Below are 72,089 nucleotides of genomic sequence, written 5' to 3' on the forward strand. Positions count from 1 at the left end.
TAATGGATGTGTTATCCTTACTAGTCCAGCTATTACAACTACAATTTTAAGCCTTGTATTTTTCGGACTATTGCCACCGCAAGGAGAAAGCGACTTAAACTGAAAACGATGGTCTGTGATGTGTCGCCTTTAAACAATCTTTCCCCTTCTTTAATATGTCTGAAGCCTAAAAGGCGACAGATAGGCTTTATCCACTTTTTCCTAATCTGTAGGTATGCCGGGCATAAGAATAAAACATGAGCCTCGTCCTCCCTTGCACCAATATCACACAGATCACAAGTTTCTAGCAAAACACTCCCTGTAGAACTCTTGTTACAGGCCCATTTTGATGTGTTAGATTTGATTTGTAAAATCCCGTAGCGAAACTTTAAATACAAAGATTTTGCCATAGTAGGCAGAATTTCATCCATAAAACATTCGAATATGCTTACAGCTTTCACATCAAGGAACTTGAGGGTGAGTACTTCGATTTTTGAGTTTTCTAATGGAAGGTTTTGGACATATTCCCAGTACCTTATCCGCAGCAGTTTCTTACAAGATAGAGTTAGGGAATCAGGATCTGACCAATAATGATATAATCCCAACTTTAGGAACCAATTTTCAATGTGATTCAACCATGCCAACCGAGTCGTATTCTTTATTTCCATTAATTCTTTTAATGTTTCTCTGTAATCCACTAATTCGTCCGTTGACCACAGGCGAATCCAGTATAGCAGTGGACGTAGAGTAGCATGGTCATCGGAGCGGTGTACATTCAAGTCCCAAAAAAGAGGGATTAAAGGGGTGCAGCTGGGTACTGCTAGTAATTGTCTGAAAAAGCTATTTTTGTGTACTGAGAAAGCATTTTTGGCTGCGTGGCCCCACAGTTCCGCTCCAATAATGTGGCTGATTGAGCTTTGTATTTAAACAGCTCAATTGCGGGTGACACGGCTCTAGTATAACTATTCCTATGCCTTCTGGTTATAGGTACCAGCTTTTGTATTAAAATTAATTATAATATAATCATCAACATATTAATACATATCAACACATCCTTCTCCCTCCTCCAAGATTCATGGCAGTTTCATGTATCTGGTCCCCTATATCAATTAAAACATATAGGTTCGGCCTGCCGGGTACGTTCTATCACATTTTATGGGATTATCCACGGATCACACCCTACTGGGAGGCGGTCATTAACACGATCTCGCAGGTTGGTGGAGCCACTGTCTTGCTTGAACCAAAAAGGCTCCTTCTTAAGATCTGGGAGTCTACAGATCTGAACCTCAGGACAGAGGACTGGGCAGCGCTGGGAATGGTAATTGTGAAACGTAACATAGCCCAGCATTGGGGTACGGGGCTGACTCCCACCTACCGACAATGGGGATAGGATATGGACAGTGCAATGGTGGCGGAAAGAGCAGTTTAGATGCATAGAGGATGCCCCAAAAAATGGTCAAGGGTGTGGGGTAAATAGAATGTATTCCGGGGCAATATATGCGAACCCCGGCAGGAAGGATCGATATCTGATGTCAGTGATTAATGGGTATGTAACAATATTAAGCTATGCTTCACTGTAATGCTCTGTGATGTGCTGCTAATGACTAGATTTCTTCAATAGTGTACTAATGATAAATGTTAACATCTCGCCATGTAATGCGAGAAACTTTTCCCTCCACTGTCTACTACAGTTATATTTTATGTTGGTTTTGAATACTAAAAATGTGAAAGGCCAATAAAATGTTTTTTTTTTTCAATATATATTTTCCTCGGACACTGTAGGTGAATTGCATAGTGTAAGAGTATGTGGATGTGTAACCCATCTAGTAACTGCTTGAGATTTGCTAGAGAGAGGTAAACCAGCTTAGAACCACTCACTTGAAGCACATGTTGGTTTCAAGGACATTCTGGTGAACGGTCGTATTGAAAGCCACCAATAAATCATGGTTGACACAAGGACACAGATTTCAGCATTGTTCAAAATGCAGTGGTTGTGATCCAAAATCTTAACATTGGCAGTTTCAGTGCTGCAGGCTATGCAAGAGCCTGATTAATATCGAGCTAGCAGGCCTTTAAGTGTGAATAGAGGAGGTTTGGGATGTCATGATGTCCTTTTGTTAAGGAGGTGATTTTCTCAGTGTTATGGGATTCACGAAAACGAGGAGCTGAAATTGACACAATAATTTGTTGAAAATTTTCTTTGATATAGTGGAATGCACAGATTTAGAATTGTATGACTTTGATTAAATGTTCATCAGTTATTGGTCTGAACAATAAATAATTACAACGAGAGCAAAGAAACCAAGAAATCCCGATTAATAAAATTTAAAATTTTTGCATTTGAAATGCGAGGGGGTTGTGCTGCTTCTGCGGGGCCATGAAGAGCTAGTAATTTGAATATTCATGCACTGTTAGTACTCGAAGCTCATGTAGCTCTATTTATTCCTAACTGGTTTAACAAAATACTCAGGATTATTGTGCTTACAGTGTTGGTAGTTGTGCAGTGATTTGGTAATTTCCTAAAGGGATTTTCGAATGGCTAAGTAAGGATCTACTCCATCTTTTATCGTTGTTAGGTAATGTGTTTATTTAGAGTGGTGTTGTGTGAGTCTCGCCTATTTTCTCAAACCTTGTCACAACAAACTTCTCAGTAACGTGTAGCAGAAAGGTGTGTGAGAAATAGAATTGCATTTGCATACACTGCACATCCTTGCGTGATCGAGTTTTTATAATTGCCCAGAGACCCCACAGTAGTAGGCCTATGAGGCTAACCCAGAAACCCAAAATGTATAAGCCTAGAATCAGCAGGAAAATCGTGGTCGTGAGTCCACAGTGCTCACCCAGAAGTGAAGAAGATACAACCCAAGGATAACCAAAGAGACACCACTAGTTGGGAACATGAGGCCAACCCAGAACAGAGATGGCACAAGCAATGCACGTCTGATGCAGAAGGTCCATAAGGTCATCCCAGAGGATATTTTGAGATGACTCTAGGACAAATAGAGACGCCACAGTTGTGGAACTGAGGCAAACCCAGGAGCAAAGAACTACAACTCAAAGAGAAATAGAGATAGGTGTTCACCCAGAAATAGAGATAGCATGGCACAATGCAAAATGGTAAATGTGTGACACAAGCTTCCAATTCAGATTCATAAAACCATGCAAAGCCACTTTGTGTGCCTTTGAATGGCTTCACAAATCTGGAGTAAGGCAATGCAGGGCAAATCATGCCTTACTCGTGCAAGGGTGGTATTCTATGTGCCTTGCAATAGGTGTTCCCATGCAACTCCCATGGTTTTTTATACATTCCCAGATTTACAAGGACAGAATGTGCCAAAATCATATGCCTCCCCAAGTGAGACTAATGGGGATAAATATATTTATTTCTCCTCGTTTTTCCTCTTTCTACATGTGCTAAATTCTGCAGCACAAGTATAAAGAGGAAAAAGCCTCTCAGATTGTCTTTCTGTACAAAAACAATCCTGCATGTAACAGAGGCAAGGGGAAAGGTCAAAAAGGCACCGTATTGGATAAACACAATGTATTCCTGCCTTTTCCCAGTGATGCAGGGCAGATCAGCAAGGTGACTTGTTGTGCTGCCCTGCACCACTAATTTCATAAACATGCCCCTGTGTGTCTAATAATTATTGGGTCCAAGGTTACGAAGATTAAACCATGAGAGTGGGATCTGATGAGTAACTGAACAAGAATAAGTGAGAATATTAGCCTGTTGAAGCACATAGTAGTTAGATTTCAGAATGTAGATTGTGACACAGAGAATGTGGAGAATAGAGATAGGCGAGAGGGGCAGCAGTTCTGGGTCAAAGTCAGGGTTCAAGTCCTAAAAAAAGAAGTGGGGGATTCACCAAGTTAGGCAGAAAGGGTGTGACACTCTGCACATGACATTGCTGCAACACCACTGTGCATGACATCACAGACAGTGACATCATCATGTGTGGCATTACAGGAAGTGACATCACAGCATGTGACATCATATGTGGCATCACAGGAAGTGGCATCACAATCCATGACCTCACAGGAAGAGACATCTGATTTTAAGACCTCACACATGTTTAGCAGGACTGTCAATAGTACATTTGAGTGTATTACAATATTTAACAAATTAGATTTTGCATTGGGGTTGTGCCAAAATATTGACTCAACCCAGATGCAAAATCTGTGCCTCAACTTATACATTATTATTTTTTAAACCCTGCCACAGAGAGATGGGAAAGGAGAAACGTGGCAGTAAATCTGTTCTGATTAATTTGTTGCAATGTCTGTATTTTAAAATATCTTATGTGGTTAAGGCCCCTGTTGGAGAGATATTTGTGTCGCAGCTAAATCTCAGGGAATAATAATAATGGTAAGGTACCTCAGGAGGATAATGCATTTGCTGGCGAGATCTGTGCTTTGCCTAGTCCTAGTTTTGAATCAGAATAGCATAGAGGGTTAATATGTCTCCTGCAAAGCACAAAATGTAACATGCTGATGACAGATTTTTATTGTTTTACGTACAAGGGTTTCTACTTTTAAGACAGAGATTCTTTTGTTACTTCTATTATAGCACAGTGAGATATGAAGTATGTGTGGCTCTGGCACCTTGTATCCCTTACTGTCTTTTGTAGCACATCCCTTATATTGATGTACACACAAATGGTTTATTGCCAATGTATAATCTGTATGTGTGATGTCAAGAATTCTGGCACCCTGCATTTGGATGAGTTGTGGCAAAGCGCTATAAAAGAAATAAAAGAAAATAGAGGTAAGTAAATTGGTAGTTATGTAAATACTAAGGTGACCAACACATCTGACATTGTTATAGTGCACTTATATACAGGGTCTGAACAATGCCAAAAGCATTTCTCTCGAGTACCTGTGAAGTGATAAGATGTGAGCCTTTGTTTCTCCTCCATTGCATCAAGGTGTGAGGCTCCTGATAACTCCCAACCAGGACACTCCAACAAAAAGTGACCTAATGGCCCATCAACTCTGGCTTTTTTATGGGTGAAGTGAAATATGATAAGCACCTTCTCCACCTGCAAGTTGCTGCTCAGAACAAAAGCAGACAATATGCTGGCCTGCTAAAAGTTTCCCCGTCAGAAAATTACACTGGATGTGTTCAGCATATTTCTACGAATTCCAGAAGTGGGAAAGGAACATGGCACTCAGATGAAAGTTGCTAGCTTTGCAGCTGGGTCGAGGGCGTCTACCCTCTGAAAATAGTGGGTAGACAACATCGACCCACACCTACCCTCAAGTCAAGTGCCTAAGCTGGCCCTCCAAAAAAGGGAAAATAGCTATTGAAAGTTAGTCAAATCCCCACATAAGCAGTGGTTGAAGTGGGCGGGACCAGCAGGGCAAGACATGTCCCTACTTCTTTAATTCAATAGATTCCATTCCCATACTTTTTTATTTTAAACATGCAGCCCAGGATAGTAGTAATAACCAAGGCCTACAGATAAGGCTGGTGTTTCAGGCCGTTCAGGGACGGGCGGGTGTTCAGAGAAGGAAAAGGACTCTGTCTTTTCTTCTTGCCCAGAGAAGATAAGGACAGTGTTCACTTCGGGCAGCTGCCCCCTCCCCTCTCTCTTTCTTCCTCTTTTTCCCTCTTTGTCTCTGTCACCAGCCTCCTCACTTGCTGAAAATTGTGACTTCAAGAAATGACTCTTACTCTCCTTTTCCCTTCTGTTTATTTGTTCCCCTGTGCAATGGATGCAAAAAAGAAAAACACTTTTGCTGAAAATATTGTTTTTTTCTGACATTTTCCTATTCCAAAGTGCAGCCTCGGGGCGGAGAGAAATAAAAGGTTCAAAATATGAAAAATAACTAAATAAAGTGAGGCAAAATGGTCGCAAAGTAGCCATATTGATTTTATTCACACCCAAACACATTAGCTTCACTGTACAATGTTTCCCAGTGAAGTGCTCCTTTCCTTTTCTCGTAATTCTTTGAACAGCATTGTTTTCCCCGGTTGGGGAAGTGCGACATTCCTGGAGGTACTGCAATACCTGGTTATGGGTGGATTGGAAAACAAAATGTGTACCACAACTTTGTGTTCACGGATGTGGTCTTTTTAAGCCATACTGCTTACGTTTTGTAAGGATATAAGCAATGGCCATTGAAATGGTTCCTTTCTGGGCCCTGTAGTCATGTCCTTAACTTTTCAGGCAAAAGCACTCACTGATTTCTGAATAGTGAGTTTAAAAGTGTTAAGGTAACCATGTTGTTCGTGCTTACATTTCACATGCTTTACTTAATCTTGCATTGCCTGTGAGTGTTTGCTTTTTCCAGAATGTTGTTACTTCTTTTTTAGGTAGCATATTACTTTTGTCTAGTGCGTAATTTAAGTTAAGTCGCATCAAGGTGTTTACACTGGAGGACAATTGAGCTGTAGTTGAAGGCAGTGTGAGTTTCGCTCAGTGGGGCAGATTTGGAACCTAGAAACCAGGTTCAGTCTTTAGAACCAGTCCACCAAATCACTCTCCTCAGGAAGCACATTCCCATGCTAGACCTCAGAAGGCCCAGCAAGACCATAGAAACCCTGGTGTCTTATCACCAGCAGGTGAACCCTAGCCATGGCTTGTCGGAATGTGTTAACTTTAAAAGCCTGTCCACAACAATCCATACTGAAGTTCACCTCCATTCTTGCGGGCAGACCTATGAAGCAGTACACCCTAGAGAAACAGTGACTCTGTCACTTAGGCCACAGGACACTTGAGAAGGGCTGGCTCTGTGGCGAAACGAATGGTGTAACTGCACTGGTCTCTCACTTTGGGTGGCGGCATGGTGTTTGCCAGTATATTATGGTTTTAAAAGCAGTTGCTGCCTCCTGCCTGGCCTCCAGCAATTTTCGGCAACAATTAAAATGTCAGGATAACTCTGGTGATTAATGTTCTTCCTTGAGAGAGAGATCAGACTTTTGTCTAGTGGAAGTTTTGACTCATGGAAAGGTACTGCAGTGGGTTAATATTCTTGCTTCAAAAACATGTACCATGCAGATCACAAAGTGCACATAATGTGAATAGGTCAGTGGGTTACTGCTTTTGTCAGAGAGATCCTTTAGTAACTTGCAGTTTGTAAGTTAAAATCCTAACATAGAACAGTGAGCTACTAACTGTCATCTAAGAGCTGCATGCAGACTGCAAGGTATAACTTAGAGTGTTATGGTTTTTGATTATCCTAATGTTGCAAAAAGTGTGAATTTGGATAGAAACCAATTCTGTTTATTAGAGAGAACCGCCAACCATTGTATTACGTTATGAATCCTGAGTTTGTGTTTCTCCAAACCTACCACTATTAAACTATACTGCCTACTAGTATAGTTGTCATGTGACTACTCTGGTCCTCAGAAGTTTGTTTCCGGTCCAGGGAAAGCATGGCTTGGCAGTTCAGGCTGGACTGTTCGATGAGGCACAGGGTCAGACTGATTTGCATATAGACATGTCTGAACTAGGGTGGCAGAGTGGGCTAAAGAACAGTGATGGATCAAACCCAGATCTTTTGACTGGGTGTGAGTGTTTGGTTGGTTCAGATGCTCCGTCCATCACCACCCCCCTTTGTACCGCTTTTGGCCGCCATAAGTGTGGCAGGGTATACTCAGACGTGAGTCTCTTGCTCACTTTGCCACTGGATTCAAGCAAGCCGGGCTGAAGACGGCTGGAATGCCAGAAACCGGTTCTCGGAAGCTTGTTTCCAGTCCAGGGAAGGCATGGCTTGGCAGTTCGGGCTGGACTGTTCCCATGAGGCACAGGGTCAGACTGATTTGCATGTAGCCATGTCTGAACTGGGGTGGCAGGGTGGGCTAAAGAACGGTGATGGATCAAACCTAGATCTTTTGACTGGGTGTGAGTGTTTGATTAGTTCAGATGCTCCGTCCATCACCACCCCCTTTTGTACCGCTTTTGGCCGCCATAAGTGTGGCAGTGTATGCTCAGACATGAGTCCCTTGCTCACTTTTCCACTGGATTCAAGCAAGCCGGGCTGAAGACGGCTGGAATACCAGAAACCGGCCCTCGGAAGCTTGTTTCCGGTCCAGGGAAGGCATGGCTTGGCAGTTCGGGCTGGACTGTTCCCATGCGGCACAGGGTCAGACTGATTTGCATATAGTCATGTCTGAACTGGGGAGGCAGACTAGGCTAAAGAACGGTGATGGAGCAAACCCAGATCTGTTAACTTGCTGTGAGTGTTTGATTGATTCAGATGCTCCGTCCATCAACACCCCCTTTTGTACCGCTTTTGGCCGCCATAAGTGTGGCAGGGTATGCTCAGACATGAGTCCCTTGCTCACTTTGCCACTGGATTCAAGCAAGCCGGGCTGAAGACGGCTGGAAGGCCAGAAACCCGTCCTCGGAAGCTGGTTTCCGGTCCAAGGAAGGCATGGCTTGGCAGTTCGGGCTAGACTGTTCCCATGAGGCACAGGGTCAGACTGATTTGCATATAGCCATGTCTGAACTGGGGTGGCAGAGTGGGCTAAAGAACGGTGATGGATCAAACCCAGATCTTTTGACTGGGTGTGAGAGTTTGATTGGTTCAGATGCTCCGTCCATCACCACCCCTTTTGTACCTCCTACAAATTGTAGTCCTTTGTATGTAATATTTCCTATATAGTGATTTACACACGTATAAGTGATTGTCTTATGTGTAATGTGTGTGATGTAAAGTGCTCATAAATACTAAAAATGTGGATGTTTTGCGCATTCTGGCTACACCTTCGACTCCGCCCACTGATCTAATCCACGGGTTATTCCTACCCTCTTATTCTCTGCTCACAGTTCTCCTACTTTTCTCCCACTTCAACCACTGCCCATAAGTATCATTCAGGTATATGTGATATGGAGTTCGAGCTGGGAATATACATGAGACAGGGAGGAAAAACCTGAACAACATGGCTGACACAGAAAACAAATACAGCCAAACAGCACATTTAATCACTAATTCACCATTCATCTAGGCCCCTGGGTCAGAAGGAGGCACTTCACAGAATTGTGGCATATCAAGATTCCAAAATGGTAGTGTAACTTTTAAAGTTTACTAAATCATGTGTAAGACGCTGGGTTAACATGCATGCACTGCGGAGCTTGTATGCTCTCAGTGGGCTCCCTTGTGAATGTTGGCATCCGAAATCTCCTGCTGGTTTTACATGAAATAGTTGGTAAGTGAGTAAGACAGAGCATGATGCTGTTTGTGAGGTTTACAATTACGAGAGAGTTTTCATCAGCAGACCACATACCAATAAGGGACGATCCTTGTCGTGTGGCTGGCTTAGTGCCAGTTCTGCCAACACTCACCTATTGAACGCTTGCAATAATATTTACAATCAAGTCTATTTATATTAACTGGAGAAACATCACACAGGACCCACTGCATAAACCTTAAGCAGTGATGGTGAAGGACAATAGGACAGAGATATGGCTTGGATGCTACATTGAAATTACATGTATCAGGTTCTACTGCTAGAGAAGGATAAGGCTAATGGGGAGAAAATTAGGAAATAAATAAAGAAAATCAATTTATCCTAGTTCTCTTGGGAGTTTGGTGCAGAAATGGATTGGGCAACACTGTGATCGAATAATTTGAGAGTGAGATATGGGCCGTAAAATTGAAATAGTGGACCGAAGTAAATGGTGAACATTGACCATCAGGAGGAGATTAGAATAGGGAGGTGCCTAACACTAGCAGCCAACATTTTTGAAATCATAGAAAGTACAATATATGTCTTTGTTCAACTATTAAACTAAAATAAAAATATTTATATCTATATTGGCACTCTCTAGTTGCGTTTTAGAATACGAAAAGTGGGTTATGCTATCTATTTTCCAGCATATTCCTCACTCAGGTCAAATAGTTTTAACTATTTTAGACTAGCATTTGCTTTAGCGATATACATTTGAAATGTGACCGTATGGATTTATTGTACTATTTTGTGCAATTTTTATCTCCGACTTAAAAAAAAATGATACAAGCATAGTGCACTATAAACGTATACAGTTTTAAAGTATTATATGAAAGTATAGATGAAAGTATATTTAATACTGAACAACCATGACGGCATTGGGAGACAGAGTGCTAACTAGTGCTTAATTTGAGCCGGTGGTTTCCTGTGCTCGGCGCCAGCACTTAATTGTCAACAACAGCGCATGTGACAGTCTGCCACAAGGTGGTATTGATTGGCTAATTTAGAGATGAACACAAAAAAAGTCAATTATTAATTCCATGTATATTTAAAATAACTATTACCTGCTACCCAAGCAATTCCTATAGCTTTGGGAGCCTGGAATAGTCTGAATTGTCCCACTTATAGTAGTGTGATGGTTAGTAGTTGTGTTGTTACTATCATTGGCGGCATGGCAGGGGCATTGTGTGGTGCATGCAGCAGTAGCCTCCTGATGAGAGCCCTGGCACTTATTTGTTTTCACAAATTAAGCACTGGTGCTAACCTAACATCTGTTACCTTGTTTAAATGTAGGCAATGTACAGGGCACATACATTATGACCATCTACATCTCTCCCAAGTTTGGATATGATAATGGAAGACGAAGTGTAGTTTGTAAATGAACGAGTGCTGGTGCCCAAAGCTCTGCTCAGAAGCCTGTTGAATACCGAGGCTACATATTCTTAAATTCACCTTAGTCTTAAATCCACTGCCAGACATTCCCTGCCCCATTGTCTCACTCTTCCAGGTTCCTGCTTTCCCTCTTTGTGATGGTTTTGCTGTCTTTCTCTTCCTCAATCTTTCTACTTTGTGTGTTTTTTCTCTCTCTTGCTATAGGTAAATGTCTGATGTGGGAACATAAGTGCTGGTCCCCAACAATGAGTGTCAGTGGCCCACACTGGCAAATCCAGCTCAAATAAAGCACTCTTCCCAGGACATAAACTCATACTAGTACGTATTCACTACTCCAAGTGAGTATCTCACCTTGTTTTAATGGTATAAATAACTCCCAATTTTGCACAACTTAGTATCAAGTTTTTTTTATACATGTAGTATTTAGCCACTGCAGAGTTCAAAAGTGCTGCACAACTAAATTTTGCATAAAACCCAATGAATAGTCAGTAAGTACTGAAAAATTATTCTACGCCATGGCTTGGTTCTAGGCTCTGAGCATCATGAGGATTGGACAATGTACAACTCAGCTTGTGTCTGTCACTGGAAGAATCTATTTGATGTAATGGAACATTACTATGGTAGATGTACTTCAATGCATAAAGGTACTGATGAAATCCTTGTACCTATTATTCTTTTTCCTGCCCCCACCTTTATTATTTTTTTATTTAATTTTCCTTAAATAATTTCATTTGAAAAGCCCTGGAGCTATCTTTGCTAGGGTTGGGCAGAGCTCACAGAGTTTTACTCCACGGAATTCTGTTGAGTAGCATAAAAACTCTGCAAGATGCAGAATACAACACGTTGCACTGCTCGCATTGACTTTTAGCACCAGTAGCTTGTTCAGCGTAGTAAAATCACCATGAATGGTACTGCATAATGCACCATAAGATCCTGCTTCTTTCTGTCTCCAGAGTAGATTTTCTATTCGAGCTGCAGCTTTCACAATGCGAATTGTCGCAACCCACAACGACCGCTCAATTTGAAAAAAAACCCGCTGGGAGGCATTTTAACACCTGAAAATTGCTCTAGGGAATGCAAATTCTGAGTTGCACTCACCAACCTAAAGTTGCTGAGCCACGCATGAGAAAAAAGTCCACCACGTGGTGCTCGGCGGAATTTTGAAGGAACTCCGTGATACTCGTCTAATGCGGAGTGGGCAAAACTCCTTGAACTGCACCCGCAAAGTGGAAGTTTCCACCCATCCATAATCTTTGCAAATGAACTCTTACCAAATGCTGAATTTTTAGAAACCGTTAGCATCCATGATTTTTGCACCTGCAACCCTAAAAAAATTCAGGTTGGCAAGAATTGAAAAAAATAGGAAACATTAAACACCCATTATACACCTACAAAAAGAGTTGTAACAAATATTTTCTTTCTTTGCCTCTTTCTAAAATCAGGAAAGCTTTGCCCAACAAAAATTTGACTCATGCCATTTTCACCATAAAAGGCACACTATATTGTAACACATTTTTTAATATTAATGATATTTGGCCATATTTTGGACCTTATCTCAGATTCCTTAGCATGTGAAAATCAGAATGTAAGTTTATCCTGGATACATTCTGTGCGGAAAAGTTATGAAGACATAAGAGCAAAGACCCTGATTCCGATTTTGTGGGAATAAAGGTGTAGTTTATTGCACCTCATAAATAACAATACAGGGTTTGCTATTCATTGGATGTGATTAATAACATATATCAAGGGTTGTAGGGAAATAATGTGCACATGTTTGTGCTTAGAACTCAAAATCTGCATGATATGATAAATAATGTCTACTTTTCCTCTGTTAAATTCTGGCAGGTTTGAACTGCTAAAATTGAACAAAAGGAAATGACTGGGGGCATTAAATAACACCAAACTTGCCCTAATGCCCCTAATGATAAAAAAAAGAGCCCAGCGAGTGGGAGATGGTATTTTATTTAATTTTCTAAAGCGCAAACAAATACCTGTAGGTGTCAAGGCGCTATTGCAAAAGAGAAAGTAGACCATAAGACCAGGTCACTAACTCACGGAACAGCCATGTTTTTTGGTTCTTCCTGAACAGGGACAGGTTTGGAATGGACCTGATGGACAGAGGGAGTGCGATCCATTCCTTCGCTGTAGAGTTTACAAAAACTCTACCTCCCCAGTTTGCTAGTTTAAATCTGTTGACAATGAGTTTGTAGGTACCTAAGGAACTTAAGCATCTTCAAGGGACATGCCATTGGAATGGGTGCCTGAAAAATTCCGGGCCTGTTCCATGCACATCTTTGTGGGTAAGGCATAAGGCATTGAGTTTAATCCGGTGCCTAACAAGCTGCCAGTGAAGGAGTTTGATGGCTTGTGCCGCAGATTGGTATTTTTGGTTTCCAGTTAGCAATCTGGCTGCTGCATTTTGCAGGACTTGTACTTTATTAGGAGGTTGCAGGTGTGTTTTTAAATAGAAAGCATTACAGTAATCAATTTTAGAAAGTATAGGAACAGTGATCACAGTTTTTTGTAGGTTAAGTGAAATGAAAGGGAGACTTTTTCTTAGCATTCTTAGGACACAGAAGGTCAGGGATGTGACCGAATTAACCTGCAATCCAAAATTCAGCCTGTTATCCATAATCACTTCCAGATTTTTGGCTTTGCACACAGATATCAGAAGAGAAACCAACTCGGTTTTGACAACAAGACGGCGTCTCTGTTCTGTGGAATTGAATATTCCATTGAGCATTACACAAGTGACAAAATGGTGAAAACTTTACCTTGTATTTGCAGCAGTGTGTACCCATCATGCTCGAAGAGCCCGGCGTTTGTATTAATATGAGTGTTCTTTGACCGTATAAAAGCCACCATAAAAGCCTAAGCAGTAGGTGCGCGAAAATTCCTTTTGTACTAATCCATTAGCAGCAGAAGATTATTTATAAAGCATATTATTGAGGATCTAGTCCGCTGAAATTATGTATAATGCTTCAGAGCAAGTAAGTGTGTTGAAATATTGCAAAAATGGCATTTCACGCAATTGGACCTAAAAGTCAGCATGCCAGAGAATGTTGCTCAAGGTCAAAATGACTCTCTTTTGTGCACACTCTATTACAATTCCAACATATTGAAGGAGGAAAATGCAAACGAAATGTGCTTTAAGTAAAAGTGAATTTTGGTATCAGACGTTAACTTTCTTTGTAGGAGCGATAAGGAATTTTCATCCTGCAAACAAAAGACCCTCTCCATCTACAGCATTTGAAAGCTTGAAGGGCAAAGAGTGCTGATGTGCCTCCATCACGGCCATTAATGGCATGAACAGGTAAGCAGTGGAAGCACACCCAGATGTTTAAATCAGATTCTTGTTGGTAATGGTCAAAATATGTTACTGTTATCTTTTGTGTCCTCCTGGGCAATGGGTTTGTGATGCCAACAGTAATCGGTTATTAACCGATTACTGTTGGCTTGTAACTGTTAACTGTAACATAACACCATTAAAGTTGGTCCATTAGTTGTACTATATGGCACTGTAGTATTTATATAGCACATACTACTCTGTGTGTCACTGAAGCATTTGCCCACAGTGAAGTAAGCTAAAATGTGTGCGGTGTTTGGTTGCAGGAGTGCTGTGTATTTGTGTAAGCCTATTTGTGAAGCGTTTTAGCATTGTGTGTGAGTGAACAGAGAGGTGATGTTATCTTGTTTTGGGTTGCAATGCTTAAGACTTTGGTGGTGGGAAGAAGCACAAGACATAAAGTGGGCAAAATGTACTTAGACGCGGCACTATTTTGAGGAATTTTGAAGCTATCAATCTAGCCTTAAATGACTGAGAGGGAGAACTTATTCAGACATTAGATACCAGTGTTCCACTCAAACTCAGCGGGAACAAAAAGAAAGCAGCATCACCCTCCTTCTCAGAATCTTTAAAACGGGAAAAAAACAGCCTGCAGAAGGTTAGAATTGAAATGGAGAACTACTGCCAACACAACTATGTATAAAACTGCGTTAGATAACTGTCATAAGAACATCAAATTAGAAAGAAAGTCCTATATTGTAGACAGGATTAATAACACAGCCAATTCAATGTGAGAACTTTACAAGATTGTGTAGGAATTCACTAATCCAACATTGATAGAAATGGGGATGGGCACACTGTGGGAGAACCCAGAAACGACTCCACTACCAACAAAAAAAGAGCTCAGCTGTCTACATGGACATGGTGATGACGAAGCGCTTTTCTTCCATCACAAGGCCAACTTTGACCATGGATTTTCTGTTGATTAAACATGAGCTCAGGTTTGAACCATACTGGGACTTTATCTCAAAACCGATGGATAGGAAGCGCTACCACCAGTTTAGCGTGGGCTCTCTTCCAAATAGAGCTTTTTCCAGCAGATGGTTCAAGCCAACGACAGAACTGTGCCCGTCACGTCTAGTAGAGTCTGAATCAATCCCCCATATTCTATTTGTCTGCCCCGCTTACAGGTTAACCAGGATAAAATGGCTTAAACCCATCTGTGCCAATCTCGGCATAAGAGCTGCTAAATAGGCCCTGAGGATCCTACAGACATGCACCCAGAAAACAATTGCTATCGCCATGGCAAAATTCCTGAGCTGGTCATGGGTGATTCGGGCCAACAATACAAGGGTCCATTGACCTGACTGTTCTAACCCGCTTTCCCCTTATTTGGTGGGATGCGAGGTAGTTTGATTTTGCAACTATGCTGAATGTGGTGGTAGGGCCGACAGAATTTATGAAATATCAAGGGAGATTTTTATCTTTTTGACCGTAATGCCTGTCTGTTTTTTTTTTACATTTTTGCTTTTTAGCAAACTATTGCTGGGCGGTCATATCTCAATTTACATTGTTTTAAATAATTGTCTTTTAAGTATAATAGAGTCTGCTGATTTGTTGGATTAACATTGTATTACAAATGTTTCATTGCAACTGTTTTAGATAATGCTATTTCCAGATTCACCCATTCTAACAAAGCATTTTTAACTTGGCAAATTTCTTAACTGACTGTAATGTCTTTTATGGTTTTATAATCGAAATAAAGACTTAATGAACTGAACTGAACACTGATCCCACAATTTGTGCCCCGTCAATTCCTGCCTCTCAGGTCCTGTGTGTTGATTTTGCAACTCACTTTGGGGAAAAGATCTCCAAGATCTACAAATCTTTTCCAACCATAAAAAGCCAAAAGGGCTGACCTTATCTAATTGGTCAGATACCATTCACCCCACACTCTTGGATACTTTTAATCTAGTCACTCCTGAACAAGTTTTGGCCCTTATTATTACCATAAAATCCGGGTCTCCAGATGATCCTGTCCACCTAATATTATGGCCACTCTGGCCCAGCCCTTCTTGCCCCTGTTATCAACCTGCTTAATCTTTCCTTGAGCATGGAATCCTTCCCATTAAAATGGAATATTGCGTGTGTCAGACCAAAAAAAAAGTCACTGATTTTCCGAGAGAGTTGACAAACTATAGACCTATATCTCTGCTTTCCTTTCTTGGAAAAGTCTTGGAGAACTTCGTCAATGGTCATCTCATAACATTTCTAGAAGCCCACTCGCTGCTGGATTCCTCCCAGTCATGATTCCAGGCCTCCTATAGTATGGCAACAGCATTAATGGAGGTCCTGGATTCAATTAGACTCACCTTGGATGGAGGGAACTCAGCCATGTTGGTTTTACTAGACTTTGTTGCAGCTTTCAACACCATCTCCCATGCAACTTTTACTTCAAAGCCTGAGGGAGATTGGTGTCGGGGGTAAAGCATGAGACTTTCTGAAGGCTGATTGAACTCACTCAGTACAGCCTGATCTTTTTAATTCTAGAAGTATGGTACTGGACAAGGGGGTGCCACAGGGCTCCTGTTTGAGCCTCATTTTTTTTAATATCCATGTGGCCCCTCCATAGCCAAAGTGATAGGAACTTGTGGATTTGATGTAATCTCGTATGCAGATGACACACAACTTGTCATAACTGTGGAGCCCAACCCTGAATCCACCAAACCGAGATTCAGGGAATGTATGCCTAAGGTTGCTCTTTGGATGTCAGCCAACTACCTTCAACTGAACAAAGGTAAAGCTGAGATCTTGCTCTTTAGAAACGTTCACTCCCTCTGGTCCAATGACTGGTGGCCCAGTGAGCTGAGGCCGACTCCTATCCCAAAGAAAACAGTCAAGAACGTGGTGTTCTAATTGATGCAAATTTTTCTCAGAAAAAACATGTGAACTCATTCTCTGGAACATGTTTCACCATGATGCTTATGGTCAGGAAAGTCTTCCACTGGCTACCATTGCAAACCAGGAGATCCCTCATACAGGCACTCATTGTGAGTCACCTGGACTACAGTAACTCCTTAATGGTTGCAATGAATGAATGTCTCTTTTCTAATCTTCAGGTTATACAGAATGCGACTGACCACTTGTTCTGCAACCTCCCCTATCTCTCTCCTTCTGAAGACACATTGAGATCTTTGCACTGGCTCTCTATCAGACAACACACACTTTTTAAGTTCTTATGCTTACGCCACAAGTTTTTACATGGAAGGGGCCCATGTTACTTACAAAGTAAATTACGGCCCTACATTCCCACTCTCAATCTTAAATCTAGGGTGCAACTGTTACTATACCCCTGACATATTCATAAGGCCAGGTATGAGGCCACTCCTTTTGTTTTTTAGCCCCCAAACACTGGAATCAGCTACCCCTATATCTACAATCCTGCATCGATCTAAACTCTTTTAAAAAAAATTGAAAAACACGGCTTTTCATTCACTAAACTTTTAACTAATTCTAACCTCTGTCTATGTTGGAGCACCAAGAGATCCCTTCAGGTGTGATTCATGCGATTAATAAATGTATTTAACATACCATAACCCCAAAAAAGTACATTTAAAGTAACCAGAGAGGGACCAAGCTTACCCTCCAGGACCAAAGAATGGAGCTCAGCTGTCTTGATCGGACACCACACATTGGCATGCAGAGGAAACCAGATTCGACTTGGTTACTCATGTGGCCTCGCTACTGTGATCTGACCTGCACAAAATGGGCAGAGTCTAGAATGTGTGAGTACACTACTGCCTCCTTCAAGTTTGACACCGCGATACTAAAGACGCACATTAGCAAGCTGCAGGCCACAGCCAAGACCCTGCAGGCTAGGTTTGAAGACTATGAAGGCCTGTCGAGATGCAACAATATTCACATAATTGAAGTACCAGAAAACTCTGAGGGACTTGCGGTCGATCTGTTCTTTAAGGACCTCAGCCTAAAAATGTTGCAACCACATGGCCTCTCCAAGTACTTCACAGTGGAGCAAACCCACCATGTTCCCGACGTGCCACCACATCCAGGAGCTCACCCTCACCCTATTCTAGCCAGAATCTTCAGTTTCCGGTAACTCAAACACGCTCTGCAAAGGGTCACAGTGACCCACCACTCCCTTATGAAAATGCTTCCATTACTTTCTTTTCAGTTTTCATGCTCCACGTACAAAGGCTACATTGACAAGCTAATTTACAACTCACCTGACACCCTAGTGAGCCAACGATAACATTCAGAGTGTTACCTTGGGGGTCTGGAGGATGACAAGTGGCCAGAGGCCTTGACCTCCTCACGAGAGGTAGCCATTCAATCTAGATTCCGTCTTGTGTAATTGAAATCCTATGTTCCTACATAGGTGTTATTATGCATTTTCATACCCTTGCGAAGCTGGGCAGAGCAGCTACGTCAAATTAACTTAGAGATTGTGGGCAAATAAGCACATTCTATCATATGAAATGGAGCTCCCAGCCACATAGGGGTATTGGGGATCAGTGGTGACTTGTTTAAATAATGTTTGGGGAAGCAACGTTGACATTTCTCCAAAATGGTGTTTGTTAAATATATCGGAAGAAACTGATCACACCCGTATGGAACAGATCTGGATGACTTTAGGGTTAATGGTGGCTAAATGTAATATTGCTCGTGTTTGGAGAGCAAAACAGCTGCCAGAACTGAGTGATTGCAAGCTGGATTTGGACTATGCTTGTTTGCGTAAACGGCGTAAATGAGAGCAGGGGCTTTCTGGGTAAATGGGACAACATTTTTTAGAAATGGAACAGCCATCGAGGTGGTACTGGTGCTCCCCGAGACTTGTGGAAACTATCGTCCAATGCCAGGAAAATATGGAACCTGCTATTATCCTGTAATATGACTGCGGAGTGGGCTGTGGGGGGTCATAGAAATCTTGCGAAAAATAATATCAATTGGTTGTGTCTTGAAGCTGCACACAATTATGTTGCTGTTTTCTGTTTTCTTCTTACTTACAATAAAAAGATGTATTTTTTTAAAAAAATGCATCCCTGTGACCTTGATCGCGTGAAAGCAAGAATAAAAGACATGTGATTCCTCTGTACTTTCTTATACCTTAAAACTCTAGTGTAGTCATCTGTCAGATTGTGCCACTGGTCACAGGGACCTGTGATTGTTGACTGGAAATGTACTAAAGAAGCTAGCATCAGTAGCACAAAACTTCTATTACACTGAAACCAATTTGGCTGCAAGGAAACGACAAAGAGGATGGTGTCCGAACCATGAAAGTTTTTTTTACAAATGTAGTCACATTTACAAGATAATCAATCAGTTAATCAACTTATGAAAGAAACACATATATCAATTTGGTCATGGAATCTAAATGTGTGTATTATGAAGAAGAAGTTGCAAAATATAATAGAACACAAAACAGGAAATAGGTAGAGACCGTAAATGAACTTCCCTAAGCTAAGAAAGGCATTGAAAGTGGCAAGGGAAATTTTAAAAGGAAGGTGTCAGCATATGTGGAACCAAGTTAAGGTTCATGGACAATAGGTGCATGTGCTCACGGATGAAACTCCAGTCCACGGGTAAGTAAAATCAGAAGAGTTTGGGAAAGGTCCTCCCTTAGCAAAGTCAGGGAAAGATGTCCCAAACTATACAAAAAAACAATTATTATGAAATAGCAAGTTCTGGAAACTTCACCTCAGCACTCCTTCTGTATGGGCCAATGAGGGTACACCGCCTCCTGGGAGCAGGTAAACTATTTGCGTTCCCATTGCCGAACAAAGGAGCACACAGCTGCACGTCGTGGAAAAGTATCAACGGTCAAGTCTGCCAGGTACAGGAGGCTTTCTCCCATCCCCACCAACTGCATGTCCACAGCCAAGTTCCAATTACTGTTTCCTAATCCATCAACTCTCAGCATGAATAAAGGGCTATTTTTTAATTAAAGAAGAAGATAGGGCATCTGAAACTGAATGTTAACATGGAAAGAATTAAAGAAGAAAATGTCATTCTAATACGAGAAAGACTTTTATAAAAAGAGTCGGGTCAGGCTTACCCGCAGTCAAGCTAAGAGTTAGATATCTTTATTATGATTTCAGTTAGGTTAAAAGCAATACATGGATTATACTTCGATTATATTATACCATTTTGCTGCCACAGAGTAACGCACAATGTAACATATTAGCATACTGATCAACATATGGCAAGTAATGTGCTGGAGCCTTTAATTATTCTGCTCCACGTGAAAAGAACAAAACTGCAGTGTCCAGCATAACACTCTGCCCACTTTGTTCAAGACAGTATTCTGCTCACTTTGTCAAACTTACATTTTCAATAAGGAACTCCATTGCATGGCCTTGTAACTCACATTTTCGTGACATAAAAATAACTGATATGTCACAGTGTGCTTTGGGAATATGAGCTCCTCCACAGGCTGTTCTTTCCATAGTGATCTTCGGCTGTGCTTAATTTGTAAAAGAAAAATAGTGCTGATGACAAAATTAGTTACAGTAAGCAACAGTTCACTTGATCACTTCGCCTACTGACTCTGCCCACTTACAACTGTATGCACCACCTACCTTAAAGTTCAATGCCCAAAGTTAAATTGCGACACACAAAAGTTGATGGGAAGCTTGAAATAAATCTGACCACTAGCAATTGCTTAGGGTAGCATTCAAAGGCATCGTTATTTTGCTCTCCATGCCACCTCAGATTAGGCCTAGCCACATGCAAATCTTGACCCTGCTCCAATAGGAACAGTCCAGTCCGAACTGCCAAGTAAGGTCATCCCTGCACCGGAACACAAACAACTCAAGACTAGCTTTGCCCTATTTGGGGCTCTTCGGTTTGGTGTAGCTTAGTTCAAGTGGCACAGTGATCAGGGGACCCAAATCTGGGCATATTCTTGGCCACTTGGGGCATTATATCAAAAACACATAAGGTGATGGGAAGATGCTTTCAATGAGTCTAACCTCTGGAAATTACTCTGAGATAGAATTCCAACCCATCATTCTTTGAATTAAGCGATTGATTTGCCTTTCTCAAAGAAGCATTTGGTGGGGTTGTGAAGTTCTCCACCAAGAAAACTTGAACAAATTGTGGTAAAATAATCTGTTTTACATTCCTATGTGATCCAAATTTGCTAACAAGCCATTGGTCCTGAAAGGGTACTCTGAAAAGGTGCTTAGGAAATCTAGTACTTCATGGTTTGGCTAGGGGGAAGATGCATTGTCTCTGTATTGAAGGTTGATATTGCGTCCTCCCCAGCCCTGGAGCTTAGAAATGAATACGCCACACATGGAACTCTGTAACAAACGTCTTTATTCTTCATCATATGACTACCCTCTGCAAACATTATGTCATAACCTTTTATAACCACACCTTAACGCCTCCCATTAGATTAGATAATTCTCCCTGGAGTTCGTACAGAACCGCAATGGTCCTAGTGCACATAGTGTCGACGAGACTGCATCTTCTCCTTTATCAAATGCAAAGTACAGACAACGTGAACATTATACTTCTTTTATGAGTCTTAAAGGCACTTAGAAGCTCAAAGAAATCACCTGCAACCCTTTCCCAGGCATGCACAGGAAGTTCAGACATATTCAGTGGATGCTGTGTCACCTTGTGGGATAAGCAGTTGCAAAGATGGAACGATTTCAGCTCCCTTTTAACTTGTGCATCGAGACACAGTAACCATACTCGGTTTCTCTCTTGGTGGACACAATGGAACAATGTCCTTCAAGGGCTAGCTCAACAAATTACTGTCTCAGGTTCTTAGGTCTGATTTTTCTTGAGCTTGCGAGTGACAGATAACTCATCCTGTACTTTTTGGAACATCATTGGCAAAAGGTTGAATGCTTTTCTTCTATGATTGTGTCATGGTGAGGTCTGTGATGATGAGCATGTCATTATCTGCATTGGTGGCAGCAATGATCTGTTCAATGGATACAGCTGTTGGCATACTGGACCTAATAATGAAATTGAAATACTCTTCAGCCTCTTTGGATGTTGAACTGCAGCGATGTAGAGGCACTCGTGAAAAGTAATCTGTGGGGTTTTGATCTTTTTCCGGTTTGTGGAAAATGACATTGTCGTACTCGTGCAGTTGCAACCCCCACCTCTCAGTGTGAGGATGCATCCCACATTTTGTGTTTCCAAAGATGGTGAGCAATACTTGATGATCTGTAATAATAGTGAAACGTTTACAATATAGAAACACATGCAAATGTTCACAGGCCCACACTACAGCCAGGCTCTCCTTTTTCAGCTGAGAATAGGAACACTCAATTTTAAACAGGCTTTTGCTAGCATAAGCTACAATGTGTCTCTGAGCATCTGGATGACCATTGTGTTGAGCAAGAACCGCACCCAGCCCCACCAGGCTCGCATCAACTATGATCTCAATATATATTTTGGGGTCAAAATAACCCATTTCAGTTGAATTCTCAATTACCAATACCTGGTCATGCCTAAGAAGGATTGTAGCATGGTTAAATCTTGTGGGGGGCATGTAGGGTCAGGAGACACTCTCGGTCAGAGAATATGTGCCCAAAGAATTTGAGTTTGGTTTTGTGAAACTCATACTTTGCTTCATTCAGAGTGAGACCTGCATCAATGAGCAACTGACACACTTGTGAAAGAGTCTTGTCGTGCTCTTTTTGTGTTGTCCCAAACTCTAATGTACCCTCACTGTAATTGAAAGCATGTGTAACAGGTTGAATTACTCAGCGAATGACACTCTGATATATCTCAGCAGCCAAAGATATTCCAAAACTTAGGGCCATATTATCAAGATGGGACAATAGAATTATCGCCGCTTTATCGACAAGAAACTGCCGCTAAAGTGGCGATAATGGGCTTGATAATATGCTCTATAGAATTCCAATAGAAACCCAGGTTATACATATAGCCTGGGATTCTATGGGAATTCTCTAGGGCATATTATCAAGTCCCTTATTGCCACTTTAGCGGCAGTTTCCTGACGATAAAGCGGGGATAATTTTAACGCCACTCTTGATAATATGCCCCTTAGTCTTTTGTATATGAACAAACCTACATTGGTCAAAAAAGTAGTAATGTACAGGCAGTTCTCCTCCAGCTCGAGTTGGTGGTATCCTTTGTTCAGGTGCAGTTGGGAGAAGATCTTGGCTCCATTCAGCTGCATGATTATGTTCGCAATGTAGGGACCAGGATGTCTTTTTCTCTCAGTTGCTTTGTTTGCCTGGTGCATATCAACACAAATGCTCACTGCACCTTCACTGCCCATTTTCTGCACCCCAACTATGGGTAAAAACCATGGTATAAGACCTGTGGACCTTTCAATGTTGTTATGCTTTAACAATGTTTTTAGTTCTTTTTAAACTGCTGCTTGTAGATGAAAAGTGACTCTGCTGTTTTGTTGGGCAACAGGGTGAAATTCATCATTAATATGGAGTTGCACTTTCATTGTCTTGAGTTTCCCTAGGCCATGCAACAGTGATGGGAACTGACTTACAATTTCAGACTGAGCAAAGCTGAGTAGGCATGCACTAGATGAAGCTCATTGAAGGACATAAATCGGTTGCACAGACATCGTCTTGTGTCTCATGGTTGTTGTAGCTAACCTTTGACTTTGTAATAGTTTGGAAGTAGCCTACGTGTAAACTTTTGTGGTTGATGGAGTAAGGTGTGGCAAAGGAGATAGGATATTAAACTTTTCTACTGGCATGTTGTTAATTGACACACCACGGTCTTTAGTGAAGGTTACAGTGCAACCAATTACCTTTAATGCAATATTTGGACTTCTTCCAAATGAGTTGGTCCCTTTGTTTAGCTATTGTTCTTTGACTTTTGTTCTTCTTAGCAAGTAGCCAATCCTACATGTGCATGTTGTTTCTTAGTCGATTTCATTAATTCACATCTGTCATCTTTGCTAGCCCTTGACGATCTAATGTTCTTGGTTTCCACTTGTTGTAACTGATGTTGCCTTTGGCCTTGGGGGTGTGGCAAGAATGCTTCTGGAACCTTCTAGTGCTCATTTTGTGTTCTCGCTGTGATGCGCTTGGTTTCTCTTTTGATTTATAGACCGTTAGGAGGTGTTTTTCTTTTTCACATTCATTGCAGCTCTGTTAAGCCTAGGTGAAGCTAGCGTAGTGCCACTACTTGGAGTTCCACAAAGTTGGAAAAAAAGGCTGCTCCCTTCCACCCTCCCTAATTTAATTAATAAAAAAAGGCACTTACCTGCTTTGACGTCTTTGGGCTGCCTCCTCCTTGCCATGGTCTCTCTCTCCTCCTTGTCCTCCCGCCTCATCCACAAACCCCTACATTGTACTCCTTGCATCTGGGGTTAATCTCTGTCCTTTGGCTGGGGATTAACGGCATGGGAAAATGCAAATCCACATCAGAAACATAACTTCTTTTTCTTTGGAAATGTAGACTTGTGTGTATCTTATTTGTACTTGTGTTTGCTTTTCATGATAAATACTGTTTCATCACATGCTGTTCCTGCTTCCATATCAGCAGCTTGTTGATGTGCTCGTTCTTCAGCTCTCGCATGTGTCTTCTCAGCATGCATCTCCTGAAGAAATCTGAAATACAACCATCTCTGATCCAAAGGCGCATGGCTTCTTCATTATTAAAGTCACAGAGCTAACAGTACAGCTGGTGCTATGCCAGCTCCCCACGCCCAGGAAAGCAGGTCTCTTGACTGCCAGCTGATCACTTGCCTTTTCCTCTGTTTACTCACTGCCACCTATCTGCCCTGTTAGTGTCTTCCTGACTCTTATCCTCCGCTCCTTCAGCACCCGTGCGTAGTCAGTCTTTTCCTGTTAGCCACCATTACCTCTGGCCATTGCTGGTAACATATGAATCTCGTACTTTTTTTTCCTTATTTTATTTTGTCATTGTTATTTTACTTTAATCCTCCTTCCCGCACATTCGTCGACATTTCCCGCCTACCACCATTTCCTGTCTGCCTCCTGCTTCCCGTAACCAGGAGCCCCGCCCCTCCCAGGAGCTACTTAAAGCAGGTTGCAGTGCTGCTGCCCCACTGGGGTGCCAAAGGAAAGACTGTCTGAGCCTTGACCACTGCCAGCTCCATGACCCCTGGGCCACTCACCTTCCATCGCGACACTGACAAGGAGCTCCTTGCCCTGGACCCCAGACCCTGAACCAACAGCTGCAGTATGTCCTCCCAGTGATCAGCCAAAGGACCCTTCACATGCCATCATTGCCCATGTCCTGCAACACATGACTGCTATCTCACACCCATCTAGTACCGCCATGCCGACCTGGCAAGTGCACCCACTTGCCAGGCCCTAACCTTCCCTTTAATTACATGTAAGTCACCTCTAAGTTAGGCCCAAGGTACCCCTGTGAGCTGGGTGCAGTGTATGTGTTATGTGCAATGGCCTGATAGTGAAATACAGTGTATTTCGTTTTTCACTATTGAAAGGCTATCTATCCAATAGGATAGAATTAGAGTTTATTTACAGCATCTTATGAGTATAACTGCCAATGGGGACAAGATAGTAAAATGAAGTTTAATATACCTGTACTCAGAATATAAAGGTGCATCTTTTAGTAAGGAGGACTTTTACATGCTGGGTTTGAAAATACCACTTCTAGAAAGTGGGTATTTTATTGCTTAGCCATCCGGTGTGCCTCTGCTAGGGATGTGCATTCTGTTCAGACAGCCACTTGGGGGGGAGGAGGAGGGTGAGGTGTGTCCTGTCTTTCCAGGGTGAGTCAGGGCTGGACTGTACACTCCTGGCCTGCATTCAGAGTAGGGGAGGAGACTCCTTTCACAACTGACTGGGCCTGGTCGACCTTTGACAATGCTGTCTCCACCTCCTGCCAGGAAGCTAGGCCAAAGAGGACAGAACTGGTTTTGCTGAGCACGAACACTCTCTGCCTCCAGAGAACAAAGGATTTTGTACTATAATAAGTGGGGCCCAGACCCCTGAACTTTAGATCCAGCCATATGCAAATCAGTCTTGACCCTGCGCCCAATGGGAACAGTCCAGCCCGAACTGCCTAGCACCAGTTACAAGGTATAACTGCTCATCAGCCAACATAGCTTGATCCCAGTGACATGGCGAGCACGGGACCTACATCTGGGCATACCCTTCACACTAACTAGGGTACACTGGTCCTAGGTTGCTTTTATTCTGGTTCAGGGACGACCTGGCCTGATAGTTTGGGCTAGACTGTTCACATGAAGAGCAAGGTCAAGACTGATTTGCACATAGCTGAGTCGAAACTGAGGTGGCAGGGTGTGTAAAAACGATGGAGTTGGATGCAGCCCGAGCTATTGCCAGTGGCTGGGATTAATTCAAGCACTCCATCTATCACCGTGTTGTTTTTGCATTTGCTGCCCTAAATGTGCATGGTATGTCCAAACTTTGGTCAAAGGCTGTGCCACTGGAAAAAAACTTCATACCTAGCTATACAGCCCTAACTGGGGCGAAACCAGTCCTAGATGACTTGTGTTCTGGTTGAGGGTGGAACCGGCATGGCAGATCAGGATGAACCGTTTCCAAGAGGAGCAGGGTCAAGACTGATATGCCCATGGCTGGGTCCAAACTGAGGGGACATGGTGGGCAATAAATGATGGATTGGGAAGCAGCCCAAGCCATTACCAGTGGTGAAGATTAAAACAAGCATTCCATCTATTACCTTGTTGTTTTTTAACTTTCTAAAAGTGGCATTTTCAGAATAGTAATTTAAAATCCAACTGCACCTTAAATCGGTATTTCAAATTGTGATTCCAGAGACACCAAACATGAACTGAATATTTCTTTCCATTTGGAAATTACACTTTTATAATGTAATGTGGTACCGTCAATGTTATGTTATGGGAGAGATAGGCCTTGCAGTAGTAAAAAACAAATGTACATTTTTTTTCACTGCAAAACATAAAACTCAAAAGTACATGTTGTACTTTTTAAATGCAGTGCACACCCCCTCCCCCACCCCTGTTTGGGCTTTACAGGGCCTACCAAAGGGTGCCTAATATTATAATAAACTAGGTTTGGGCCTGTCAAAAGATGTATTTTGTCAGGTTGACATGGCAGTTTTAAACTGAACACAGGTTGTGCAATGGCAGGCCTTGGACAGGTTTACAGTGTAATTAAAGAGGGTGGCACAATCAGTACTGCAGCCCCACTAGTAGAATTTAATTTACAGGCCCTGAGCACATGAAGTGCACTTAACTAGGGACTTATAAGTAAGGTAAATATGCCAATTGGTTATAAGCCAATACTACCATGTTTTAAACAGGGAACACAAGCACTTGTGCAGTGTAAAAGTATGCAAAGTCCTAAGGCCAGCAAAAGCAGGAGGTCTGAAGGCAAAGGTTAGGGGGAAAGCACGTTAAGATGACAGGTCGAACACATGTCCCCTACAGCTGGAAGTGGGGAGAACTAACCAACCCATTGGGACTTATCTTAAATAAGGCAGAAGAACCTGGAAAGACCACCAGCATTGTTGTTTTCTGTTCCAGGGTGGTGTTCCACCCTAAAGTCCATTCCCTGCAGGGGACAGCTTGGGATTCTCACCCCTCATCTGTGTTAACCATCTGATGGCTCTGTGATCTGTCTAAACAATGGAAGTGGGCACTAAACAGGTATGGTCACATCTTCCTCAGAGCCCAGACCACTGCAAAGGCTTCCCTCTCTATTTCACTCTACCTCTGTTCCTGGGAATGTAACCTCCTACTGATGAAGGCTATAGGTTGATCCAGGGCCTTTTCACAAAGCTCTGAGAGCATGACCCCTATGCCATTCTCTGAGGCGTTTGTTTCCACAATGAATTCTTGTGAGAAGTCAGGGGCCTTGATCATGGGTGCGATGCACATGGTCTCCTTCCGGGTGCCAAAGTGTTCTGGCATGACTCTGTCCAGATCACCTGACGTGGCTGCTTCTTGCAAATCAGCTCTGTCAAGGGGGCAGCAATGCTGCCATCCCCATTGACACATCTCCTGTAGTAGCCGGTGAGGCCAAGAATGGCTCTTACCTCTGTCTGGGCTTTGATGGGGGTTCCTAATCCAGAAGGGTTTACATTTTGGCCTGGGGGGCTGCATTGTGCTGCCTCCTACTCTGTAGCCCAAGCGGGCCTAGTAACCCTGCCTTATCTGGCACTTACTGTGCTTGATGGTCAGGTCTACCCTCTGCAGAGTCTTAAGCACTTCTCTGAGGCGGCACATGTGGTCCTCCCAGCTAGAATGGAAGACGTCAATGATATCTAGATAGGTGGCACTGAAGTTCTCTAACCCAGTCAGGACCTCGTTGACCAGCCTCTGGAAGGTGGCAGAGGAGTCTTCAGCCCAAAGGGCCTCATCCAGACCTGTAAATGCCCTTCTGGGGTAGAGAATGTGGTCCTTTCTTTGGCACCCTCATGCAAGACAATATGTCAGTACCCAGACATAAAATCAAACATGCTGAGGCTACTGGGCAGTGCCCTACCGATCTATGAGCTCCACAGCCCTGGTGTTGGGGTGTCTGTCAGTCTTGGTGACTACACTGAACCCCTTGTAATCAACACAGAACCTAAGTTCTAGGGTGGCACTTGAGAGAAGCAGACTTGGGTACCAACACCTCTGGGCTTGACTGATGGCTGTTTGAGGGCTCAATAACCCCTAACTCCACCATCTCAAAGACCACCTCCTTAATGCATGCTCTCACCTTAACAGACAGCCTGTAGATTTTATTCTACACAGGCATGCTGTCCCCAGCGTCAATGCCATGGGTTCACTATATAGTGAGTCCTGGGGTAAGGGAGAAGGGAGAAGAGAGAGGCAAACTGCTCCAACAACTGGTGGCAGCCTCTCTGCTGTTCCAGGGTCAGGGTAGGGGAGAGACTGACACACTCCACTGACCCATCCTGCTACTTGTAAAAAGAAAGCCGGGAAGAGGTATACTGTCCACCTCCAATCCATCATCTGTGACAAGGAGCATGGTGACTTCAGACCCCTCAAAGTAGGATTTGAGGTGACTAACGTTTGAAACCCTAAAGGGCTACTGGGAGTCTTGAGGTCCAACTGGTAGGTGGCCTCACTCTTCAGGTCTTTTACCTTATGGGGCCCAGCCCAGCAGTCTTGCAGGGCTCTGGGCTCCACATGCTTCATCATTCACACTTTTTGGCCAGGTTGAAACTCAACCAGAATGGCCTTCCGGTCATCCCAAAATGTCATGAGCCCATGTCTGGCTTCAAGATTCTCTTTGTTTTTTTCCAGAAGTGCTTCATCTGGGTATAGAGTGCCAGCATATAGCTGACTACATCTGGGGGTCTTACTGGAAGCTTGCTCCCAGTTTCATCACCAGTCTTCGAGGTCTCTCACAGGGTGCCAACACAGAAGTTCAACAGGGCTGAAGCCAACCCCCTTCTGTGGTGCCACCCTGTAAGCAAACAAGAAGATTTGCAGGAGGATGTCCTACTTCCTCCTCAAGGGTCCTTAAAAGGCCTGGGTTGTGAAATTTGCTGCATTCACAAAATTTGCAGAATTTTTTGCACTCCACGCTCTGCGGAGCTTGCGAAGATCTGAAAATCTCTGCTCCTCGTAGCAGAGTTTTTTTTGCTGCTCGTGCTTGCCAACCAATCCAAAATCCAATGCTAGACTGATTACCCACGAGATTTCTCACATTGAGACACCTTCTTTTCATGGTGAGGAAGCTGCCGTCTGAGTAGAACTTCCACTCGAGCAACAGAAATAAGCTGCGCCCTCTAGTGATGCATATGATGCTGTTCGTGCTGATTTTACAGCATGGACAAACACTCAGTGAACGAGCGAGGTAACTCATTCAGCCACTTGCGGAGCTCCTCGTAGCTTGGCAGAACTCAGCAAACTCCACCCAGACAGAGTCCTGACAGGCTCATCAACATGCCCTTCCTGGTCTAGTTGAACCTCTCAACACGCCCATTAGTTTGGCCTGGTAAGGAGTAGAGCACTTGTAGGTTACAGTACACTCCTTGGGGAACGCCATACGGGTAAAGATTTCCATCAGTGCCCTGGACACCATGGGCACAGTCACAGATCTCAGAGTTATAGCCTCCAGATATGGGGTGGCATGTTCCACCAAGACCAGAACAAACCTGCTGCCAAAGACTGTCTTGGGTTCTAGAGCCCCAACAATGTTGATGTCCACCTGCTTAACAGGAGTTTCAACAACAGGGAATGGCTGTAGGAGAGCCTTGCTCTTCCCTTCTGACTTACCACTGGCCTGGCAGGTTGGACTGGACCTGCAGAAAGCATCTGCGGCCATTTGAATCTGAGGCCAGTAAAAGTGGATTAAGAAAAGAAAAACAACCTCTATGATACTCCCTTAAATATTTGGGTAGGTATGGATCTAATTATTCGTATATTCTACCTGCAAAAGATCTCGAGAAGGCTATGAACTCAGAACTAACATCATATCTATAGACCAATAACACCCTTGACACTACTCAAAATGGCTTTAGATAATTACACTCTACTGAGACAGCCTTGATTACGGCAGTAGAGGAAATACGTAAGGTGATGGATGGTGGAGGAAGGGCTGCATTGGTCCTGCATGATCTACCAGCATCCATTATTAATAGGAAGGCTACAGGATGTAGGTATCAGTGGTACAGCTCTTGCCCACCTCTCTTCCTTTCTATCGTCTGAGGAATTCACAATCCCCGGCAGAGTCCCACAAGGCTCGGCCTTATCCCCTACGCTCTTCAATATATATATATATAGCCCTTTGGCTAGACTAATAAAAAGTTACGGCTTCACGCTGGTGTCATACGCTGATGACACGCAGCTTATAGTGTCGGTAGCACAGCCAGTGGATGCTATGGCAGCCCAATTCTACAAATGTATTTCCGCCCTGATGACCTGGATGAACGCCAATTTCTTAAAGCTGAAGAAGCATAAAACCGAGGTGATAGAGTTTGGCAAGAAAATCTCGGTCTGGAACCAATTATGGTGGCCAGCTGCAGCATGTACCTTCCGGTTCCGGTCAATAAAGCTAGGAATCTCGGTCTTATGGTTGACAAAGACCTCACTTGGGCTCCTCAGATTAACCAAGTTTCATCAGCTTGCTTCTTTATGCTTAAAGGCCTGAGGAAGATTCTCCCATTTATCCCGCTTTCCTTGAGCAAAACAGTGGTAGCAGCCACGATTCTATCTAGAATTGACTACTGTTATGCTCTCTATCTAGGAGCAGGTGCTGCTCAATTCACCAAACTTCAGGCAATTTAGAACACAGCAGCTAGAGTACTACTCAAACTACCCAAACATCACCCTACATCGACCAGTATAAGACAACTTCATTGGCTTCCAATGCGGCAACGTGTTGATTTTAAGACTCTATGCCTGGTGCACAAAGCCTTGTTTGATGGTGGGGCCAAGGATGTGCAATCCTTGTTTTCCGATATGTACCATTACTCTTTAAGATCAGCCACCCTTGGTCTGATACAACTCCCAAAGACAAAGAGAGCAAAGTGTGGAGGTAAACGCTTTTCCTTTTTCACATCCAAACTTTGGAACTCATTGCCCACACACCTGAGACTTTTGCCAAACAGATCTGTCTTCAGGAAGGAAATTAAAAATGCCTCTTTTCCCAACCCTGAACATGTTGGCTACTGTTTTAGCATATCACCTAGCGCCAAGACGCCTCGGCAGTAGTGTGCTCTACAAATACCAGTCAGTCAGTCAGTCATCAGATTTGTTTTGGAGCCTAATGCTTGCAAAATATTTATCACTAATTTCTTTATTTTCAGAGTTATAGTTGTCATCAAATACATAGTTTTCTTTTTCTAAAGTATCAAAACAACATCTTAAAGCAATTAATAGCAACATTGTTAAAGAAAGAAGTCTATTCTCACCTACCCAGCCTCCTCTCATACATCATACACTCCACACTCTTTCATAACACAACTATGTTAAAAGCAAAAATGTGAGGGCACCATTACCTCTATATGGTAATAGGCACTTATTCATGTAATATCATATAAGTGTGATCCAGTGTCACAGTTTGTATAGGATTTTAAGGAAAACATTGCATGAAATATGTACAACAGAGATAAGTCACACATTTATTTTAGTGGATGACACGTCTTTCAAAGGTCTAGTCCTGTCCTAGCTGACCTGCCAGAGGGACATCATGAGCCAGCTTCAGAAGGAAGGCCCTGTAGCATTGGGTGACCACCAACACATGGGCTTCACTAGGCTCAGGAACCTAAGGCTCACTATACAGGAGATTGCTCTCCAAGTAAATCAGAAGATCCCCCAAAGTGTCGCCAGCCAACTGGGCCTGGGTCTGCTCCTGTGGACCCTCAAGAAAAGCACTCCATCTGTGATTTGCAGAATTCCTCCCTCATCGGACCCCCTTCCTTCTGCCATATCATCAACTCAGGTATGGCGGCAATGTACTCCCCTGTAGGTTTCCAGGGGTTACTCTCATGTCGTCCTCCTCCCTGACCATGGAATTTAAGGAGCAGGTGTACCACGCCCTTTGCTCTTTCTCTTTGTGGAAGGTACCTGGACCATTCTTCCAGCCTCCAGGTCCTTCTGACTAACCTCTCACGAGGCCATGAACCATGTTGTCAGGAACACCCATTCAAGCAACCTTGGCATCTCCCAGTGTGACCTGAGCTCCACCTCCTTCCAAATGGTGTGCTCTGGGTCATTACCAGACATGCAGTCCACAGGCATGGATGGATTCAAAGCTACCCTAAAAAAAAACACTCAAATGGAGCCATAGCCACTGGGTAGTAACTCCCATGGTTGTTGGCTGCATCAATTTGATGGAATGCATTAGGGACTAGACTCGCAACAGTTAACCAGATGATGTACCCAAACTTCTCATCAGAAAATCTAGGGGAGGAAGGGGGGGTACAGATGCACATATGTGTTAAGACAGGAACTCTTACTCACCCTAAGGTGACATGCTTCATCATTGGTTTCCCTCTTACACATTGGGGGCCCGATTCACAGAAGTAACTTAAGACAAAATCCTAAACTTATTACCATTTTGGTATTCACAGAAGGCACTTACTCATTTTGGTAGTCACAGAAGGCGCTTACTCATTTCGGTATTCACAGAAGTTAGGAGTCCTAACTTTAGGGCTCATAAATGCCTTCTGTGAATACCAAAAGTCTTAAAGTTAGGATTTTTCTCAGTTTAGGAGTAGTAAAGTTAGGACTCTTAACTTTAGGACTCATAAATGCCTTACATGAATACCAAAGTCGACCAACTCTTCACATCGCTTAACCAAAACCCTCCTGCCATATCATCGGACCCAAACTAAGCTGCCAACAAACTCACACAATGGATCACCCACAGCGCTGACGAATTAGCACCCTTGAAAAACCACTAGATCAAACAAGGTAGCAAAAAGGCCCCATGGTTCAACGATGACCTTAAGAAATCCAAGAAGTTATGTCGTACTCTCGAGAAAACCTGGAGAAAAAACCCAACCACTGACAACCTGACCACCTTCAAGGACGCCACCCGCAAACACCACCAATTGGTCTGATCCACCAAGAAATCAGCACTCAAGGACCGACTCGACAACAACGCCCACAACAGCAAGGAACTATTCAACATCGTCAAAGAATTTACCAACCCCACCGCCGGAACCAACGACATCACTCCCTCCCAAGACCTCTGCAACTCTCTATCCTCTTTCTTCCACAACAAAATCGCCGACATACATAACAGCTTCGAAAAGCAGTCTGAAGAACAGTCCACTCCACCCACCTCCGAAACAAAACATCACCCTCACCACCTTTGCGCCTGGAACCCAATCACTACTGAAGACACCATCCGCCTGATGAACTCCATCCACTCAGGATCGCCAAACGACCCATGTCCCCACCACATTTTCAACAAAGCAGACTCCATCATCGCACCCCGTCTCCGCGATGTCATCTACTGTTCCTTCAACTCCGCTACCTTCCCAGAAAACTGGAAACATGCCGAACTCAGCGCCCTCCTGAAGAAACCCACAGCGGACCCCTCTGAACTTAAGAACTACCGCCCCATCTCATTACTCCCATTCCCTGCCAAAGTCATTGAGAAAGCCGTCAACAGTCAGCTCGCCGCCTTCCTTGAATCCAACAATTCCCTCGACCCCTCACAGTCCGGCTTCCGAGCCAAACACAGCACCGAAACCGCCCTCATCGCAGCTACAGACAACATCCGAACACTACTGGACAACGGAGAAACAGTTGCCCTCATCCTACTTGATCTCTCCGCCGCCTTCGGCACAGTCTGTCATAGCACCCTCATAAAACGCCTCAGCAACGTCGGAATACAAGGAAAAGCTCTGGAATGGATCATCTCGTTCCTCACCGGGAGAACACAGATAGTCCGCCTCCCCCCATTCAAATCAGAAGCCACCAAAGTCATCTGCGGCGTACCACAAGGATCATCTCTCAGCCCCCCCCTCTTCAACATTTACATGAGTCCCCTCGCATCCATCGCGTGACATCACAACCTCAACATCATCTCCTATGCAGACGACACCCAGCTGATCCTCTTCCTCACCCAAAACCAATCTACACGAAGGTATGAAAGAAGTAGCCAAATGGATGAAGAACAGCCGTTTAAAACTCAACTCAGACAAAACGTAAGTCCTCATCTTAGGATCATCCCCCTCTGCCTGGGACGACTCATGGTGGCCACCGGCCCTGGGTACAGCACCCATACCTACAGATCACGCACGTAACCTTGGCTTCATCCTAGACTCCTCCCTCTCGATGACCAGGCAAGTCAACGCCGTCTCATCTTCATGCTTCAACATCCTTCGCATGCTCAAAAAAATCTTCAGCTGGATCCCCACCGAAACAAGAAAGACAGTCACTCACGCACTGGTCACTAGCCGACTAGATTATGGAAATACCCTCTACGCCGGAACCTCAGCCAAACTAAAGAAAAAACTCCAACGTATCCAAAACGCCTCAGCCAGACTCATATTGGATATCCCCTGTCAAGCCCACATTTCCGGTCACCTGAAAGACCTCCACTGGCTCCCCGTCGACATGAGAATAACGTTTCGTCTCCTCACCCACGCACACAAGGCCCTCTACGACCTAGAACCCGAATGCCTCGACACACGACTGACCTTCTACACACCCACCGCCAACTACGATCATCCAATATAGCCCTTGCCATAATTCCGCGCATCCACAGATCCACCATGGGAGGAAGATCCTTCTCCTACTTAGCAGCCAAAACCTGGAATTCTCTTTCCACTCACCTCCGCCTTGCACAAAACCACCTCTCCTTCAGAAAACAGCTAAAAACCTGGCTATTCGATAAATAATGCACACACCCTCCCTCAAGCGCCTTGAGCCCCTCTGGATGAGTAGTGCGTTATATAAATCCCTAACTTGAACTTGAACTTAAAGTTAGGATTTTTCTTAGTTTAGGAGTAGTAAAGTTAGGACTCCTAAAACAAATCAGGGATCCCCTTGGGTTGGTGAGGTAAAGTAGAATATAATCTGCATATAGTGAGATTTTGTCCTCCTATTCCAACGTCCAACGCAAGCCCCGAATCGATCTATCCCACTGAATCCACGACCCAAAGTCTCCAGGGCCAGAGTGAATAGAAGCAGGGAAAGGGGATATCCCTACCTCGTGCCACTTCCAAGGGGAAAGTCGGCCGACTTTCGATTGTTCACCACCACTCTAACCAGGAGACTTGAATATAAAAGGCGTACCCAATTAATAAACTCCGGTCCAAAACCCATCTTTCTCAAAACTGCGAACATGTAGGGCCACTCGACCCTATCAAAAGCCATGGTGGCGTCTAGTGACACCAGTGCTGCCAGCTCCTGTATCGTCGGTGCCCATTCCCAATATCCCATGCAACCTGCATAGATTAAGGGCTGTATTCCGACGCTGCATGAAGCCGGACTGGTCCGGGTGTACCAATGTGGTGATGACTTGAACTAACCTCGTCACTAGCAACTTCGCCTATACTTTAGGCTCAACATTCAGCAGCGAGATAGGCCTATATGATGAACAGAGCTTCTTGGGCTTCCCCGCTTTGTGGATGACCACTATGATGGCCACACGCTGATTGTAGGGGAGCTGACCCTTCTCCCTACTCTCTTCAAACATGGATCTAACAAACTGAGCTAGTCTATTGGCACTCAGTTTGTACAGCTAGATGGAAATTCTGTTCGGGCCTGTGGCCTTCCCAGAGCGCCCACCTCTAATAGCCTGCGCCACCTCGTCATTTGTAAACGGGGAGTCTAAATATTCCCGGTTGTCATCTAATAGTGTGGGCATCTGAATGTCTTTAATCATTGCACTGTTTTTCTCCTCAGTGTACACCCCAGCCGAGGTATACACCCCACCATAATATTTTGAGAATTTGTCCGCTACAGCTTGTGGGTCTTCGATGGTGTTGGAGTTTTCTCCCTGTATTTCTGGCACCAGGTGCCGCACCTCCCGAACCGTCATGGCCTGCGTTGCTGGTACCAGTGCATAATCTATTCTAGAGAGGTTGTGGTGAGCCGCGGATAAGTGTGTGTAGTGCACCCCGAGTGGATTACGTATCCTCCACGCATCCACCAACCCTGTTGTTTCAAAAAATTCGGGAAGCCACCTTTGCGCCGGCCACAGGGCTCGGGCCAGTATGTGTCCACCTCTCCGTCTACCACTGCATTAAAGTCTCCCCCTATTACAAGGAGGCCCAACGCAAAGTCAGGAAAATTGCACCCATATGCCTGAAGGTGTCGGATTGAAGGCCAGGCGGGACATATACAGAGATGAAGGTAACCGTTCTCCCTTCCCACTGCCCCGACACCCCGATATACCGGCCTCGCTGTTCAGTCCAAGTAGCTGGAATATGCAGGGTAAAGAATTCTTATTTAGTCCTTGTCAACTTATGTTAGTGAACAACAACTTGAGAATTATGATTAATCCATATTTGCAAGCCAACAATTCTTGCTCCAGCTAAATGACTGGATTTTTTGAATTGTACAGATGTAATGGCTTTAGCATAGGATTTGAAATCTTCTTGAACACCAACCAACAATTAAACTTTAAACCAAATTGTATCTGTACACCAGCAAGCTGCAACAGAGTAGAGTACACTTCTTTATGATTTTTTTAAGTCTTTGTTTGGTATTTTCATTTTATACATTTATGAAGACGTTTTAAATGTTGTATCTTATAGTACTGTTTTGAAAGCCTCTCTGTACGAAACTGGAATACTGGTTGAGGGGTGTGACTGTGAACCCTTACTCAACTAATAGTCACAGTTTATTTCAGGCTAAAAGACAAGCAAATTAGCCTGTGCTTAATCCTCTGGTTCTTTGGCACAAAACCAGCCAGGCTGGACTTAGAGGCAATGTGTAAAGTAACTATAAAATCACAAAACAAGCATAATCCCACACCAATTTTGAAAATAGAACAAAATGTAATGCACTTTAGACACCAAAAAGAGAAAATTCCAATTAGTAGAACCAGAGATATGAAATGTTTAAGATATACGTTAAAATAGCTCTTAAAAGCACAAAGTGGCAACTGTGGTTACAAGTCACATGTTCAGGCCAACAGTAGTGAATGCGGGCCAAATACAGGGACTATCTGGGCTATGGAGTTGTGGGAGTGATGGGTGAAAACAGAATCTATGAGGCCAGATGCGGTTCTCAATTTGCGCTCATTTTGTTGGACTGATATAAATTTGGACAAAACTGCAATGTTTGAAGTCTGGTTTCCTCTTCGTAACCATGATGGAAGCTTCTTCTTCTTTTTTTATAGGATGGTCGTCAGGAGATAAATGGTTCCCTAGGAGGATCAAAGAAAGGAGAAATGACAGTAAGTATCTGGAATCCTCTCCTTTATTTTAACGAAGAGACCTCCCCCACACCCAGAGGATAATGTGAACAGGACTGGCTCTTGGTGTTTGTGATCAAAGTAGGGGAGGAAAAGAAAAAGGACTCAAAAGCTAGGCTCCAGTAGTGTTTTTAGTCACCCTCCTGGGAGAAAATTAACCCATACGAATAACAGAACAAAGGAAATCAGAATCCTTTTGTTAGGCCCTTAAAGGATAGAGCATGCCAAAAGTATTGAGGGAAGCCTTTCTCTGGCAAGCTAATTTGATTTGCATAAGTTGCCAATTTAAATAAAGGTTGCGTCTTTGCCACAAAAGCAAATAAACAACAATGGTGTAACAAAGAAAAACAACGAGAATGGTGCCACTACAATATACAATAAAAGTGCTACAAAGCAAACAATATTGGTGCCTCACACTTATATGGCCGGGATGCCCGCCACCCCCTCCCAACACCAATTCCCAATGGGAGAAGACAGACACAGGTTTGAACTTTTGGAAGGCGGGGGGGAGTTACCCCCCCGGCCGTATTTATTAAAATATGAAACAAAATTTAAAACATTAAATAAAAGTTTCATTAATTATGTACAATTTTATTTATTACATTTCGATGAAGACATGTTCTTTGGCTAACCTTAACAGATCTCTAATACAAAGGTTTCCTAGCCGAGTCTAGCATCCTGAAAATGCATACATTCTAAATTAAAATTGTACATCCTAGCATTAAGGGCCAACGGCAAGGTCTTAACCGGTGTCAGATCCCTACTACCAAAATCCCGCCCTCACGGTGTGAGTGGCGCATGCGCAGAGGACTTTACCCTCATTGCCAACTGTAACTTCCCTTGTCGTGGGGGCCCCCTTTTCACTCGACGCCATCTTAAAGGTCGTCCGAGTTCCCGTGTGAGGTATCTGTAGGAAGGACAGCGTGGACTCCCCCCCATTCCCACACTCTCTATCCGCCGTTGCGGATATCCGGCCCCCTGGAAATTCGTAGGAGGGGCATCTAGCTGCCTCCCCCCTGGGAGGGGCCTATGGCCGTCTCCCCCTAGGCGACCCATCCTTAGTGGGTGCCGCCTCCTTGTGGAAGGGGCCAATGGTCGCCTCCCCCCGGGCGCTCCCATCCATTCTGGGTGGCGCCCCCTCTAGGGACCTTGAAATTACTGCTCACCGATCATGACCTTACCGCCACAGGCCGAATAGTTGACCGACTATCCGGCCCCCCCACTCCTCCTAAAGGTCATGCTTCCTCAAACCCCTTAGCCATGCTATGAAGTCTCCTATGAGTAAATCATTCCCCTCCCTGGACAGGTGAACCCCATCATTCAGATACATGTGATCACCCCGAATACACCCGTGAGGAATGCTATGCAACTCCGCGGAGCGAAACAATTTACCAATTTTATTGTTAACCCTTTTTACTGAGTGGTTCAACGCTGACACTGAAAGGCCCCCCCGCCAAATCTTCCTGGGGATCATGTGGGACCAGGCAATCGTGCACCCGGGACTTTTTTAGCCAACCAGCTAACAGCCGATAGGATGTGTTCTAATAACACTCGTCTTCCCAGTGTCACCAAGTCATTGCCCCCAAGGTGTACTATGACTACAGATGGCGGTGACCTTTGCCGCCCTAAAAGACCCTCAAAAAACTATTGGAATTGGTCAAAACAGAGCCCGCCCTTCCCATGGAAGGTCACTCTGTACCCGTATTCCCCAGATGCGTGAGTCGCGTCACCTGCCTTGAATACGTCCCCGGCGCGCCTCACATATGAGTTGCCCACGACCCATACCACTCTGTCTCCAGTCGGTGATCCTTGACCGCTGGTCTCCTGATGCTGGGTCGACTTCCAATTCCCCCCCGCATGACAGGCTCGCGAAACTGTAATTCAAACAAAAGACAAGAAGCGTGAGTGCATGTCAATTGATCTTTACAACATGTGCAATCGTACATACCTTTTGAAGCAATTTGAGGACCAACGGCCTAGCTGTTTTACTTCCTCCGCACTCTGACCCCGGGCTGTAGCCTCAGTAGCAGCCCCTATCCTAAATGAATGGGTCCCAAAATAGCACGGGTCCATGCCCGCGGCAGCGATTGTCAGTGCTAGCACCCTCTGAAACTGAAATCTCGTCAGTGGGGTGCCATCCTTGTGCCTAAGCAAACTCCCCCCCCCCAAGTAGCCGTCCTCAGTGCCAAATATTCCTCTAAACACTCTATCGGACAAGTGGGGGACCCTCGTGCGCGCTGCACGATAACACTATCTCCCCTAGCTCCCTGGTCAGTCTTGGACCTGGCTATCGAGATTACCATCGAATCACCCCTTATTTGGACGTGATCCCTGCCCAAGCCTCCCTCCATATCTTTCTTGTTCCTTGCGACAAGTTCGCTCACCCTCATAGCCCCATGGAATGCCAAGGCGAAAGCTGCCCGGAACAGAACTGCTTCGAAAAGGGAGGAGCACGTCTCATCCAGCTTTGCTAAAAGTAGAGACAATCTGTCTAAGTCAATCGGGTGCCTTGCATCCTGCTTGCGACCCTCGAGGCGTTGCCAGCCGCGGAGCGCCTTTCTAACCAAAAAGGAACCCGTCGGGTCTCTTATGCCATGCATCTGTGCCATGAATGAAATGGCCGCCCTATGTCTATTGGCCGTTGCCGCTGATCGGCCTTCTCTGTGCAGCACTACCAGGAACCCCAGGAAGGATTCCTCCTGACCCCAGCTCTGTCTCCCTGTTGGACCCAAAAATGTTCAGTAGGAACGAAACGCTCCTTCGTATGCCTTCCTTGTCCTGGGAGCTAAGCTGGCTGCCACAAGGTCTTGTAATCCGGGGCACCGATTAGCCATAGTGCTTCGGGGAATGGTGCCGCCACTAGGTCCGCTCTGGGTAGATAGCCCCTGAAAGCCTGCATGTGTGAACGAGAGAGTGCATCAGCTGCATAATTCAGTACGCCTGGCACATGTTTTGCCCTGAACTGTACATTCAATCTCATGCAACGTAATACAATTTCTTTCAACAATCTCAAGATCCACTTGCAGCGTGCTGCCTGCTGGTTAATGCACTCAACCACAGTCATATTATCAGACCAAAACACCACCGAGCGGTCCCTGAAGTCGTCTGGCCATGCCATCAGAGCAACCCAAATGGGGAATAGCTCCAAGAACCCAATGCTTCCTGTCAGACCGCTGGAGTGCCACCACGTCGGCCATACTTGTGCTGACCATCGGTTACCAAAAAGGGCGCCAAATCCCACGCTCCCAGCTGAGTCAGTCCACAAACCCAGTTCATCCGAAGACGCTGGTGGCTTGATCAACACAATTCGACCGTTGAAGTCCGCCAGAAATGCCAACCAAATGCACATATCCTGGCGAACCTCTGCCGACAGTCTTGTACGGTGGTGTCCCTCCTTGAGACCAACCATAGCTTGTGCAATAGAGCGTGAGAAGGGGCGGGCCATTGGTATCACTCTTAAGGCGAAGTTAAGCTGACTCACTGTTTGCTGTAACTGGTGCAGGGTCACTTTCTCCTTGCCCAGGCATTGTGTCAAGGAAGCCCTGAACTTGGCCACCTTTTCTATCGGTAAACGGAAACATCCTTCCACAGAATCGAGCTCAATTCCCAGAAACTCCAGTAAAGTAGATGGTCAAACCGTCTTACCTGGTGCCAATGGGACTCCGAACTCCCGCATGAGGACGCGGAAGTCCTGCAGCGCCTGCGCACATTTCGTATCGCCGGCTGCTCCCAAGAACAGGAAGTCATCCAGATAGTGCATAACATGCCTATGCCCTGTGGCCTCGGTGAATGCCCACTCTAAAAAACAGCTGAACATTTCAAAATAGGCACAAGAAATGGAGCAACCCATAAGCATGCATTTATCCATGTAATAACTCCCCTGAAACGCAAAACCTAGCAAGCGCTGATCTAGCGGGTGTACCGGGAGCAACCGGAACGCCGATTCGATGTCTGATTTCGCCATCAGCGCTCCGGGGCCCAGGTGATTTAACATGGCAACGGCATCGTCGAATGATGCGTACCGCACCGAACAAATATCTGGGTCAATGGCTTCGTTCACCGAAGAACCCTTTGGGGCAGACAAGTTGTGGATGAGTCTAAACTCCCCTGGGTCTTTCTTGGGGACCACCCCTAGTGGGGAACACACGAAATCCGTCACCGGCGGGCGATGAAAAGGCCCCGCCACCCGCCCCAAGCTGACTTCTTTGGAAATTTTTCTTGCAGCTACGCTTGGGTTATGTTGGACGGATAACTGATTTTTACAAAAGGAGTCCGCCCGAAAATCCCCCGCCGGGATGTTGAAGCCATATAGGAATCCATTCCTCAACACCCCGGCGGATACATGATCAGGGTATTTGTTCAACCAAGGAGTCAGGACCATGATATCGACAGGTGTAGGCAATCGGTTACAAAGCATCACCTCACTCTTGCTTAGACCCCCCTTTTCCTCCCGTTCCGCTGTTTTTAGATCTACAGCTACTCTCCGGGTGTGAGGAGTTCCCACAGCCCGCACACGCATGCCGGAATCTACATGTTCCCTGGGGCCTGCTACAGTTGCCTCTATTGAAGCCCCAACAAACCCCCCGCTTGCCCCCATTCCCGCCGGTCTTGGGCTGATATTCCCCACCGGCGCCCGCTCGAAAGGGCACCGCGGGCTTTTGGCGAACTGACCCCGACCCGCTCCCGCCCGGCGAGGACGTACCTGCTGCCCCAGGCAAGAGCTGCTTGTGCCATGACACCGAGTCGAGGCAATCCCAGGTCAAAGTTGCATCAAACTCTTTCGCTTTTCGGAATTTCATATCAAATCTTTTCCACTCGTCCCCCTCATACATGGTATAAAAATCCATAATCCTATTCTGATAACAGGTCAACTCAGTCATGACTTCCGGCTTTCGTTCCCCCATGACTGCCGTAAATATCGAAAAGGCCTTTACCCAATTTGATACAGTCTCATCGACCCTAAATTCCGCCATCTTGGCCCGCCATACACTGGGGTGCCATAAATCCTTCTGGGATTTTGCATATTCCATCTCGCAATGGTCAGTCAACAATGAAAACATATTCACATATTTCTCCCCCCATATCAGTTCCTTTGTGGCCGCAGGGATGTGCTGGGCCACCCTTTCGCGCCTTGAAGGTAATGACCCCTCCCCTGCCATTGGCAATGTGTGCTTACCAGGTTCGGCCGTCGTGTCTGCCGCCTTTTCCCGGCTAACCGCAGGTCCTCCCGCCGCCACCTGTGGGGGAACAAGAGGAACATTCGCCGTCGCGGCCTCTCTCGACTGCCGTAACTGCTCGATTATTAGTCTAGCCTCCTCGGGCCGGGTCCCCGTGGCCACTGCCCTCCCCGCTTTCTTCTTGAGCCAGGGCAACACTGCCGCTAACTGGATGGCCAGTTCCGGGGGCATCTCTTCGTCATTAACAGGGGTAATTACAACCGGGATTGGTAAACCTATATCTGGGTTCGGTACCGGGCTGTCCGCCGGAGTAATGGGGGAAACTGGGGGTACCTCGGGAACCGGATCTTCCCCAGAGACCGCCCTCCTCTTAACACGCTTCCCCCTACCCTCAGGGACGACTCCCGGCAAGGCTGGGCCTATTACCTTTTTAGGACGGCCTGAGCTGTTCTGGGCCACTAACTGTTTTTTAACTTCGGCCAAACCCCGACCGATCGAGTCAACTTTTCCAAGCTTTCGATCCATGCTCACCATTCGGTTCGACAAGGTGCGCAATACCTTCTCCATCTCGGAGCTCTTTCCTGCTTTCTTGCCGGCCATGGCTCCGTGTACTCTGCACTAGTTGATCAACGAGGTCCTGGGTCCTTCGTACTTCAAATAACTGAAAGAGAAACAACAAGATTACAAGTTCTCAAAATTGCCGCTTGTTCCGTCGAGGGCTCACGAGCAACGAGTTGGTGCAGCCCTCAGAGCACAGGAACAAGAGGACGCTTCTTCGGATTCCCGCTCTATTTATCTATCTGCGGGAGGGCGGGGACCCTCCTCTGGTACGCCTACTGGGCATGGTCTTCCGTGCAGGTGTCTAGGACAACCCCTCCTGGGCGGGAAAGGGCGCACCCCGGCTACGCCACTTCGGGCATACCATCCGAGCCACGCCTCCCGCCCAAAATGGTTTGCCGGGGGGATCGGGGCACCCAACCATACGTTCGGGGGGACCGAGTGGTCGCCCCTTTCCAGTAGTTTGGTGAGGACTTTCTAATGTTCCCTCCTCCCACCACTCTGTTGGTCATCCCGACTAGTGTTTCACCCCTTTGATCTCTGCAGTTTCCGGCATCCCTTTTTCCCTTCCCTATCACTCACTGTCAATGACGCAACTCTCCAGAGTTGCGGCAGCAAGCAAATGTCTCCTGGAGCATCTACCACTCTTTGCTCCAGTTCCCTGAAGCGTCATCCTCTGCATCACCGTTCTTGTCCGGGGATGCGGTTTCCGACTTCTCTTCCCTTCCACTTCTTTCAGCCACAGGGTTCCATCTCCTCACGGTGCCTTCTGGCATTTTTTTGGGCTTCCTTCTTCTTCCCCGCACTGCCTGCATCCTTCTCGCTGGCTCTCCTTTTCTTGGTCTTTTGGGGCAACTTATTGGCTCCCTCATTAGGCGGGTTCACAATTGGCCTGTACGGGAGAGTTCCTGGAGAAAGGTTTAAACCTTTGGTTGCCTTTCTTCTTCCAGCAGTGCCATTGGTTCATTTGCAAGTCGGGGAAGGCAGCATGAGGTAGGTGCTGGGGTTCGGGGCTTGACTCTCTCTCATATAAATGCTGCAAGGTCCTGCATTGAGGACGAGTCAAGCAGCGGCAGTGCTGAGGAACTTCAGGGCTGCGATGCGTCATCCTGCATCAAAGATGCGTTGCGCAGTGGCAGTGCCATGGAGTTGTGTGGCTGAAATGTTAGATCTGGCATTGGAGATGCATTGTGCACTAGTGGTTCTGAGGAACTGCGAGGACCTGTGTTATGCAGTGGCAGGTCTGATGCTGGGATGCAAGGCGATGTGTCACTCTGTGTCAGTTCTGCTAGGACCACAGTTGGGCTGACGTAGCACCTTCAATCTGATTTCAAAGTGGTCCAGGGCTGGGGTGGCACCACTTGGTAGGTTAGTACTCACAGCAGGCAAAGTCTTGGTGCAGAGGTCAAGGTGATTGTAGCCTTTTCTGTCCCTGAGGCTCTGATCGGTATGCCAGCCAACTAGCCTTTGGAGTTACTCTGTTGGTCCTAGGTTCAATCTGACAGCCCAGACCATCTCATTTTTGCAGATTCCTGCTGCTGGACAGAAGAGCAACAGAGTAGCATTCCTTCTTGCAGCAGAGCAGAACAGCATTCCTTCTTCTGAGTCTTTTAGGTCCAGATATGTACTAAAGTGCTGGATGTTAGGGTCCACTATTTACAACTTGGATCCAGCTTTGAAGTGGATGAAGCTTCTGTAGTCTTATCAGTGGCGGCACCTCAATTAGGACGGAGGAGAGCCGCCCCCGCCACCACCTGCAAATTAAACGATAATAAAACGGGGTTCAAACCCATTTTATTATCGTTTTATTTTAATCCCCTTGGACCTGCCCCAGGACTCTGACGAGTCTTGGGGGAGGGTCCAGGGGATTGACACTGTTGTGGGGGAGTGGTGGTGCACCCACTTGTCCCTTCACTACGCCTGAGGTGTTTAGCCAGCTGTTTCAGGCTGGCCAAACATCTCATGCGCAGTAAAGCTTTAAACAGCCCCAACTGCATTGCTGTGACTGGAGAAAGCAGGCACAGGCTAACCGTCTGCCTGGGAGCGCAAAGACATAGCTCTCAGGCCAATCCTGACACTGCTTTCCTCTAGCATCATAATTGACCGCAGTGCAGTCTGGGAGCCTGTCCCAGAAGCGTGAAGAGTGCAATGGAGTGGATGGCAGAGGCGGAGGCGATCAGGTAAGTAAGACCTCCGGGCCAAGGCTAGCACTCTCCCCAGCAGCTCCACCTCTCCGTTGCCATGACTGTGACCGACCCCCATGCAGGGTTCGAGCGAGCTACCAGGCACTGCACGTCAGGGTCCACCTGGCTGCCCTCTGGTAACCCCCATTGCTTTCCCTTCTATTGCTGTTGCTGACTGTATTTTGTGGTATTTATTTTTTTGCATTTTCCCCCTCATTGTATTTGCCACCTGTTGCTGACTGTATTTTCGTGGTATTACTTCCTTTGTTGCGTTGCCCTTTCCCCCTCATTGTAATGCCTTACCCTCCCGTTTCCCACTGCTGCTGCCGCTGCGGCCCCGCCCCGACCCAGCCACTCCCACCACCCTGCATCTGCTCCCTCCCCCCTCCCCTTCATTTGGTGACCGCCTCAGGGGAGCTCGCGTGAGACCTTGACCTCCGGGACAAGGCCAGCACTCTCCCCAGAAGTTCTGCCTCTCCGTTGCCAGGACTGTGACCGACCCCCTTGCAGGCTTCAAGCCAGCTATCTGGCACTGAGTATCAGGGCCCACCTGGCTGCCCTCTGGTAACCCCCATTGTTTCCCCTTCTATTGCTGTTGCTGACTGTATTTTGTGGTATTGTTTATTTTGTTGCATTTTTTCCCCCTCATTGTATTTGCCATCTGTTGCAGACTGTATTTTCGTGGTATTGCTTCCTTTGTTGCGCCCCCAACCCAGCCACTCCCACTTCCCTGCCTCAGCTCCCACCCCCCTCCCTTTCATATGGCGACCGCTATGCGGTCGGGCAGTGGGCACCAGGACCGCGCCGAATGCCAGACCCTGGCCTTTGCAAGAGCCATGACACCTGATGCCGCTACACCAACTTCCTCCACAAACTCAATACTGGACGAGCATCCAACTGCTTCCAGGCCACCCCCAAGCTCACCCATGGACCCTTCACCTGCCGTAGCTGTAGCTTCCTCAGCCACCTAACACCTACACGCCCTACCCCACCTGCCAGAGCAAAATGCAACCACCTTAGATCATACTACTCAACACCCGCTCCATCCACAAGCACGCCATTGAACTCTGGGACCGACTCAACTCAGCCTCTCCGGACGTCGCCTTCCTAACAAAGACCTGGATGAACGCCTCCTCGGCACCCGACATCGCCATAGCCATCGTAGATGGCTACAAGATCACCAGAAGGGACCGCACCAACAGACCGGGAGGAAGAATCACCATTGTCTACAGAAACACCCTCAGAGTCACGAGCAGCACAGCAGACACCTCCAGCTCCGAACACCTGCACTTCCAGATCCACACGGACCCCAACATCCCCCCTCAGAGGAACATCGCCTTCAGACCGCCCAGACCCCAGCCACAATTTTTCGATGCCATTGTCAACATCGTCAGCACGCTCTTGCTTCCACAGACTACGTCCTCCTCGGAGACCTGAATTACCACCTCGAGAACTCCAATGACAGCAACTCCATCGCTCTGCTTGATAACCTCGCCAACCTCAGACTCAAACAGCTTGTCACAACCCCCATCCACACGGCCAGACACATGCTCAACCCCATCCTCTCCGCCTGCAACCACGTCTCCTTCAGCCACACCACTGAACTGCATTGGACTGATCATTGCTGCGTCCACTTCACCTTCAAGAAACTCACCTGGCACCAGAGCCTGAAACAGATGCCCAACTGCAGCTTGAAAAAAGTCACCGAAGACCACCTCATCACCACCCTCACCAAGACCAACCAACAGACATCACCAACATCGACACAGCCGCCCGCAACCTCAGGCAATGGATCAATGACTGCGCCAACACCCTCACCCCAATAAAAAAAAAACTCAAACAGACGCACTGACAGAAATGCCAGCTGATTCACCACTGACCTCCAGGAATCCAAACGGTCCTGCCGAAGACTCAAGAAGAAGTGGTGCCACGAACGAAGCCCGGACAACTGCGCTGCCCTAAAGAACGCCAACCGCACGCACCACCAACTTATTCGAGCCACCAAAAGGACCTCCTTTAAGGAACTTATCGACAACAATGCACCCAACAGCAAAGAGCTCTTCAACATCGTGAAGGAACTCTCCAATCCCAGCTCTAGCTCCAACGACATCCTGCTGTTGCAAGACCTATGCGACTCCTTAGCCACTTTCTTTCACTGCAAGATTTCTGACATCCACAACAACTTCAATGCCCAGCCCCACCCTACAGCCGCCGACACCGCATACTCACCCCCCCCCAGATTCACCAACCACCTGCTCTCCTGGACCACGTCAACAAAGACGACACCATCAAGACCATGAACACCATCCACTCCGACTCACCATCTGACCACTGCCCTCACCACATCTTCAACAAAGCAAACCGCATCATCGCACCCCAACTCTGGAACATCATCAACAGCTCCTTCGAGACTGCCACCTTCCTGGAAAGCTGGAAACACGCCAAGATCAATGCCCTCCTCAAAAAACCCACAGCGGACCCAAAGGACCTCACAAATTTTCGGCCCATCTCCCTGCTTCTGTTCCCGGCAAAAGTCATTGAAAAGATCGTCAACAAGCAACTGACTCACTACCTCTAGGAGAACAACCTCCTAGACCCGTCCCAATCTGGATTGAGCAGCAATCACAGCACCGAAACCACCCTCATCGCCTCCACACACGACTTCAGGAACCTACTGGACAGTGGCAAAACCGTGGCCCTCATCCTCCTGGACCTCTCGGTCCCCTTCAACACCGTGCCACCACACCCTACCCACACGACGACACGGCACGGGAAAACACAACAAAGCTCCGGGCTGGACCACCTCCTTCCTCACCGACAGAACACAGAGGGTTCGCCTCCCGCATTCCGGGCTGAAGCCACCAAGTTAATCTGCAGTGGAACCCAGGGATCATCCCTCAGCCCGACCCTCTTCAACGTCTACATGGCACCGCTCGCCAACATCGCCTGCTCGCACAACCTCAACATTATCTCCTATGCTGACGACACTCAGCTGATCCTCTCTCTCACCAAGAACCCTGCCACCGCCAAAACCAACCTCCATGAAGGAATGAAGGCTGTCACACACTGGATGCAGAACAGCCGCCTGAAACTCAACTCAGAAAAGACAGAGGTCCTCATCCTGGGCTCCACCTCCTCTGCCTGGGTGGCCAGCTGCCCTGGGAATTGCTCCCACACCCACCAACAACACACTCGACCTGGGGTTCATCCTGGACTCATCGCTCTCAATGACCCAAGTCAACGCAATCTCCAACTCCTGCTTGAACACCCTCTTGCTGCTCCGCAAGATCTATAGGTTTATCTGCACCAGAACCAGAAGGACGGACACTCAGGCCCTCGTCAGCAGCAGACTGAACTATGGCAACCCCCTCTATGCAGGAACCCTGGCCAAACTCCAGAAAAGGCTCTAGCGCATACAGAACGCCTCCGCGTTGCCTCATCCTCAACATCCCCCACCACACTCACATCAACGCCCACCTGAAGGACCTGCCCTGACTCCCAGTCACAAAAGGATCACCTTCAAGCTCCTCACCCACGCTCACAAAGCTCTCCACAATGCCGGACCAGCATACCTCAACAAACGGCTCACCTTCTACACCCCGAAACGCCGGTTTCATTCTGCCAAACTCGCGGCCATCCCACGCATCCACAGGACCTCCACAGGCGGCAGAGCCTTCTCCCTAAGTTGGCAGGGTATGCCCAGACGTGGGTCCCTTGCTCACTTTGCTACTGGATTCAAGCTAGCCTGGCTGATGACAGCTGATTAGCCGGAAACCGGTCCCAGGATGTTTTGTTCCGGTCCAGGGAAGACATGGCTTGGCAGATCAGGCTGCACTGTTCCCATGAGGCACAGGTTCAGACTGATTTGCATATGGCCATGTCTGAACTAGGGTGGCGGACTGAGCTAAAGAATGATGATGGATTAAACCCAGATTACATGCCTGGGGGTGAGTGCTTGCAATGTTTAACACTCTGTCCATCATCCCCCTTGGTTTTGCTTTGTTCGCCCTAAGTTGGCAGGGTATGCCCAGACGTGGGTCCCTTGCTCACTTTGCCACTGCGGTCAAGCTAGCCTGGCTGATGACGGCTGATTAGCCAGTAACCGGTCTCAGTATGCTTGTTTCCAGTCCAGGGAAGACATTGTTTGACAGTTCGGGCTGGAGTGTTCCCATGAGGCACAGGGTCAGTCTGATTTGCATATGTCCATGTCTGAACTGGGGTGGCGGAGTAAGCTAAAGAATGAAGATGGATTAAACCCAGATCAGTTGACTGGGGGTAAGTGCTTGCAATGTTTAACACTACATCCATCACCCCCTTTGGTTTTGCTTTGTTCGCCCTAAATTAGCAGGGTATGCCCAGACGTGGGTCCCTTGCTCACTTTGCCACTGGATTAAAGCTAGCCTGGCTGATGACAGCTGATTAGCCGGAAACCATCCCAGGATGCTTTTTTCCAGTCCAGGGAAGACATGGCTTGGCAGTTCAGGATGGACTGTTCCCATGAGGCACAGGTTCATACTGATTTGCATATGGCCATGTCTGAATTAGGGTGGCAGGGTGAGCTAAAGAATGATGATGGATTAAACCCGGATCAATTGAGTGGGGGTAAGTGCTTGCAATGTTTAGCACTACGTCCATCATCCCCTTTGGTTTTGCTTTGTTTACCCTAAGTTGGCAGGGTATGCCCAGACGTGGGTCCCTTGCTCACTTTGCCACTGGAGTCATGCTAGCCTGGCTGATGACAGCTGACTAGCCAGAAACCAGTCTCAGGATGCTTGTTTCGGGCCCAGGGAAGACATGGTTTGACAGTTCGGGCTGGACTGTTCCCATGAGGCACAGGGTCAGTCTGATTTGCATATGGTCATGTCTGAACTGGGGTGGCGGAGTGAGCTAAAGAATGATGATGGATTAAACCCGGATCAGTTGACTGGGGGTAAGTGCTTGCAATGTTTAGCACTACGTCCATCATCCCCTTTGGTTTTGCTTTGTGCGCCCTAAATTGGCAGGGTATGCCCAGACGTGGGTCCCTTGCTCACTTTGCCACTTGATTCAAGCTAGCCTGGCTGATGGCATCTGATTATCCAGAAACCGGTCCCAGGTTGCTTGTTTCCGGTCCAGGGAAGACATGGCTTGGCAGTTCGGGCTGGACTGTTCCCATGAGGCACAGGGCCAGACTGATTTGCATGGCCATGTCTCAACTGGGGTGGCGGAGTGAGCTAAAGAATGATGATGGGTTAAACCCAGATCCGTTGAGCGCTAGCTTGGCGATGAATTCCAGCGATAGCCGGCGATAGGGAAACTCACTCTAGGCACGCCCAGCGATAATTATTGCTGCTGCATGTTAATATGCCCCTTTATAGACTCTTGCATCCCACCGTCGAACCACCCAGACACCATTGACGCCCTAGATGCACCAATTAAATCAGGTAATCAAGACTTCTTACTAAATTCGGAATCTCCCCATCTGATTCATTGGATGGGTCGAAATATCTAAATCTTATGAAAAATGTGTAACTGGTTAAAAATACGATTAAGTCCAGCTCTAGCGGCCACAAGAAGGGATCCACTCTTCTCCCCGCCAACTACAGGCCTATTAGCCTAATAGATGTACCCCAAAAGCTTTTTGTCGCGCCTCATTCTAAACCATCTCCTGGACTGGGTGGAGTACAATGACATCATGAGCCCCCTCCAGGCTGGCTTCAGAAAGAACACGTCGACCATGGACCAGATTCTCCGCCTTCTTCTTCTATATTGGAAGACGGTAACGTTAGAGGGAGGAAGACTGTACATGGTCTTCGTGGATCTGAGGTCAGCCTTTGATCTAGTCCCTAGAGGTAAACTATGGGAGGTTCTGCAAAAGCTAGGAGTACCCCCCCACCTCCTTAGTATTATCATCAGGTTGCATGAGAACAACTATGCACAAGTGAGGTGTGGGAGGGATGGTAAGCTCTCGGGCAAATTCCCGGTTCGCCGAGGAGTCAGACAGGGCTGTGTCCTGGCGCCGACCCTGTTCTGTCTTTTCATTAACAGCGTCATCCAACACCTTGACACTGTTAAGGACAATGATGCCCCGCTTTTGGCAGGCAGGAGGGTCCCGGCAATTATGTTTGCTGACGATACCCTCCTGCTTTCCAAATCCCCCATGGGGATTCAGAGGATTGTGAATGGTTTTGGCCTTTTTTGTCGTGAACATGGGTTGGAGGTGAACACGGAAAAAACTAAGTTCATGATCTTCAACCCCCCTACCAAGACTAGACCCAATCCTAAACTGGGGGAAGTTAGTCTTGAGAGGGTCTCGACCTTTATATATTTGGGGGTAACACTACAAGAAAACTTAGCATGGGACTGCCAGATAGCGAGATCCAGGCTGAAACTATCCCAGCTATCGGGCGCACTCCTGAAGGTGGCTAATAAGTCCACCTTTAAGCCTGTAAGCCCGGCCCTGGAAACATATAGATCCCAAGCGAAGGCAGCAGCCATGTATGGTAGTGAACTGTGGGGTCACAAAGCTGGGAAGGTTCTGGCAATTGTGGAAAATAGTTTTTTAAGACGCTTACTTGCTCTCCCGCAAGGTACGCCACTCCTTCCCTTAAGATTAGACTTGGGCCTCCCCTCCATTGCTGAAGATCTCCTGTCAAAACCCGTGAAGTTTTGGCATCGGATATGGACCACCGAGGAACTGTATCATTATAGACAGGACCTTATTCATGTATTGAGGCTGAATGCTAGCAGCAAAATTCCCTGGTTGGCTTTTATCAAGTCGGAACTGCTTAGTTTGAACTTGCCAGACTTATGGGATGATCCAGCTCAGGGCTGTCAAAGGATTACGCGCAAAACTCTCACCCAGCTGTATAAAAACAAAAATCTTGCCGACATGGATAACGCTCATAATAGTGGCACCCTGACGGGACGTTTTATGGAGTCCAAAAATTCTTATGCTTTTGAACCTTTTATGGATTTTATTTTTCCTCTTTTGGTGAGGAAATTGTTCCTGCAATGGAGGTTTGGTACACTCCCCACCAAAGTATTCACTCATAAATGGTCCACAGGGGGTGACAAACTTTGCCCCTGCTGCAAAACCCAGGATGAAGATGAGCTACACATAATGTTTGTTTGCCATGCTTATCAGAGCCCCAGGAAGCGTTGGATAGCACTGTTGTGTCGGAACCTGGGCTTCAGGAAATATTTACAGGCCTACCGGGTCATGAAAACTAACACCCTGGGCCATATTGTCTTTGCTGTCTCAAAATTCCTAATGGCAGCATGGATAATAAGGAAGAAAATGTCCCCCTGAACTGGTATTACCATGTATTCCCTACCTCATGCGGGCCCAATAGAACTATTTATATGTAAATATTGTGTTTTAAATATATGTACTGTATTTTATTGTATCTTTTATGGCCCATGTGGCCGAAATAAAGAATTTTTGGAATTGGAATTGGAATTGGTAATCAAGACTTCTTACTAAATTCGGAATCTCCCCATCTGATTCATTGGATGGGTCGAAATATCTAAATCTTACGAAAAATGTGTAACTGGTTAAAAATACGATTAAGTCCAGCTCTAGCGGACACAAATAAAACCCGACTCTTCATTTACTGACACTGAACGTCTCAGCCATTACAGTGGAATTTATTTCCACATTTATAATATGAATTTCGACCGCAGACATATTACAAGACAGCAAACGCCGTTCCCTTCTCACCCCTTGTTTGATCTGCTGAAGGCATGCAACATTAAGATCCTATGGGGGAGGCACTATCACATGGGCCTGACAGGTGTCAAATGAAAGAACATTTGTTTCTAAGGAAACTGTGCTGAGTTCATTTGGACTATCATCGTAATTAAAGAGGTGGCTTAACTTAGAAACTATCCTTTCTGCTTGGTTTAATAAACTTTAATTAGGTTATGAATTTATATACAAGACATGTATGATGATCCCACAGCGTTATGTGATGTTGTGAATGTAATTGTAAAATAACGAATGGAACAGAAGATTATTATCATTCAATAATACCCGGCAATGAAACAATTAAAATAGTAAAAAAGACAAATGTGGCTAAAGTTGTCCAGTGCCACACTAGAAGCACTCTAAATGTATTACTGCAATAACATATAATAAATCCCCAAATAAATGCCTGCCTCGTGAAAGCAAAAAAATCAACGGCTGTAAAAGCAAAACATAAGACCAGGGTCGGCTGGCCTACATGGCAATCCCACAGTGTCCGAAGGGCTGGTCTGTCAGGTCAGTGTTAAGCTGTTTGTGCCTCTGGTGTATGGTCTGGTGGTCTGGTTTTTACCGGTGATTTGCTTGATATTACCCCCACAGCAAGCACAAGTGCATTCAGTCTTCCATATTTTGCAAAACACCACTAGAGCTATAGAGCTGTCTTTTTTTTATTTGAAAATGGGGGTGACGTGTCTTATTGCCTGGCCCTGTTTCCTGTTCCAATCCAACCTTGCATAAGACACAAAGCCAATAGCATTGTTGGAAAGTAGAAAGCTATTATGCTTTTGCTTTCGTTAGATTTATCGCTAACAAAACAAGGAGGAATATATGGAAAAAACATTTCTTCCCTGATTCTATGCAGCATTCAAGCACCATTTCAAATGTTTATTCTTGAAGACCCAGCTGGGGATTTGAAAATACAAAGTTAGCATTCGTTTGGTTTTCTCACACCGAACATCTTTTTGCAAAACGGTCTCCGTAAATTCTGTTATGCTGCTTTTGGGAACTGGTACCCTAGTGTTACATAGCTAAATAAAAGTAGGCGAAACAATTTTGAAGAACGCAAAAGAGAAATATATTTGAAGAAATCTGCAGAGCAAAACTGGATAAAAAACACCCACACATTTTCTTCACCGGCAAACCCGAAAAACAGATGCATTGCATGTTATGGACAGTTGCTGTGGTTCTTTCAGGCAAAAGGAGGTTGAAGGAGACCCTCAAGAACTGATGGAACTGCCGATAAACCGGGCAGTTTGCTTTGTTCATGTGGTTCTCACGGAAGCTCAGTTAGATGGTGTTAAACCACATGAATTGTCCAAAAATTTGGCAAACTGGTCAGTATTCCGTGCGTGGGCCTTTTTCTTCTGTGGTAGGTGAAGCAAATTTCACAAACTTCAATGTAATACAGAACTATTCCAATTTCAAAAAGTGCATTGTTAAATAAAGCATTACACATTTCCCCAGTTTAGTTCGTAAAATCATTACACACATTATTCAAAACAGGTAATAAAAACGCAAAACTGATTTTCAATCATGCCTACCAAATACACGCTGCCCAACAAGCATTCGGACACAAGTAATAATACTAAAATTGGTGAACATAACAATATGATCACTTTACTGTCCGACCAATGAAACTAAACTGCTAGTTAGTACTAAAGGGACAGGGCGTGCCTATAAAAGTATTATCCAGCAAACGATCCAGGCGCGCAGACATGGTTGTTATCAGGATAAGCATGTTGATAAATCTGATTGCTGTGATAGTAGTGGGGCTAAAGTGACAGTGCCTATTTATACAATGTCACTTAATTTACCCACTGGGTTTTGCCTTTGCACTGAAACGTGCAAGAAATGTGGCAAATTACGTGTTTAGCTGTGTGCTCAGGGTTAAGTGGGGCGATGAGAGTTTGTCTGAATGATCCTATCTGTGTTTGGTCAAATATCCCTCCTATTACCTCTCAGTGTTCAGGCATCAGATCAGGGCTGATGCAAAGGATGTGAATCATGGTTTCTTTTCTGGAGTCACACAATATGAAGGATTCACTATCGACATTTTTTGTCCAAGAGGATTTTGCATCCAGAGTTGGAGCAACCCAAAGGCGCATAAACTGGAGCTTTATGGGGAACGAGTACCCTTGATCAAAACAGGGCTGTGGCTTGAGACGACTGCAGGAGTTATTCACCTGCCACCCATCGGTGATCTTTACTAAAGCTCCTTTGTCCTTTTGCAGAGAGTGAATTTTTGTACTGATGTTAAGTTATTTCTTGTTTGACCTGGATAGATAAAAACCTGAGGTTCAACTTGATGACGCTGGGATTCTTATACAGACTTTTTCTTACCAATCCTTAGAATCCCTGGCTGACTGAATCTCTTTAGTCTGCAAAGAAGTGTAAAGGGAAGTTCTCTATTTTCATACTTATAACAATTTTCCAAAGACCAAATACATTCAATCCAAAGGACCACTGACTACGAAATAAAGTTTAAAGATTTATTTCGAAGCCAAAAATAACTGAACATACAAGCACCTCAGCAAGAGGTTCAAGAAATAAACTGGCACTAATACAAACATAATCCTACACAAGAGTCTCAGACGATTCAGAATAAAAAGCAACGTAAGTTCAAGAAGCATTAGGCAAGCAATAACAGTTCCCGCTGAAAGTCTTGACTGCACCTGCTCCAAAGGGAAAGAAAAGGTTAGGCTATCCCTAAGGTGACATCCCTACTTAGCATATCTCCCAAGCAAGAGAAAAAGGTGTCAGTTGTGAAGGCCCCCAAAGAAGCACATTCAACTTATCCAGGCAAGTAGCCCAAGCTACCGAGCTCGTTCTAAGATGCTCCTTAATTTCTCCTGCCTAGTTCCCACTGAGACCCCTGTTTAACTGCATTTCCAATTGGACTGCCTTAGACAGGACCCAGTCTGACTCCAACTGACTCTAACCCTAACTCCAATTACAACTGACTCTCCTCCCTCGGGGCACTTTCCCTAATACAAAATCACAAAACAGTAGGCACGCCCATGGCACTCCTCCTTCAGGCAGGTGCAGCCCCTTGTACTTTTCCAGCACAGAGGCATCTTCTTCCAAAAACTGTTGCTATGTCCTTGGGTCCCAGGCACCTTCTCCGCCAAATGTTTCAGTAGACTCCCTCCGTTCTTACTCCTACCAACCTAACTCCTAAACAATGGATTATTCTACCTAACCAACTACATGGCCTTGCACCTGCAAGAGAAATGCATGAGAAACAACATTTTAAAGTCACACAATAACATGGCCCTCTAAATATGTGGGTGCTGACTACTTGGGATTATGGTGCACCCCTACAATTTTGAAAACAACATGGCGCACTATCAAACTTCTTTATTGCAATGTTTGGGGTGCTAATGAGTGTTTATCTGCAAACCTTAATTTATAGCACATCTTGAAAAAGGAGCAGCTGACCGCCCAAGATTGCTTGGTCAGTCCAAATTTCAAGTGGAGCTGAGACTATGATGTGTAATTTGTAGTCGATATACAGTTCTGTGTGCTTTTGTCAGTAGAATATCTAATTACCTGCAGCTCTATCCAGAATAATTTCACAGCCATATGTGATCGATGGAAGGAATTTGGCATACTTCGCCTTCTGTAGTGGCCTAATAAGTGACGTATTGAGTTTCCTTGAAAGGGTCATAAATCCTGCAGTCAGGGCAGCAGCCTTGTGGTTCATTGCTTCGAGGTGCGGCTTAAAGGAGTCCCTTCTGTCAAATGTGACCCCTAAGTATTCATATTGTGTCTCACAAGAAGTCATGCACCATTGAAGAAGCAAGAACCAGTTGTTCTATTTTAATTTGGGAAGAGCACACATTTGGGATTCATAAGATTGATTTCTAGTCTGTACCCTGACATAAAGGCTGGAAGTTCTTCTAAAAGACGTCGCCGGGTCATGGGTGTCTTGCTCATTAAAAGTAGATCCTCGCGGTATAGAATGTGAGTTAGTAGGTGAGCCCCAAGTTTTGGTGGGTGTGACTTTATTAAATCAAGATCTCTGGAGAGGCACCAGATATAAATGTTGAACAGCAGGTGCACACAAACGCACCCCTGCTTCAGTCCAACTGTGATATAAATCTTGTGAGACATTATTGTGCCATCCCCAATTTTGACTCCTAGTCAAGTCTTAGTCTGTAAAAGTTGAATTGCCTTGAGGAATGCTGACCGAATGCCAGCTGTTGATAGTTTTGCCAGAAAAGACCACAAGATACCCTGCCAAATGTGGCCTTAAAGTCTATAAAACTGGCAAGTAAAGTAGATTTGCTACCAAGTGCTTTGTTCACACAGAACACAGGGCAGCTACATTGGTTAAGGTACCCTGCCCTGCCCAGAATCCAGTTTGATTCCAGGGTATGAGCTTCTGGTTGTCTGTCTAGGCAGACCAGTCTTGAACTGCCAGACTGACAAAGCACTTGGATTCCAGGTCAAGCAGTGTGATCAGATGGTAATTTGAGGCCTCGCTCCTGTCCCCTCCTTCACAAATTGGATGGATTATGCTTCCATACCAGAAGTCAGTTTTGGTCTGCTGCAAAATCACTGCACTATAAAGGGTTAGCCGTTTTTTTGCCCACAATTCAGTATTGAACAGGTAAAGGCAAAAGGGCAGGCAGAAACCCGTTGATGCCCTGGGCGTGGTTGGCTTTGCTCTTCTTTATTATAATTTGTAAGGAACATGTGTTTTGTTCTGGTGAACCCTGGTGAACAGCCTGTTTCAGGAGCCCATTGAAGTACTGTAACTCTGGCAGATATTCAAGTGGTTTACCATTCACACAATCGTCATTGCATTCCAGCATTTCAAGCTTATGACACTAAGGTGATTTGGCAGTTCGCCCAAGGCCTCAGCAGGTATATTAGCGTTAAAGGCAGTGGTGCTGTCCTTATCCACACCATTTTCCAGAATGCTCAAAAGCAATCTGTTTTACAAATATGGAGCAGTCCTGCCCAAAACTTGTCATTGTGTGCACTTTTGGCATGCTATGCAGATTCTTTGTAGGATGTTTGAAGTTTCCATTCCTTGGCTGACTTATTGGAGTAGTTGTTTTTTAATTGACAGTACTCTCTGTTCAGCTCTTTCTTCAATAAGTGTAATTGTTTGGACAACCAAGGGTGGTCTTTCCGATTAGCCATGATGTGGTATGCAGCTATCTTCTTTCTGCCACACTGATCCAGAAGCACATAGCAGTATTGCTACCAAGTCGATATGGCATTGGTCCTAATGAGTAAGCCCTCCTCCAACTGGGTTGTGCATTTCTCCAGGATTTCTTCCTATGACCAGATTTTCCATAGCAATCATTTAAGATTTTCTGTATTGGAGCTGGAAATAAAGATATTAGCTGAGTCATGTATTGTACTCAAAGTTCATGGACATGGATTTTGAGGGCTTTGATCACTCTCCTCCCGGTCTTCAATCTTGTAGTCTCTAATAAATGTAAACAGGAAATTTTTATGGTCAGGTATGTCCCCTAACGAGTACCCCATCGTCTCCATGTACAATATTAAGGTGCATGTAACTTCCCTCCGCAACCGAATTTGAAGACGCAAATACATTTGCGTCCAACGTTAACATGTCCTCTATCAGATCCACCATGAATGGATTGATAATTCCATTCCTAACTATGTCTTGCCAACGTCTTTACATGGTGCACTTTCACGTTTTTCCTGGCTCTGCAGAGCTAGGCCCTGATTTTTGCCATTGAACCACTTTCTGTCTCTGTCTCCGAAAGCTGCAACGTGGAAATGCATCCCTGACCTCTGCCTTACTTGCTGCCAAGCGAAGCGGTGCCTGGCTCGGCTGGCTCGGCCTGGCCTGCCTGCCAAACAGTATTTTGCCTTCAAGTTATCAGTATAGCCGGCTCAGCCTCCTCGAAAACACATTCCTGTCTAGTGAAATAGGTAAACAGCTCCTCGGCTGCAGAGCAAAGGGCCAAGCCTCCCTGTCTCCCTCATGTAATTCATAGCTCCCGTTACCATGGTAGGCCCCGCACATTGCACTTAGACATATGTGCATCCCGTATAGAATAGCCTCTGCCCGAGAGACCTTTTACTTTAGATTACGCCTACCCCAAATACCAGATATCAGACATGTTATAGGAACAGGTCGGTCTGACATGCCAGACTTCTGTCTCTTCTACTAGTACTAAAAGTCAGACCCTTAGCTTTCTCCAGATACACGTCAATCACACGTCATACCAGCTGCGCGCGCACCCAAGTTACAGTTTTCAGCTGACTCTGCAGAATTTACTATGTATCCACCCACTTATGGCACTTTTCTGTGACGTTTCCAGCACACACCTTCGTGCACGCCTTTGTACACGCCTTTTTGCTACGCACATTCACTTGTCACGCCTACTGTATTCACTGCTATTACATCGTTATACTATATATGTCATGTACTGTTAATAAATCGTTGACATCTTTTTGCCATCATTGCATATACCCCCGAACCCTTGTATTGATGGAATTGATTTCCATGACTCGAGTCATTCTGAATTAAAGCCCTTAAGACTCAGACACCCCGGACTCTGCCTCTCATTTACTTGAGCTATTCTTTTACTTATCATTATACGGAAAAATAGTATACGGTAAATTATATTTACCACATAGTGGTGAACTTTTGGGTGATATATGTCCGAGCAGGAGGCGAGCCCCCTGGAAATCTTCCTACAACACTCGCAATCCCAATGCAGTTAGAAAGATAGCTAGGCAAGAGCTTTGCATACGTTTGCACCCTAAGGTCGGACCTACCTATGGTGAAATGTTCCATACTTTGGGGCTCATTAGGATGGCAGTCGGAAAATCATCCCGACCACCATTGAAGTGGAAAACAACCACCCCCCGGGACCATGGAAAAACCGACGGTCAAATTAGGATCATCCGCCAAAAAAGACTGACCGCAGCGGAACTGGCCCAAGAAAAACTGCCCGTAGTGTTCCCGTCCAGTCAAGTTTCCGAGCCCTTCTGTTCCGTGCTTCCCGGTGAGTACCGTTGCTGGGGACGCATCAAGACGGGTGCATTAATTTGTATCCGGTCAAGACGGGTTTGGGTACACAGATCCGGTCTGCACTGTTTTAGCAGTGTATCTGTGCTGTTTAGCAGTACATCGAGTAATTCAATCATTCAACGATTCAGTTTTGTTTTCGTTATAGAACTTATGGGTAGTCAATATCTGTTCGAAATGTTTCAATGTGTGTAATGTCGTGGTATGAGTGATTGTTTGCATATTTTACTGTGTTCATTTTGTTTGCGTTCAACATAGAGGTAGCAATGGCTTTGTTCTCGAAATTACGACAGATAGGAACTAGGAAAGGGATACTTGAAGAAGCAGTTCCCATCCCACCTAGGGACACTCCTGGACATTTTATGTACCACAAACATGGCTTAGATGCCATACTGTACTTAGACTTATGGGTAGATTATACTAAAGACCTGGCAGAGAATCAGAGATGGCCCGTTACAGGGACATGGGATGCCGAGTGCATCATGAGAGTAGAAGAAGCGTTATGGAAAAAGAAAGCCAGACAATCACAGAAAGATGCCATTGAATTATGGCGCAAAGAATCACATAGACGGACAGAGAAAGCACTCAGAAAAGCAGAAAAGAGTAGAGAAGATTCCGAAAAAGCTAAAGAAAAAGACCTACTAGAAGAAGGACAGCGAGTCAAAATCGAACAACATGAAAGACTAAGTAATGCTCTTATAACAGGACTGTATCCAGTTCTGGCCGAGGGCCGGGGGCCCAAAGCAACTCCGGAAATACCGAATGATCTGCCCCCTCCATTGGTTCCAACCCAAGTACGTCATAAACAGACCGCAGCAGATAGTTTCCTTTCTTCCTATTTAGATGGTGAAGCTCCCGCATACGCCAATGTACCCCGACAATTGCCTCTGCTGATTCCTGCTGATCAATCCACTACCCCTCCACGTCATCAACTTCCCACATCTGGTATCACTTCCCCTACTGGTCCCCGTACTCTTGGTCCTAATAACCCTTTTGGTACAGATGTGACTCGGAGTCAGTCATCCCCGATAAACATACCTTACCCACATCCACTGACATCAAGTCAAGCTCATGGTTCTGCCTCAGGAGGTGCTTCAGGAAGTTCCCATCACACTGCGCCACCCTTACACCGAGTGACAATGAGAGAAATAGCCATGTCGCGTACACCTAAAGCAAGCCCAGCTGAAAAACTTAAGGAGTACCTGACAGACTGCAGGTACGATCCAGTACCTGGCAAGTCAAAACCCATGATGTTAGCCTCACTACGTCTACGCCGTGTTACAGACTATCTACTGTTATTACCAGACATGCCAGAACATCTAGACAACATATACCATTTTGTTAGAACAGGAGAAGGGCCAAAATGTGTTCGCGAAGCTATGGCACACGAGAAAGTTGAGACAAAGGGTATGATAATGCGATTTCTGATTAATAGTTTGATAAGGGTACTGGACAAGCCCGGCTTTTCACAGGAAGAGATGGAGGGTTTGTCGAGGTGGAGTCAGAATATTGCCGAATGTAAGCATGATAAAGAGAAATGTATAGTGGCCATGACTAGAAAGATCCGTAAGGAAATCGTAGCAATACATGCCAGACGAGAGACTGACAAGCCTCTCGAGTCAGACGATAAAGACTCCACAGAGGAGGAAGAACCAGAAGATTCAGCAGCGACCCAAGTGCCTCCAGGCACGATAGCTTACATAGGTAGGGCGAAACTCCCTAAACAGTATTCTCTTGATAGGCCCTTTGACAGACCCATCCGTCATCTTTCCCCGATTCCAGAGAAATGTTCTCTTGAACATGTTTTTCAAGTTACTGATAGAATACTGAAAGAAAGAGTAGGTTATCATGAACTCACCACCTTGCGTGATCAGGAACTAGCCCGGTCCGCAGTCCAATGGGCCGGGGATGACAGTATATATAAAGATGATTTAGTAGTACAAACGTTTTTAAGTCTAACCCCAGAAGAACAGCGACTAGCTGGTATATACATGACCCAACATCTTATCGTACAGTATGAAAACCAACAATCTGATCCAGGTCCGTTGTATAATCTATTACAAGACTTACTCCTGTATAGATGGAGAGGCCTAGGTACTGATTTGATTAATGTAATCCTCGAACAACGCCATAAATACAGAACATTCTTGACCCCACGTTTTGTGCCTGTTCCACCCCCAGTAAACAATCCTTTTCACCTAGACAAACAGAACCCTTTACGAGAAGTACATCCCATCTGGAAACCAGATAATACATTTGAACGCGTGTATGTATATACGCCCATAACTAAAATGGAATTATTGGAAATGAAGAAAATAGTGCCTAGTCATGATAAGGATCCAGCAGGTTTTCACCGTGAAATAAAAGACATGCTACTCATGGGAGATTACACATATTCTGATATTATGAAAATACTGAAAGTGTTATTGCCTGCCGGTATTTACGAGAAACTCAAGGAAAAAGAGTGGGAGGTGGGAGACAAAAAGATTATTTGGGCTGATTTGGAAGACGAAGACAGGGATCGGACCCCAGGTTTAGGTCTTGGGGATAAAACTAAAGCGTTACCAGGATTATTAGTACAGATTTTGCCAAGATTGTTGACAACTAAAAAGGAGGACTGGGATGCAATCTCAGCCTGTAAACAGAAACACGATGAAGACACTAGTGACTTTTATTCCAGATTCGAGAAATGTTTTATCATTAATAGTGGCCTGAAAACAAGTAGCGAGTCATACCCACACCTATTTGTAACCAAATTGGTTGAGAATTCATTGCCCCAGGTTAAGAACCGTGTATTGAAAGTCGAGAGCACATGGCAAGCAAATACGCCATCCCAAATGTTACAAATGTTACAGTACCATCAGAACAGAATCAGGGAGGAACATGATCACGAACAAAGACGAATGAAAGACACGAAAATGAAAATGCTAGTTGCTCAGTCAGTTCCAGCTGATGGTCAGAAAAAGGGTACGACACAGTCCCATAATTCGGCGGCTCCCGTTAAAGGGACATGCAACTATTGTAAACAGCCAGGTCACTATGTAAATGAGTGTACAGTTCTGAAACACAATATCGCCACAGGTAAAACTAAAGAGAGACCACGTCCGCCCAGACAGGACCAGGTCCAACACCAGGTCCAACAACATGTTCCACAGAATGTACAACCTATGCATGTTCCACAACAGACTGTAGCGGTACCACAGCCCCAACCTATTGCCGCAACCCAGCATGTCACACAGCAGATGTACCAGTATGCACAATCCGATTTCCCCGATTATCAGCAATATACATGAAACAGCCTAGAGAGGGAGGTTGGCTTGCCTCTTATTGAAGTTCCTGTAGATCAAGAGGGTCCTTATGTACATAGTCAGGTATTAGGAAAGGATAGAAAGTTTTTTATTGACACAGGGGCAAGCAGAACTACCATTAGTCATGACGAGGTCCCAGGGGCACCCCTCTCAGGCTCACAGAATGTTTCCCTTGGATTTTCAGGAAAGCCCATTGTTAACGAAGTATCGAAACCTGTTCCCCTTGCAGTTGGTCCATTATCCCGTACTACTGATTTATTGCTTACGAAATCATGCCCAGAAAACTTGCTTGGTATAAAAACTCTGAAAGCTCTAGGAGCTGTAATTTGTTGTTCTCCGGAAGGAGTAAGGCTGTTTCTTCGTGATTTCAAGGGCCATTATGTGTTGAGAGATTTTGATCCCAGGTTACAGAATGTTCCTGCACATTTATGGGCACAAGGCCCCACTGATGTAGGTTGTATGCACATTACACCATACCGTGTTACACTCAAGCCAGGAGTTGTACTGCCCCGAATCCGACAATACAAGTTACCACCTGATGCTGTAGTGGCTTTACTAAAAATCATTGACGAGCTCATTGCACAAGGAGTGGTTGTAGAAACCGACTCCAATGTTTGTAATTCCCCTATCATTCCGATTCTTAAACGCACTGATCCAAATGCACCTCCAGTTTATCGACTGGTGATTGATTTACGAGAATTGAATAAATGCATTGTACCACAGTATCCAGTGGTCCCAGACATCTCTTCATTATTGACAGCTATTGATTCAGAGGCGACGTTCTTTACTGTAATCGATCTCAAGAACGCCTTCTTTAGTGTCCCCATTGATCCGGAAAGCCAGTACCTTTTCGGATTCTGTTTAAATGGCCGTAGCTTCAAATTTGCACGCTCCCCTCAAGGATTCACAGAAAGCCCCAGCATCTACAGCCAAGCATTGAAACGACAACTTGACAATATTCACATGCCTCCTAATACTGCCCTGCTTCAATACGTCGATGATCTATTAATCACCGCCCGAAGTGAACCAGAATGTGAACAAGCATCACTGACAGTTTTGTTTTTCCTGGCGGACAAGGGACACAAGGTGTCTCCTTCGAAGCTACAATTCTGTGCCCAGCAAGTGGTGTACCTTGGGCACTTGCTATCCAAAGAGGGGAGACAGTTGACACCAGATCGTATACAGTTAATAACACATCTTACACAACCCAAGACACAGAAAGAAGTACGAGCCTTTATTGGACTCACTTCTTATTGCAGACAGTGGATTCCCCAATATGCATTTCTAGCTAAACCTCTTATACAGTTGACAACACAAGAGGCAGCGTCTTCGGCTGTCCTCCCATGGACTCAGGAACATACACAAGCTTTTGACGAATTAAAGAAAGCCTTATGTCAAGCACCTGTTTTAGCGACACCATGTTACAGCAAACCTTTTACACTTTTTGTCACAGAACGCGATGGCACAGCATTGTCAGTCCTCACTCAGGTTCAAGCAGACAAATATAGACCGTGTGCTTATTTTTCGAGCACATTAGATCCAGTAGCCCAGGCCTTGCCTGCGTGCTTAAAATCAGTTGCAGCAACAGCACTAGCAATCAGACAAAGTGATTCCATTGTATTGGGACATCAATTGACAGTACAGGTTCCACACTCTGTGGAAGTCCTCCTAAACAGAACACAGACTCAGCACTTGACTATAGCACGACTGACCGGTTATGAATTGACATTATTCCAACCACACATAGAAATCAGACGTTGCAATACACTGAATACTGCTACACTTTTACCATCGAGCAGTACAGATCCTACTCCACATGACTGCGTGGAGGTCATTGATACTATCACGAAGCCCAGACAAGACTTGACAGATGTGGCCTTACCCGATCCAGACCTGACACTTTATGTGGATGGTTCATGTATAAGAACAAGTACAGGAGAACTAGTGGCCGCATATGCAGTGACCACTGAAACTGAAGTCTTAGAAACACATCGCATTGACACCCTGTCAGCCCAAGCAGCAGAGCTTATTGCTTTGACCCAAGCCTGCATACGAGCCAAGAACCTTAAAGTAAACATATACACAGATTCACGTTATGCATTTGGAGTCGTACACGACTTCGGTGTCCTCTGGCAAGAAAGAGGTTTTCTGACCTCTCACGGAGCCAAAATCCAGCATGATCCCCTCATTCAAGCTCTGTTGGAGGCAATATATCTGCCTACAGCCATAGCCATCATGAAGTGTAAGGCACATACAAAAGTCACAGACACAATTTCCCAGGGTAACGACTCTGCAGATCGAACAGCGAAACATACAGCACAGACTCATACTCATACGACTGATATGACAAAGACTGACGTATCATCACTGACACTTTACGAATTGCCGAAGCATTCTGCTGTGAGTATACGATTTGTTCAGTAACACTTAACAAAATTCAAACACCAATTCTGACAGAAGTAACAAGAGATCCAAAAGATGAGTGAATCTTGGAGTCTTTAATGGAGATTACAGCCAGCCGACACGTGTTTCATCGCCTTCGCGATTCATCAGGGCTGAAACAAACAAATAAGTAGCGCCAAGCATGTTCTTTGAACAGATGGATATACATACAAGACCATAGTGTATGGCCGTTATAAAACATGCAATACAGCTTCCTCCTGCAGTGAGCATACAGTGATTGTTTCATTTTTGTTTCGCTCGTGCAACCACAACACATCCATGTCGGAGTGAAGGTGTATATTACCGATTATCTATAATGACGTGAGTATATGTGATAGTGATTGTGATGGATATGTGCACGGACGAGATAACCATAGTCTATCTCAAAGGCAAGCAATGACACATGCTCTATATCTTGGCGAAAGTGTCCTAATTGTGTGCGGCTCTTTCATCCTACATGCTAGTCCTTTAGTGAAAATAGTGAGAAACAAGTGTCATTGTGAGAGCATACCTAGACGGCCGTATCAACGTCAGAAGGTCTATATATTAATGAGAAAAGGAAGACAAAATCGAAAAAATCTCATCACTAACTGAATTTTAGTGATATTCAGGCAATATGTCACTGAATGAGACTGTTCGCCATTAATTATATGACAGCTTACCGCTCAGCTGGTGATAATTCCGACCCAGCCGGGCCCGTGACCAGTTATGCCGGTTCGAGTGCGTCAAGCAGCGGTCAATATCTTTATTTCTATGACAAAGTAAAATAATATATGTTGTCTTAATATGTGCAATTCCAGACATTATCAAGGTGAATAGGGTAGTTCTTATTTGTATATTCTAATGTCACAGGGATAATCTCACTGGTGCTCTGTTATTTAAAAAAACCAAAATTAATATATCTGTTGGGGATTTCCTGTCTTATATTCCAATATTGATATCTGATCCAACTCATCACCACTTTCTGGCATGTCACGCAATACCCAAGGCACTGCTTATCCACTTACATGAGTATAGAGTAAAGACGTATTGTAATGGGCTCGGAGGTAACCCGATACAGTTCTTCGCGTTTATGGTTTTCGTTATTACAAAATTACTGTTAAGAGAAATGACAGTTGTGTTACATATTGCCATGGTTAGAACAGGTCATTATTGCGCACGTCATAAGTACACGTCATAAGTATAAAGTGGTTATCCAGGTTTTACCTATTCCTTTGTTCAATGCGTGAATGACAGTTTCGGTTCCAAAATACGGTGTACTCGAAGCTGAAGGGGAACGAGTAACAGTAGTTATTAAACTATGTTGGTGTGCGGAGAGTCCTAAGATACAAGTTGTACCCCCGCGCTTGAAGAAGAGCGCATAAATAACTCACCCGTGTTTAGGCTTCTCCAGCGCGTAAGGCGGGTGCACCTCCTCCGAGCTTGCTTCCTGTTTGGACACGTGGTTGTGTCCAAACAGATGTATATGCGTGCTAGGACGTAACGCGTTCTAAAGACTAGAACGCGTGTGATGCTCATGTTACCGACCATGTTGAATGGTCTCTCATGTTGCAGTTTACCCGTGTGGTGGCGATAAACGTCAATTACAAGAAATTTTCACACCGTGTGCGATGTGAGATTTGCATAAAATAAACACATTATATTTATTTATATTTAGAGCGACAAGAAATGCGATGAGTAGATCGCAGTTTGAGTGATTGAAAAAGTGCCCATCGGGTATTAATAGAAACGTATACGCTCCAATGTGAGAATGGGTGTGATATCTGGGAAATTTAAGGGTGTCTAGGATTGTTGATCCGTGCTGAAATATAGCGTGACATTAGTTTCAAAGAAGGTTTCTCATGGTGAAGTGCGCACCGTGAATGATTATGACTTCCTAAATATGTGAAAAGCCCAATCATACTGTGACTGTTCAGCATCTACATTTTGTACAATATTATAAGTTGTTGCTTGAAGGTCTCCTAATAGTATACATATGTGCAGGAGAATCATCCCAGCATTAGAAGAGATCTAAGTGTCGACGAGTACACATGCACAGGTCTGCAGTATATTACAATTTTCATAAAATTATTATCTTCATAACAATTATTCAGACAATGTAGTACAAACAGTACCTCGTATTCTAGTCACCCAAAAAATATTGCATTTCTTGGTCGTAATTTAAACCTGACTCTACAGATTTCAAACGCATAATCCAAATCGCTTCAGTGCGTCTCAATTTTAATTCTCGATTCCCACCTCTTACTGCCAATGGTATGGTTTCAATTCCAAAAAACTGCACATTTTTGTTCATATGATCTTTCTGGCAGGAGGCTACATGCAACGCCACTGGATATTTAGGATCACAATTTACAATAGCTCTTATATGTTCCATTATTCTTTCTTTCAGTGGTCTTATTGTACTTCCTACGTAATACTTGCCACATTCACATTCAATAATGTAAATGACAAATTTGGTTGTGCAATTGATGTTGCTCTTGATGGTATAACATATGTCATCTGGGCCTGTGAAGTTTGTTGTGCCATGTTTGGCCCATTTACACATACTGCAGAACCCACACTTGTGAAAACCCAAACCCCGTTGTGTCAGCCAGTTAGTACTCCTAGTGTCACGGGGTACTGTAGGACTCAACTTATTTCGTAGTGTATTCCCTCTTCTAAACGAGATTTGAGGTCGTTCTGTAATGCACTCGGTCAATGCTTTTTCGGATTTCAGTAAACTCCAATGTTTTGTTAAACTTTTTCTTAAGTCCAGATGGAGTGAATTGAAATCTGTGACCATTCTTATGCATTCTTTGTTATCTGAGTTGAGTTTATGTCTGGTGGTTAGGGTGTCTATTCTCCTAACTCTTTTAATTCTTTTTTCAGCTTTTTTAATGGTGTTATTAGCATAACCCCTTGTGTGAAATCTTTCCTTTATGCTGGCAATACATCTCCCGAATTCACAGTCCTCACTACAGTTTCTTCTTGCCCGAATAAATTCGCCAAAAGGTATGGCGTTAATCTGGTGTGAGGGGTGTGAGCTCGATGCATGCAAGATTGCGTTGCATGCTGTTGACTTTCTGAAAAGTCTACTATGCAGACATGTGGAAGAAATATAGAACTCAATATCCAAGAATTCTATACTCGTTTTACTCCACTTCATGGTGAAGTTGATCTTCCACGTATTGTCATTTAGATATTTGAAGAAATTTTGTAATTGCTCCTCTGAGCCTGACCAAATGAGGATGCAGTCATCAATATATCGACCCCAAAATATTATGGAGTCGATATATTGAGCACCCTTTGTTCCCCAAATTAAGTCTGCTTCCAGTGCCCCCATAAACAGGTTCGCAAACGAGGGTGATATTTTAGAGCCCATGGCTACACCTTGTTTTTGTCGGTACCAGTTCTTGTCACACATAAAATAGTTATTTCTAAAGACCAATTCTATCATTGTTGAAAGCATCTCAGTGTGTTTCCATAATGTAGCTGGTCTGTTGAACAGGATTTTGTTAATGGCCTGAATACATGTGTGTGACAAGAACTGGTACCGACAAAAACAAGGTGTAGCCATGGGCTCTAAAATATCACCCTCGTTTGCAAACCTGTTTATGGGGGCACTGGAAGCAGACTTAATTTGGGGAACAAAGGGTGCTCAATATATCAACTCCATAATATTTTGGGGTCGATATATTGATGACTGCGTTCTCATTTGGTCAGGCTCAGAGGAGCAATTACAAAAGTTCTTCAAATATCTAAATGACAATACGTGGAAGATCAACTTCACCATGAAGTGGAGTAAAACGAGTATAGAATTCTTGGATATTGAGTTCTATATTTCTTCCACATGTCTGCATAGTAGACTGTTCAGAAAGTCAACAGCATGCAACGCAATCTTGCATGCATCGAGCTCACACCCCTCACACCAGATTAACGCCATACCTTTTGGCGAATTTATTCGGGCAAGAAGAAACTGTAGTGAGGACTGTGAATTCGGGAGATGTATTGCCAGCATGAAGGAAAGATTTCACACAAGGGGTTATGCTAATAACACCATTAAAAAAGCTGAAAAAAGAATTAAAAGAGTTAGGAGAATAGACACCCTAACCACCAGACATAAACTCAACTCAGATAACAAAGAATGCATAAGAATGGTCACAGATTTCAATTCACTCCATCTGGACTTAAGAAAAAGTTTAACAAAACATTGGAGTTTACTGAAATCCGAAAAAGCATTGACCGAGTGCATTACAGAACGACCTCAAATCTCGTTTAGAAGAGGGAATACACTACGAAATAAGTTGAGTCCTACAGTACCCCGTGACACTAGGAGTACTAACTGGCTGACACAACGGGGTTTGGGTTTTCACAAGTGTGGGTTCTGCAGTATGTGTAAATGGGCCAAACATGGCACAACAAACTTCACAGGCCCAGATGACATATGTTATACCATCAAGAGCAACATCAATTGCACAACCAAATTTGTCATTTACATTATTGAATGTGAATGTAGCAAGTATTACGTAGGAAGTACAATAAGACCACTGAAAGAAAGAATAATGGAACATATAAGAGCGATTGTAAATTGTGATCCTAAATATCCAGTGGCGTTGCATGTAGCCTCCTGCCAGAAAGATCATATGAACAAAAATGTGCAGTTTTTTGGAATTGAAACCATACCATTGGCAGTAAGAGGTGGGAATCGAGAATTAAAATTGAGACGCACTGAAGCGATTTGGATTATGCGTTTGAAATCTGTAGAGTCAGGTTTAAATTACGACCAAGAAATGCAATATTTTTTGGGTGACTAGAATACGAGGTACTGTTTGTACTACATTGTCTGAATAATTGTTATGAAGATAATAATTTTATGAAAATTGTAATATACTGCAGACCTGTGCATGTGTACTCGTCGACACTTAGATCTCTTCTAATGCTGGGATGATTCTCCTGCACATATGTATACTATTAGGAGACCTTCAAGCAACAACTTATAATATTGTACAAAATGTAGATGCTGAACAGTCACAGTATGATTGGGCTTTTCACATATTTAGGAAGTCATAATCATTCACGGTGCGCACTTCACCATGAGAAACCTTCTTTGAAACTAATGTCACGCTATATTTCAGCACGGATCAACAATCCTAGACACCCTTAAATTTCCCAGATATCACACCCATTCTCACATTGGAGCGTATACGTTTCTATTAATACCCGATGGGCACTTTTTCAATCACTCAAACTGCGATCTACTCATCGCATTTCTTGTCGCTCTAAATATAAATAAATATAATGTGTTTATTTTATGCAAATCTCACATCGCACACGGTGTGAAAATTTCTTGTAATTGACGTTTATCGCCACCACACGGGTAAACTGCAACATGAGAGACCATTCAACATGGTCGGTAACATGAGCATCACACGCGTTCTAGTCTTTAGAACGCGTTACGTCCTAGCACGCATATACGTCTGTTTGGACACAACCACGTGTCCAAACAGGAAGCAAGCTCGGAGGAGGTGCACCCGCCTTACGCGCTGGAGAAGCCTAAACACGGGTGAGTTATTTATGCGCTCTTCTTCAAGCGCGGGGGTACAACTTGTATCTTAGGACTCTCCGCACACCAACATAGTTTAATAACTACTGTTACTCGTTCCCCTTCAGCTTCGAGTACACCGTATTTTGGAACCGAAACTGTCATTCACGCATTGAACAAAGGAATAGGTAAAACCTGGATAACCACTTTATACTTATGACGTGTACTTATGACGTGCGCAATAATGACCTGTTCTAACCATGGCAATATGTAACACAACTGTCATTTCTCTTAACAGTAATTTTGTAATAACGAAAACCATAAACGCGAAGAACTGTATCGGGTTACCTCCGAGCCCATTACAATACGTCTTTACTCTATACTCATGTAAGTGGATAAGCAGTACCTTGTGTATTGCGTGACATGCCAGAAAGTGGTGATGAGTTGGATCAGATATCAATATTGGAATATAAGACAGGAAATCCCCAACAGATATATTAATTTT

The sequence above is a fragment of the Lissotriton vulgaris genome, chromosome 7, assembly GCF_964263255.1.
Source record: "Lissotriton vulgaris chromosome 7, aLisVul1.2, whole genome shotgun sequence".
NCBI classification, from domain to species: Eukaryota; Metazoa; Chordata; class Amphibia; order Caudata; family Salamandridae; genus Lissotriton; species Lissotriton vulgaris.